The sequence below is a fragment of the Anabrus simplex genome, chromosome 5 (genome assembly GCF_040414725.1).
Source record: "Anabrus simplex isolate iqAnaSimp1 chromosome 5, ASM4041472v1, whole genome shotgun sequence".
Lineage (NCBI taxonomy): Eukaryota > Metazoa > Arthropoda > Insecta > Orthoptera > Tettigoniidae > Anabrus > Anabrus simplex.
Window position 1 is genome coordinate 74,185,701 of NC_090269.1, and position 72,089 is coordinate 74,257,789.

General features: G+C 41.7%; 2 protein-coding genes across 2 annotated transcripts in view; both read right to left on the reverse strand.

Moving 5' to 3' along the window:
- Positions 1-2,859: 2,859 nt before the first annotated feature.
- LOC136874221 (trypsin-7) lies at positions 2,860-40,175 on the reverse strand. The gene is made up of 7 exons (XM_068227731.1): positions 40,058-40,175; positions 36,978-37,060; positions 29,478-29,566; positions 23,775-23,913; positions 20,064-20,177; positions 16,012-16,152; positions 2,860-3,898 (listed from the first exon to the last, which is right to left on the reverse strand). Exons 1-7 carry the CDS (start codon positions 40,101-40,103, stop codon positions 3,752-3,754), a joined length of 759 nt encoding a protein of 252 aa, XP_068083832.1. The 5' UTR covers positions 40,104-40,175; the 3' UTR covers positions 2,860-3,751.
- Positions 40,176-50,372: 10,197 nt separating this feature from the next.
- Positions 50,373-72,089, reverse strand: part of LOC136874466 (trypsin-1) — a 26,151-nt gene continuing 4,434 nt past the window's right edge. The window contains exons 2-7 of the mRNA XM_067148096.2: positions 69,062-69,144; positions 65,675-65,763; positions 64,865-65,003; positions 60,621-60,734; positions 56,259-56,405; positions 50,373-50,603 (exon numbers count right to left, since the gene is read on the reverse strand). Of these exons, the coding sequence (XP_067004197.2) occupies positions 50,457-50,603; positions 56,259-56,405; positions 60,621-60,734; positions 64,865-65,003; positions 65,675-65,763; positions 69,062-69,144 (719 nt within the window). The 3' untranslated portion in view covers positions 50,373-50,456. The remainder of the gene's footprint in view (positions 50,604-56,258; positions 56,406-60,620; positions 60,735-64,864; positions 65,004-65,674; positions 65,764-69,061; positions 69,145-72,089) is intronic.

A 72,089-nucleotide genomic window follows, 5' to 3' on the forward strand; every position in this document is an offset into this window, starting at 1 on the left:
AAATTACAACTTTGTACCTCAAACGGTTTCGAAGAGATGAATAATTTCGTTTACGGAGCTAACCTCATTTAACACATTAGGGGTGGAACGTTAACAAATATATTTTCACACATAGTAATTAAAGTATAGGCCTATACCGCTATTTGGAATTTTGTCTTCGAAGGTTAAACCATTTCGGAGGAAGGAAGGAATATATTTGTTTCGGGATCTTAACCCCCATTCAACACTCTGAGCGGTTAAATTTGTTTCAAACTTTCTGTTATTTAACACCTATGATATAATTTGATTGTTAACTTCATAATTCAAACGGTTTCATATAAATGCATATTTTTGTCATCACTCCTCACCCCCCAGTCAAAAATCCCAAAGGGGTGTATTGTTTTAAGTCCACTTCTTATTTGTATCATCATTAAAATAATTCAAATCCTTTTAAACCCTCTTAAGTTGATTCCACCCCACACCTCCCCCACCATAAAATACGTGTGTCTTTATTTTTAAACGCGTTTCCAAATACCAATTTTCTCGTCCATAACATGCTTCGTTTCCGAGATAAAAGTATCCTCAAACAAAGAATTTAACTCATTTTTCACTTAATTTATACCCCCCCCCCCCCGCGCTTAAGTTATCTTTCCGAAAACGAAAGCATACGTGTTTGTTTTTAAAGGAGATACCAAATGCAAATTTCCATGTCTCTAACATCTTCAATTTTTGACATATAAGTATCCTCGTAACAAGAATTCAACCCCTTTTTCAGTACCTTTTATAACCCCACCCCTATGGATTTTTCGAAACAAAATTCATGTTACTTTAATTTTAAAAGAGATAAAAATACCTATTTTCACGTCTGTAATATTATTTTTGAGATATACTGTAGATATGCTCATTTTAAAAATTCACCCCTGTTAACACTTTCCATTAAATAGATTTTCCGTAAAAAAATTATGCTTGTTCTTTTACTTGAGATTCAAGATACCAATTTTCACGTCTGCAACATCTAAATAAAAATAATTCGACACTTTCTTCACTTCTTTTCACTCACGCCACTCCCTTAAGTGGATTTTCCAAAAACAGAAAAATACGTAGGTATTTCTTTATTTATGAAGAAGATTCCAAGTACAAATTTTCACATGTGTAAAATCTTCACGTTTTGAGATATGAGTATCCTCTTAAAATAGAATTCAACCCCTTTTCAATCCTTTTTAGAACACCCTTAAGTGAATTTTCCGAAAATAAAAAATACGCGTTTCTTTTTTAAAGGAGATTCCAATGCCAATTTTCACGTCTGTAATAGATTCAGTTCTGGAGATACCATTATCCTAATAAAAATAATTGAACCTACTTTTCACTCATTTTAAACCCCCTACCCCTTAAAGTAACCTTTATTTTACTTCAAAAACAATAAATACGTGTTACTTTATTTTTAAAAGATTTAAAAATAACAATTTTCACGTCTGTAATTTTTTCAGTTTTAAAATATAAGTATCCTCATAAAAAATAATTCAACCCCGTTTTTAGTCCTGTCCCCCCTTAAGTGAATTTTCCAAAAACAAAAAAAGACGTGCATCTTGGTTTTTTAAGTAGATTACAAGAACCAAATTTCAGTTTTTGAGAAATAAGTATCCTCATGAAAGGTATTCAACCGATTTTCACCTCTTTTCTTCCCCTTTAAGAGGATTTTCCAAAAACAAAAAAAAACGTGTTTCCTTATTTTTAAGCGAGATTCCAATCACCAATGTTTACGTCTTTAAACTGAATTTTTGAGATATAGATAAACTCATTTCAAAATTAACCCCCAACTTTTCACCCCCTTAGCGAAGGAACATCCAAAAATCCTCGCATAGTGAGCATCTACATTGTAATATAAATGTATCCTCAAAATTTCATTTCTTTATGTCCAGTAGTTTCGGCTCGGCGATGAATGAACCAGTCAGTCAGTCAGTCAGTCAGTCAGTCAGTCAGTCAGTCAGTCAGTCAGTCAGTCAGACAGTCAGTCAGTCAGTCAGTCAGTCAGTCAGTCAGTCAGTCAGTCAGTCAGAACATGTTATTGTATATACATCCTATAGATTAGAACAGCGGATCTACCGCAATACATCCGCAGAAGAGGAAACAAACTAGACCAGATCATCATTTCCAGATTCAAGTGCGGGAACTAAGCTCTGGCCAACAGGTACTGAACTAAAGAAGGTAAAAATAAATGCAGAATCTGCAGAAAAAGTGAAGAAACTATGACACACATATTATACGGGTGTACACGGACAAAGAGGAAGGAAGAAGAACGAATTCGTCAAGAGGGATTGGAGAAATGTGAATGAGAGAAATCTTAAAGCAACGGGAAACACATCGCATAATGCTTTTATTCCTCACTCTGAAGGGGTGAGGCGGGCCATACAGAGGCCAACAACCTTTCTCTGGTATTGAATAAATTATTTCATTTTTGGCATTTGAATAGGCATCGCATATTAGTTAAAGATCGTAGTGCCAGATTTTATTCAGTGTATGCTTTGTTAACATTGTAATTGGAATATTTTCAAAGCCGAAAAGCAAGAAATAAAACTACTACTATAAATATACTGTAAACCCCTATTAGTATGCCTTTATTTACACGGCGTAACTCGGGCTATAAAATCTGCTATTCTGCCAAACCATGTCTTATAATGTGCATACAGTTTAACTAATATTAGACATAATTTATTACACGCACACACACATACACACTATATTACTAAACTTTACACTTAGTTTTAAAACAAATTAAAGGAAAGAAAAAGGCAAACGTATAAAACTAACCCTGAATAAAGAAAATTGTCCTTACGCATCAATAAAAACAAATTTAGCAAAGCTTATTGACATACGGAATGAAATAACAGTATAGGAAAACAGAATTTATGTATTTGCACTCAGCTTAATCCGTCCAAGTACCGCTGCCGAAATTTATTTTTAAGTACCGTACCGGATCAGATAGGATGTCCCCTATGTCACTGGGCAACGAATCCCATGTTCAAATTGCACTGACAACAACAAAAAATTACCGGGCGAGGTGGCCGTAAGGTTAGGGGCACGAAGCTGTGAGTTTGCATCCGGGAGGTATTGGTTCGAATCACACTCTTGACAGCCCTGAAGATGGTTTCCCGTGGTTTCCCATTTTCATACCAGACAAATGCTGGAGCTATACCTGAATTAAGGCCACGGCCGCTTCCTTCCAACTCCTAGCCCTTTTCTATCCCACCGTCGCCATAAGACTGATCTGTGTCGGTGCGACGTAAAGCCACTATAAAAAAATACGTATAGTAAAGGGTGGATATGTGATTTGGTATTTTGAGGGTTAGGTTAGCTGTAGCTCTCGTCGGGATGTTATGAATGTTTGAGAGCAACTGGAAATAAACTGTTAGATAAGAGGGTGTCTGCCTGTATATTAATTTATGGCGCAGAAGCAACGAATGACAGTTACGACGCTTGTTTAGTATAAGCCAATTTAGCTCATGGAACGCAGGATTTATATGAAGAATTTTTGAGATGTACGTATGTATATGCACCATGTATGTATATGCGTATGTATGTTCATTGTGATGTAAAAGAGGCAACGTTCCGCAGTATTATGGACAGAATAAGTGGAGATTATTCATTATTTCTGCACGAACACATTAACGTTTATTTCTTGATAGAAATACATCCGTTTCTTCAACAGTTATTTTTGAATTATTTTGACTATCTTTAGTTAGAAAGTGAATTTTATTTGGCTGTAAACTGAGCCTCAAACTCCAGTACTGGTCTTGATCCAATTGCGGACAGCAGCCACTCGGGCGTAGACCCCAGGGTAATTTGGACGAGCGCATCCTTGTCCCCAAGAAACCACACCATGGAGTTTTCCGTTAACAACAAGAGGACCGCCAGAGTCACCCTGGAACAAAATGAAACAAATATTAGGAAAGGAAAGTCTTGCAGAATATGGCGCAAAAGAAACATCATTACAATATTGGTTTGAAAGAAATCTTGTTTAATGGCAAGTCTCTCTTTTATGCCATCAGTCCAGAGACTGGGTGGATCCTCAAGTGGGGTTGGAACACTTGCCCGGAGTGAGACTTGCACGGAGCGACATTTGCACGGAGTGAGACATGCACGGAGCCCTTCATTCTACCTAACAGTACTTAGTGGGTCAGAAGTAGGATGGTGACATTTGCACGGAGCCCTTCATTCTACCTAACAGTACTTAGTGGGTCAGAAGTAGGATGGTGACATTTGCATGGAGCCCTTCATTCTACCTAACAGTACTTAGTGGGTTAGAAGTAGGATGGTGACATTTGCACGGAGTGACACTAGCACGGAGTCTCAATTTTCATATGCTCCGGTATTAATAGACACCTACAGTACATGTCATTGCGTCCGACTCATTGGCTGAATGGTCAGCGTTGAGGCCTTCGGTTCAGAGGGTCCCGGGTTCGACTCCCGGACGGGTCGGGGATTTTAATCACGTCTAATTAATTCTTCTGACCCGGGGACTGGGTGTCTGTGTTTGTCCCAACACTTTTCTCTTCATATTCAGACAACACACTACACTACCTACCACCATGGAAACACGCAATAGTAATTATATCCCTCCATATAGGGTTGGCGTCAGGAAGGGCATCCGGACGTAACACATGACCAAATCCTCATGTACAGCATAGGTCGCACCCACGACCCCACGAACGTGGGAAAAGCGGAAGAATAAGAATAAGAGAAGACAGTACTTCTCATAGCCTCGACTGCCCCTTCGGTGTAAATTGTTGAAATCATACTCTGTTTTTCCCGCACATTTATTTTCTCACTTCATTTACCGCTTCATACTGAATGCAAACACGACTTGCCTCGCCTAAAACCATATTACTTTTTCTTGTTATTCATTCTCTATATTTACTTTTCTTGAAATCTACGCACCGCCAATAAGTTAGTTGATCTTTATTGGTATACTCCACAAAGTATTGACGTCCGTTGTAAATCAACCAAGGGTCCTCTTGGTGGTCTTGGTGAACTCCATAGCTGTTCAACATGGACCACTAGTTGTTACCACCTATCAACTGTAGCAGTGAACTCTAAAGGCGTCTACCTATCAATCAATCAATCAATCAATCAATCAATCAATCAATCAATCAATCAATCAATCAATCAATCAATCTATATCTTTTTACTTGGTAGACCTTCCCTGCTCTGCTCCTGAAATCCAACCATCCTTACCGGGCGAGTTGCCGTTTGGTTAGGGGCGCGAAGCTGTGAGCTGGAATCCGGGAGAAAGTGGGTTCGAACCCCACTCTCGGCAGCCCTAAATATGGTTTTCCGTGGTTTCCCATTTACACACCAGGCAAATGCTTGGGCTGTACTTTAATTAAGGGCACGGCCGCTTCCTTCCAACTCCTAGGCCTTTCCTATCCCATCGTCGCCATAAGACCTATCTGTGTCTGTGCGACGTAAAGCAAATTGTAAAAAAAAACAAAAAAAAAAACTACTTGGTCCTCCGTGTCATTGTTTGACATACACATGTTTAGTAATTTCCTGGAATGTTTGGTGTTCCGTGCAAATGTCAATACATTCCATCTCCGTGCAAGTGGCATAACTTCGTTCAAACAGTACCATGGATTATGTTATAGGAAAACTGCCAAAACCTATGGTGGTCCAAAAAATGGCGTATACTACCTGATGAGAAGTGAGATCGTTTGCCATTGCTTTCCTCATTGGACCAGAATGTACTCCTGCAGCATGATTGGCCCTATGAACAACCCCTTCATAACACTTAAACGCACTACTCGTGCTCTGAATTCATGACTCAGCACCACCAACAGCGTCCATATTATTACAGCCAAGGATAAGACTGGGACTATACCTTGCTCTGGCCTGTGCAAGATACAGATGCTAAATTCATTACGAGGGTGTTCATTAATACATTATTTTCTATAGAACACCTCTCATGTTCATTATGGTGGTAGATAAAGTAATGAAGAGAGTTAAGAATGAATTTAATGAGGACTTCACTGCATTAATCTTCGTAGACGATGTGGTGATTTGGGGATGAACAGCAGAAGTAGAAGAAGAAGTTCAACAAAAATTAAACACTTGGAACCGGCAGTTGAAGCAGTGTTGCCTAAAAATCACTCACACATAAACAGTAGTGATGCCAGTCAGCAGGCAAGCCCTACAGGTTAACATCCTAGGGGATGGCAAGAAAGTACACGTTGACCATTTTCAATATATTGGTAGTATTGTAACTAGTGACGTAAAAACCACTGCTGAAATCAGTAAGAGAATACAAAAACGAGCACAATTATATCACCAAGACATATCTTCTATGAGATAACCAAATACCTTTAAGTACAAATAGAACCCTTCGGGTATATTTCGTGCCAATAACCACGTAATGCCCTTGAAACCTGTACGATTAAAGAGTAGAGAAAGCTGCAGAAATGAAGTTCATAAAATCAACGCTGCAGAAAACAAGAAAAGATCCGGAATGAAGAGATCCGTCATAATACACAAGTAAAACAGTCGCTAAGCGAAAATGTAAGAACGAGACTCAAATAGTATAGCCATGTGAAGAGGATGGATCAAATGAGAACAGCAAGAAGATGGTTAGAAAAGGAATTGGAAGGCAAAAGAACTAGAGGAAGATCAAGGAGACGGTGGATCAGTCAAGTAAAGCAAGACTTTGAAGGAAGAGGAGTGGAATGGTACCAAGTTGAGAAGCAAGAAATGTACCTGGATAGACAAAGATGGAAAGCGCTCTTGTACAGCACCCAGGTGACTGGAGACGGTTCAAGGTTGATGATGATGCCGATAATCATAATGATGATGATAATAATGATCTCTACCTTGGACTGCCGTAATAACCCGTTTACTGAACTATCGCTAACTTGTTACGCCTTCCCATTTGCCTTCACTACCAAGCTAAACGCAAACAGCGTATAATACGTCTTCAGGACGTAACATCATTTGAACTGATGGTATTCTAAGCAAACTTTCTCAAAACGTTTGCTTGTATCTTAATTAGTGTAGGGAAAATTTAATTACAAGACTTTGTTCAATGTTTAAGAGAAGTCAATAGGCACTGGGTCTAAACGGAACATCAATAACAGCTGCGATTTCCACAGGTCACCGTGCTCTCCAAGGCTGTCCAGTGTTCTAGCTCAGTAAGTCTCATAGTCAGTACACTGCTACCCGCTCTGAGTACAGGCAAAATGACTTCGTCAAATCACGAAACGTGTGATATGATTTTAATTTATGGTGAAACAAGATGCAATAGAACTATGGCAGGACGAACGTATCGGGAACGTTTTCGCAAACGAAGCCACCTAAGTGATCGGGCTTTAGTCACTATTCTTCATATAATTCGATACGTTGGACAACTACAGCCCACATTTAATGCAGGGTCGTTCACAGCAACAACGTAATATGATATTGACCGTGGAGGAAGACGTTTTAGAATGGTCCAAAATGACGTAGGGAGGACCATGAGGACGGTGTGTCTCACTGTGTTGTACAGCGAACAGTTAGGGAACAGCTGTTGAATCCATATCATGTACAATGTGCTCAGCACCTTCGAAAAACAGATTTTCCTCGCAGTGGGCGATTCTGCCAGTGGTCTCTGAGTAAGAAACGGCAACAGCTGGATTTCCTTGCCAGAACTTTTGTCCTTGGTTCAGTTTAGCATAAGATCACTCAGATGAAAAGATTGATATTGGTACAAGTCATATACTGCCGTTCGTGTGAGAAACTTTCAGTTCTCAGAGTCACACCTATTTTAATCAAACTCTGCCTTTGTGTTCATTGTCATAACAACACAAACACTTAATAGGAACAATGTTCTATTGGTTTAACGTCTCACTAACACTTCGAAGGTTTTCGGCGTCGCAGGTATGCGGAAGTAATAGGTTTCGGAAGGTATTGACCGTGCCCTTGCCTAAAGTACGGCCTGGTGGGAAAATGGGAAACCACAGAAAAACATCTTCAGGACTATCGACGGTGGGACGCAACTTAATGGGAACACCGCTTCAAAAAGTTAAAGGAGTTGTCCCCAAAAAAATTGTTCAACAGCCAACACGTAGGTAAATGAACCAGATGCCTTAACAATGAAAATAGACAATCAAGATGTCAGGGAATATAAACACTGCAAGAGACATTCCGGTGCGATCTCAAGATCGTGGGACTCTAACCCACCACATCCCGAGTCGAACTTAATGGGAACACTAACCATTGTCTCAGTGAGAAGGAAACCCTTGACCAGGTCTTGAGAGATTGTCCGCACGGCGAAAGCTAGCACAACGCCAGACACATTCGATGCGATCACTAATTGCAGAAGCCCTCAGGAAGAACTGTTCCGTGTATAAAGAGGGGCAGTATCTTCGAAAACGACAACATCCGGAGAACACATTCCGAGGCAACAGGATGGAATGGATAATAGACCCAGCAATAAGAATCGAGACCCACGCCGAACAACCAGCCGAAATCCACTGTAGCATCTACAACTCCAACGGCACAATCCCCTACTACAAAGAAAAATACCAGTGTCAGATATCTATGTGATAGGTCTGATACTAGGGTCTAGATCACGGGTTTTCGAAATGGCGCATGAGGCCGACGAGACCACAGTTTGCAGCCGGCGAAAACTTTTTAAAGTAACATTTTAAGAAATGTAGCAGTTTACATACCCTACCTTTTGTTTGCCACGGCACCTAATCTGCTAGTCCCCGCATCTTACCTTCGAACATGTGTACTGTCAAACTCAAACTACCGGCTGTCAGCAACCTTGCCCGCCGATGACGTCACACAGAACTTTCCTCGTCCGTCGAGAACTATGTGCCGGGTGGATCTCTCTACTTTCTCCTCCTTCTGACTGCAATACAAGCTTGCAATATGGTCAAATGTTGGGAGTTCGTCAATTGCATGTATGTCGAGGTCGAAGGAGTGCCACCCTGTTTTATATTATGGAGCTGGACTCCACGAAATTGTTTCACCAGGTGCCATAATAAGGTACGAGGAATGGAAGGAACGTTTATTCTCAGTAAATGAATCACTTTTCAGGCATGGCCCTGTTAAAAGACTTGAACTTTAAATTCGCTTGGCTATTTGTTCGCACGAACTTTGAAAGCAACTCAAACATCTATATTCGTTCCATTGTGATCAGTGGACTGTTTGATGAGGAAACCCCTTTGTAAACTTTCTGTTTGAAAGAGTTTTTGTATCTTAAATTCTCCTCTACTATATTTTGAGTCTAGTTTCTTCATATTTGATTGTAATAACTACAACTTTTTTCCCTTTGAATTACCGTACGTGAATGTACGGTACTTGAAGTTTGTAAATTTTCCTAGGATCTTCTCCCCTCTCTACCTCTCCTTATTTCCAGTTTGTGTTTCATTGTGCGTTTACCTTATCCTGGTCTTCTCTTCACGTAATATACGTATTTATTACTATTGTACGTTGGAAACATTGACTTCCCGTTTCTATTTGTTAAATACACTGACTGACAGAGCAAATGCAACACCAAGAAGGAGTGGTTCGAAAGGGATGAAAGTTGGGGAAAAAACAGAGACGGCACGGACGAATAATTGATGTTTATTTCAAACCGATATGCAGGTTACACAATGCGCACGGCATCGACTCAGTAGGATGTAGGACCACCGCGAGCGGCGATGCACGCAGAAACACGTCGAGGTACAGAGTCAATAAGAGTGCGGATGGTGTCCTGAGGGATGGTTCTCCATTCTCTGTCAACCATTTGCCACAGTCGGTCGTCCGTACGAGGCTGGGGCAGAGTTTGCAAACGGCGTCCAATGAGATCCCACACGTGTTCGATTGGTGAGAGATCCGGAGAGTACGCTGGCCACGGAAGCATCTGTACACCTCGTAGAGCCTGTTGGGAGATGCGAGCAGTGTGTGGGCGGGCATTATCCTGCTGAAACAGAGCATTGGGCAGCCCCTGAAGGTACGGGAGTGCCACCGGCCGCAGCACATGCTGCACGTAGCGGTGGGCATTTAACGTGCCTTGAATACGCACTAGAGGTGACGTGGAATCATACGCAATAGCGCCCCAAACCATGATGCCGCGTTGTCTAGCGGTAGGGCGCTCCACAGTTACTGCCGGATTTGACCTTTCTCCACGCCGACGCCACACTCGTCTGTGGTGACTATCACTGACAGAACAGAAGCGTGACTCATCGGAGAACACGACGTTCCGCCATTCCCTCATCCAAGTCGCTCTAGCCCGGCACCATGCCAGGCGTGCACGTCTATGCTGTGGAGTCAATGGTAGTCTTCTGAGCGGACGGCGGGAGTGCAGGCCTCCTTCAACCAATCGACGGGAAATTGTTCTGGTCGATATTGGAACAGTCAGGGTGTCTTGCACATGCTGAAGAATGGCGGTTGACGTGGCGTGCGGGGCTGCCACCGCTTGGCGGCAGATGCGCCGATCCTCGCGTGCTGACGTCACTCGGGCTGCGCCTGGACCCCTCGCACGTGCCACATGTCCCTGCGCCAACCATCTTCGCCACAGGCGCTGCAACGTGGACACATCCCTATGGGTATCGGCTGCGATTTGACGAAGCGACCAATCTGCCCTTCTCAGCCCGATCACCATACCCCTCGTAAAGTCGTCTGTCTGCTGGAAATGCCTCCGTTGACGGCGGCCTGGCATTCTTAGCTATACACGTGTCCTGTGGCACACGACAACACGTTCTACAATGACTGTCGGCTGAGAAATCACGGTACGAAGTGGGCCATTCGCCAACGCCATGTCCCATTTATCGTTCGCTACGTGCGCAGCACAGCGGCGCATTTCACATCATGAGCATACGTCAGTGACGCCAGTCTACCCTGCAATTGGCATAAAGTTCTGACCACTCCTTCTTGGTGTTGCATTTGCTCTGTCAGTCAGTGTATTATAGGATTCCTCTTGTCATTTGCCTCCTTACGGGATTTAGTCAGAGAATGTTCGTATTACCCATAGGGCTTGTAATAATGAAAAATGTAATTACTCCGGTAGTACACTACGGTGAATGTTATACCTATTTCAAATCTTTAGTATTTTATGAATCGTGGACCGAGTCCACTTGCTTAAAATGTTGATTTTGCATCAAGACTTGTAGAAACTATTGTTATTACGAATACCGTATGTTAGAGAATGGTGACATTTAAAATAGTAGTCTATATTTTGAAATCCTATTTTCTATACCTAATGTTTATGCTCGCCTTCCATTACATATCTTTCTCAGTATTTCATGTTATGTAAGTTCACGACGCACTCTGGCTATTATCAACCCATTGCTTCCTCCGCGTTTGTTTAAGACCTGAACATTTGACAAGGAATTTGAATCAATATTTAAACCTAGGAGCGTCACTCCATTTGGTAGCGGGATACTCATTATTATGAATGATTCTTAAGTTATGCTCGACTATCCAAAACTACAACAGTTGACATTGCCTTATGGAGCGTGTATGACGTCGCACAGTTATAGTAATCAATATAAATACTGTATTATTCTCTACAGGGGCTGCCTGGCCGAGGCGGTAAAGGCGTGCTCGGTTCGCCCGGAAGGACGTGGGTTCGAATCCCCGTCAGGAAGTCGTAAAATTTATGAAACGAGATTTCCCCTGAGGTTCACTCAGTCTACACCAAAAATGAGTACCAGGTTAATTCCTGGGGGCAAAGGTGGCCGGGCGTAGAGCTAACCACTCTACTCCATCACGTGCCGAGATTAACAATGGTGCAAGCCTTTACCTTCCACTCTTCCAAGGGCGTTCATGGCCTGTACGGAGGTGACTTTGCTTTGCTTTTGCATTATTCTCTGCGCTAAAAAATATTAACGTTACTTTAAACAGTGGCGTTACATTAATATGACGAGAATATACGAAAAATATTTCTTAGGTCGTTCAAAAATGTATTATTTTTCACACCCATTACAAACTCGAGTGAGAACTAAATCATCTTTAATATTATTGCGGTCCGCCTCTGTGGTGTAGTGGTAGTGTGATTAGCTCCCATTCCCGGAGGCCCGGGTTCGATTCCCGGCCCTGCCACGAAATTTGAAAAGTGGTACGAGGGCTGGAACCAGGTCCACTCAGCCTCGGGAGGTCAACTGAGTAGAGGTGGGTTCCATTCCCACCTCAGCCATCCTGGAAGTGGTTGTGAGTGGTTTCCCACTTCTCCTCCAGGCAAATACCGGGATGGTAACCTAACGTAAGGCCACGGCCGCTTCCTTCCTTCTTCCTTGTCTACCCCTTCCAAACTTCCCATCCCCCACCAAGGTCCCTGTTCAGCATAGCAGGTGAGGCCGCCTGGGCGAGGTACTGGTCATCCTCCCCAGTTGTATACCCCGACCCAATGTCTGACGCTCCAGGACACAGCCCTTGAGGCGGTAGAGGTGGGATCCCTCGCTGAGACCGAGGGAAAAATCAACCCTGGAGGGTAAGCAGATTAAGATGAAGAAGAATATTATTGCGTGTTTTATATATTCACTTGATCTAAATAGAGTACATTTGATTAATTTTTAAATTATATCCAACAAATGGTCTTCCATATAAGTTACTGTCTAATAGAGCATAATGCCATGAATTTCATCCAGAAATACTATCTAGCGATGGACCTGTCAAAACGGATATTTACCATATGATTCCGAATTGCGGTGGTGAACAGAAGATGAAAATGTAAACTCATATTTAGGGGAGATCAATTTTTGGGGTCTAACAAACACACACGTGTAGCCTTAGCACTCTGACTAATACCGCAGTTTCTTTCAATTATAGTATATTTCAGATCCAATTACGACCATGTTGTTAGATTCTAGATTTTGAACCTTTTTTTGTTTGTTCTATCACAAGTGTAACACAACTCACATTTAGTATTTATAACTCTAGGAGTGCAATTTACAAAGGAGATTTGAATAAAAATAGAGCATTTTCATTCTTTCCTTCTCTTTCTTCCTTTCATTCTTTCGTTCTAATGAGCCCTCACAAGTGTCGGTGTTAAGTCTTAACCATTGGGAAAGTGTTTCTTTCCATGAAATTAATTAAAAGTTAGTACAGAAGTCGACCTGCAGATTCTTCCTTATTCCATCTCATGAGATTAGCAACAACAGAGCTGGAGGTGGACATTCGTTCATCGATAGATCGTAGATTGTTTGATCGAACACAGTACTATCACTAAATTCTCCTTTATGAAGTTTTGTTTTGATTTATTAATTTCAGTTTGTCTTTAGGTTTGATCTTTCCTTTTTTACCATTTGTCAATAATTAATTCGATAAACTGACATTTTAGAGTGTTCGTATTCAAAATTGAATTATTTTGGGTGATATATTTTTGTTTATTTTTAATTTCACACTTTTTCTTTCGTTCTTTCTTTCTTTATACGCTTACCCTGCAGGGTTGATTTTTCCCTCGGACTCGGCGAGGGCTCCATCCCCTACCACCTCAAGGGCAGTGCTCTGGAGCGTGAGACTTTTGGGTCGGGGGATAGAACTGGGGAGGGGGACCAGTACCTCGCACAGGAGGACTCACCTGCTATGCTGAACAGGGGCCTTGTGGGGGGAAGGGAAGATTGGAAGTGGTAGACAAGGAAGAGGGTAGAAAGTAAGCGGTCATGGCCTTAAGTTAGCTACCATCCCGGCATTTGACTGGAGAAGTGGAAAACCACGGAAAACCACTTCGAGAGTGATTGAGGTGCGAACCGAACCCGTCTCTACTCAGTGGGCCTCCTGAGGCTGAATGGACCGCGTTCCAGCCGTCGTACCACTTTTCAAATTTCCTCAGGGGTTGGCAGCTAATCGCACTAAACACTCCACCACAGACGCGATCGGAGGATAACATTTGTCTTTTATTTCTAATAAGTAAGTGTACAAACCTCAAAACCCTGCGGCCGTTACAATATTGATGCCCTAATGCCAATTTTTGTTTGGTTTGATTTTTTATCATAGAGACATTAAGTGACTAAAATCACTAGGTAAAGTAAACTCGTGTCCTTATCCCGAGGTGGTGCAACTCTTTTGAGGCACGCCCCCAATTGAGGTGAGCTGCATGTACCATTGCAACCGCATACCAGCCCTCCCGCCATTCTTAAATTTCTGGCACCACCGGGAATCGAACCCGGGCCACCGAGGACGGCAGCTAATAGTATTAACCGTTACGCTACGGAGGTGGACATATCACTAGGTGATACTAAACATGATACCTAGAAACTTTCGAAACGATCTTTTCCCATCATTTTTAGTTTAGATAACGACTTTTAGCGTTCCAAATAATTTGCCATTTATCTTGCTAATTAATTAATTGGTTCCAAAGATTACCATATCTAAGCCACGGCGTCTTTCGGGGAAAGCACATCTTTGCATTTAATGAAAAGACAGCCTAAAAGGGCACCTGGAGAAATAGCTATGTTTAATTTTAACACATCTTTGGTTTAAATATGACATCTTTGGAAGTACTGGAGTGGTAAGAAAGTATTTATTCCAAAACTGATTATTAAGTTACTCGCTCTGCTGTAGTAGAACTGAAAAGGTTATCTTCCTCGTAATCTATTTTTTCGCCGTTTCTGGTTCCATACGATATAGCGTATATCAGTTACTAGAATGCAACTATTACAATTTTATTTCTAGACTTGATACTGTATAGGCTTTTGGGCTTATGCCGTGTCAAGAAAATAAGGTGAAATTCTTTACGTTTCGCGGAGAACTGTGCTCTGCATCATCAGAAGGAAATCTCGACTGTCCACGAGAAAGGCTTCTTAAACAATGAGCTTTTGAAATGTAGACATTATAATAGAAGTGGAAATGGTACGTTCATTCGTCACCAGATGGCCCCCCCGGACGTGGCACAGCGGTAGCGTTCGAAGCGGAAGCTGACCGAACCATCAGAATCAGTCTAAGAGTGTCATAAGAACAGGGGTCTTGCTGGGGGATGGGAAGATTCGAAGGGATAGACAAGGAAGAGGGAAGGAAGCGGCCGTGGCCTTAAGTTAGGTACCATCCCGGCATTTGCTTGGAGGACAATTGGGAAAGCACGGAAAGCCACTTCTAGGATGGCTGAGGTGGAAATCGAACCCACCTCTACTCAGTTGACCTCCAGAGGCTGAGTGGACCCCGTTCCAGCCCTCGTACCACTATTCAAATTTCGTGGCAGAGTCGGGAATCGAACCCGGCCTTTCGGAGTGGCAGCTAATCACACTAACCACTACACCGGAGAGGCAGGCACAATTTTATTTCAAGAAGTAAAAATTACTGAGAATGTAATCGTTACAAGTAATTCAACTACTTTCACTCAGTTACGTCCCTACTCTGGTCTTCGACATTCGAAATTACTAGGTATGTAAAAAGTAAATTGGAAATATGAAATGAACAGCTATTGTGCCTTATGAATAAAAGTTACACTTTCCATGTTACACATATGGCGTTTAAGTAGAATAAGAACAGGTATTATGGTATTTGCTTACAAACCATATTGAGTGTAACTGTAAATGGCAGTTGTACTTTGACGGCTATTGATCTGAGTACTCTTGAGAAAGTTAAATACTACTGTCCATGGCTAAACACAAGAGTGGAGAGATTTACCCTATCTTTACATAACTTTTGTTCTTGTGACGTATTCATTGTAATAGAGAAGGCTAAATTTAAAGGGAATTGACTCTGTTTAAGAATGAATGGTATATCGGAATTAACAGGTATTTAATCTATTTGGATAAAACACTTTTTTCCTGAAATTGAGCCGTCAAAATTTCTACATGAACGATAATTTGATTTAGCTTCAGTACAGTCAATGTCGTTCCGTTGCACAAAACAGCTTTATTAACTTTATTAACATCGCCTCATTCTACGGAATCAGAGCTAGTGTACTTTATAGACACTATAGTCTTATTATAATAATAACATTGCTACGAATTAATACAAGGATAAACACCACATTCAGACAGCAATGTTAATGACATGTGGAATACAGGTGAAGACATGTCCGGTGTGAGTACTACTACAAAATGCAATAGAACGTTATTTGTCGATGTTTCTTACCTGACAGGCATCCTTACCGCCAGCAGTGAAGCCAGCACATATCATTCGGTCAGTGATCCTTCCGTAAGCAGAATTACACTGAGCGTTGGTGATGACAGGAACTATTATCTGCTGCAGAACGTTCGACGCTCCACCACCTTCCTGCAATAGTATAATTGTCAGTCAGCTTGTAAAGCACTTAAGGCAGGGCCTCTCAGGGTGCATGCGCGTGGTGCATGCACTGTGCACGGTGCAAAAGACGACTTCGCTTGGTTGACCAGAGTGCAGACCCCCCACTCCTCGATTTGGAGCAATAGCGCTAACTCTCTCTTTCCTCACGCCTGTCTCGCTCGCTCCACCTGTCTCCCTCTCCCCCACTTGCGCCATAGCGCTCCAAATCCGGGCTGAGTTGAGCCGAGTATAGCCGAGTAGAGCCGAGCATAGCCGAGTAGCCCAGAGACGAAGCGTTGATCCGAGCCATACCGAGCGGCACCGATGCACAGTGCACGGAGCTCTTGCGCCTCGCTCTGCACGCGTGAGATTTTGGGCGTTTGAGAGGCCCTGACTTAAGGTAATACAATATTTCTAAAAGTACAGCTTCATTATAACGATCTCCTTCCTCCACTCGGTCTGGTTAAGGACGACCTGAAGAATTATAATTCTGACCTAATGTAATGGATGATGTTACAAGGGATGAAACAATCTATAAAGAGTTTGCTAAAAACAGCTTTGGCAAATCCGTCCGTCCGTTCTACTGGACTGCATGTTCAATGCAGCAATGTGGCACCACTCATTCTGGGTGTTGCAATTTCCATTTTCTGCAGTGTAGTTGTAAACGCATAGCTGCAGAGGAACTCTGTAAGTCAAATGCAAATCATATTCACAAAGGAAACATTAGCAGTATTCGTATATCAATGTACAGAGAACAAAGGAAACTAATAACACTTTTACCTCGTTTGACCAACGAGGAACTAGTACAATTACTGAAATTAAATATTTTAAGTAACAGACATGAGACATTTTGTTAAGTAGGTCTTAACAACAGAATGGTGTTCTTCACGTGTGAAACAAATTTAATTTTTTTATGCAGTAGGTAATTCTAATACCATATTAGCAGATAGCACATTTTACTGTATGTGAGCCCAAAGCATTTTCATTTGATGTATACCATTTACTCATATACAAAATGCAGGATGCATTTAACTTATATTTTGTTTACTTTCATCCAATTGGCCGTGCGCGTAGAGGCGCGCGGCTGTGAGCTTGCATCCGGGAGATAGTAGGTTCGAATCCCACTATCGGCAGCCCTGAAAATGGTTTTCCGTGGTTTCCCATTTTCACACCAGGCAAATGCTAGGGCTGTACTTTAATTAAGGCCACGGCCGCTTCCTTCCAACTCCTAGGCCTTTCCTATCCCAACGTCGCCATAAGACCTATCTGTGTCGGTGCGACGTAAAGCCCCTAGCACTTTCCTCCAAAACTGTTGAAACGTATGAAAACATGCCGAACGGTGCTCGCCAATTATGTAAAAACAATTTTAACCCTGAATGTACAATTTTAGACTTTGAATTAGCAGTTTTAACTGCTATAAGAAATGTGTATCCGAACGCGCGTCTTAAATGTTGCAGCTTTCACTTGGGACTGGCCTGGCTCCGGAAAATTGTAAACATCGGGCTGAAACGTGAATACATGAATAAAAGCTCAGAATTAGGACGTCTAAAATATTTCTGTGGTATGCAGTATTTGCCTCCAGATACTGTAGGTGATGTGTTGTTGAATTGCACAGCATAAATCCAGATAATCCCCAAATAAATGTTTTCGTCGAGTATGTACTCCAAAACTACATCAATGATGACGCCAAATTTCCACGGGTGTTTATGGTCTAGCTGTCCTTCGAGCGATACCCGAACGACAAATGGGGCTGAGTCTTTCCATAGACGTTTGAAAAAATAATAATTTCACGAATCACTTCCACCTGTTCATGTGTCTAGCTCCATGGCTAAATGGTTAGCATGCTGGCCTTTGGTCACAAGGCTCCCAGGTTCGATTCCCAACTGGTTCGGAGATTTTAACCTTAAATGGTTAATTTCCTTGGTTCGGGATCTGGCTGTTTTTGCTGTCCCCAACATCCCTGCAACTTACCCACCACACAGAACACCATCTTCCACCACAATAAGACGCAATTACCTACACATGGCAGATGCCACCCACCCTCATCGGAAGGTCTTTTCTACAGAACAGAAGGTTTTTTGTTGAATTCCAAGCCCAGAGGAGTAAATGGAGGAACTTAAAGAATGGCCTTCCACAAGGGAGTGTGCTGGCACCTATACTTTTCAACATCTACACCAATGATCAGCCTGGCCCACAAGGGACAAAGAGCTTTATTTATGCAGACGATGTCGCTCTGGCAGCTCAAGAGGAAACGTTTGAACTAGTTGAAGAGAAGCTCTCCCATGCTCTACAAATTCTAAGTGGTTATTACCAAGAGAACCAACTAAAACCAAACCCATCAAAAACACAAGTCTGTGCCTTCCACCTTAAAAATCGACAGACAGCGAGAAAATCGCAAGTGATTTGGGAAGGTAAAATATTAAAACACTGCTTCACTCCCAAATATATAGGAGTAATTCTTGACCGAGCACTAACCTATAGAACACACTGTCTGAATACCAAAAGGAAGGTATTTGCAGGAACAACATTATCCGGAAATTATCGGGTTCAACCTGGGTGACGCATCCTCTCCTTTTAAGAACATCAGCAATAGCCCACTGTTGTTCAGCAGCAGAATACGCCTGCCCTGTCTGGTGTAGATCTAGTCATGCTAATCAAGTGGATGTCGCCTTAAATGAAACCTGCAGACTCATTACAGGATGTTTGAGATCTACACCACTTGATAAAGTTTATTGTCTAGCAGGTATCCTACCTCCAGATATCCGCCGTGAGTGTGCATCCAGACTGGAGAAATCTAAAGCACTGAACCTTACGACCCATACTTTATATGAGTACCATCCAGCAACCCAACGGCTCAAATCAAGGAAAATATTTCTCCATACAACTGAAAGCCTCACTGAATCACCATCGAACTTCAGAGTGAATTCATGGCGTTCCAGATCCAGCCACCTTGCGGGATGGATGACGCCTTCCGAAAGACTTCCTCCAGGCCACGAGGAAAGCTGGTCAACATGGAAGACGCTCAACAGGTTGCGTTCAGGAGTTGGAAGAACAAAGATCAACATGAGAAAGTGGGGTTTTGTCTGTGACTCCACTCTATGTGAATGTGGTGAAGAACAGACAATGAGCCATCTCCTTGTTTGTAACTTGTGCCCAACTACTTGCACTCTCCAGAATGTGATGCACGCTACCAAGGAAGCATGTAAATTAGCTGCTTACTGGTCACACCACATTTAATTAATTTTGTATTTATGGAGAGCTTAAATCACATCGTTACCTGCCATCATCAGAAATGATTAATGATTATTGTACCAAATTTGTTATTGTCCTGTTATTATTATTGTAAGTATAATGTATGTTTCTGACACGATTAAATTAAAATTAATCGGAAGGTCTGCCTCACGAGGGCTGCAGCCGGCTAGAAATAGCCACATGAAATTATTATTATTATTATTATTATTATTATTATTATTATTATTATTATTATTTTCTGTTCATGTGCTGAATGCATTGCTTAAGTAATTCCAGAGCAAAATATACACCTTTATCACCTCTTTGCAGAAGAGAAACGTTAGGAAACATATCATACAGAAACACACATACAACATCGATCTCTGGGAAAGTTATTCAGCTGATACAATATCGCCCTACAGTACACCGAAATTTTGGGACACCGTTACCAGCCACAACAGCTCCGAAGGAAATGAGTACTATGATGAATGCTTTGGAGAATGCAGATCAGGAAGGGCAACCGATCGTAAAACAGGGCCAAATCCCCATGTGCGACGCAGTTCGCACCCGCGACCCACAGGTGTGGGAAAGGCGGTAGAAAAGAAGAATAAAAATAAGAAATGATATTCTACTTGATAGTCAGTTGAGAAAGTGTAAGATGAACCACTTACTGAAGTAGCTCCCCAGCCTGTAACAACAGCGCTCGTACCAGCAGCAACTGCCTCACCTTGGGAAGGCAGTTCAATCTTCCTTACGTTTGAACCGACAGGAAAAGGAGTAGATACCTGGAAATAATACAGCGTAATTAGCATCAAATCAATGACAGGATTTTTAACACAGTAATCAGCTACAGGAGTCTTCCATATAAAACCTGACCACTCACATGTGGCTGAAAAGGAAACTCTTTCATCTGTAAATCTCCGATCTGACTGAGATTTGCTAAGACTGCAGTAGGTATAATTTTTTTCAGCCATATCGAAATTAGATGACCAATCGTATATTTAACACCTGGATTTGAGTGTCAAAGTTTGCTCATTTGAGCACCGCATAGACAGGAGTGAGTGGCGGGAAGCAGGTAGAAGTGGCGCGGCTGGCCAGTTCATCTGCCATACTCGTACTCTCTCCCTCTCTCTCGCTCTCTCTCTCCCTGTCTCTCGAGGTGACTGTCAGTCCCACCGCGATCAGTGATTCTGTGGACGTGCCATATAAGCTCATTCCGAAGTGGTGGTGGTACCAAAATTCTGGACTAGATGTGATCCTTGTCCACGAACTTGAGCAAAGCATCGTTAACGAAGAGATAGCTTTCAGCTATGATATGCTCTCTTTAACGTCTATACCGTCATTCCCCGCATCGTTAAGGAAATCACTTTCATATTCGATGGTGTCATCGTCGGTAACATGATCGGGACGGGATCAAGAAATTGAAGTGCATCTTCTGCAATTATGTCGACGGTTACGTTGTGCTTAGTACTTTGTGTTAGTCCTGAAAGTAAATTAAAGTACAAGGGGTTTATTCTTTTATAATCTGCTTTACGTCGCACCGACACAGATAGGTCTTATAATGACGATGGGATAGGAAAAGGCTAACAGTGGGAAGGAAGCGGCCGTGACCTTAATGAAGGTACAGCACCAGCATTTGCCTGGTATGAAAATGGGGAAACCACGGAAATCCATCTTCATCACTGCCGACAGTGGGGTTCAAACCCACTATCTCCCGAATGCAGCTCACAGTTGCGCACCCCTAACCGCACGGTCAACTCGCTCCGCAATAAATACAGTAAAGAAATAAATGTTTTGTCAAAGGAATATGCGAAGGAAACTTATTTTATATATCAAAAACCAGATCAGTGTCTGCTTTGTTTATTGCAGTTTCCTGCCGGTCTTCTTCGGCAAATAATGCCATTAGGCTTTGAACAAAGTTCCGGGCCTCCGGGGGTGGCAGCTAATCACATTAACCACTACACCACAGAGGCGGACCTGAATGTTGTTACTCAGCATCACCCATAATTCAGCTCGTTCCATACTGTTGCAGCCTTAATTAGGCTTTACTATCGGGAGGTGCAGTTTTGACTTTTCTAGAAAGTTCTAAACTTATTCTTACGTTGAAATAAAGCAACAAATATGTAGCCATTGATGCTTTCACGGCCCATACTTATAGACATGATATCGGCTTTTGGGCTTATACCGTGTCAAGAAAATAAGGTGAAATTTTTTACGTTTCGCAGAGAACTCTGCTCTGCGTCAACAGAAGAAAATCTCGACTGTTCACAAGAAAGACTTCTCAAAGAATGAGGTTTGAATTTAGACGTTATAATAGAAGTGGAAGGGGTACGTTCATTCGTCACCGGATGGCTCTCCGGACGCGATACAGTGCTACCCTTCGAAGCAGAAGCTGACGTAACCATCAGGATTAGTCTGAGATGGAGTCACATAACATCAGGAGTACACACATATGAAAGTGTGACAATAAGTATCTGTGTACACGACAGGATTTTCAGGTTCATTTGCAATCTATCATGTCTCCAGAATGCATGTTTTCTCCCTCTAAACGGTATTGTTCCTTTGACAGCAAGAAGTTTATTTAAAGCGAGGATTTCTTTGCTAACTTCACGAAATTCCAAAATGTTCGGCGCACAACACACTTACCGGATTCTTCAAGCTAGGGATGGGGGGGGGGGGGGGGTTACGAATCACAGTAACATTTTCTGTGGCCTTTTCACACTGCCTAGAAATATTATGCACAGTTCTTTTACTTCTGCCGATAGCTTTAACAGCACTTTCCACAGCTTTCTAGAGAAGGATTACGACACCTCTTCTCTTTTCCTGTTTACAAAACTGTAGAACATTATATATAAATTTTCTGCGATGAGATCGGAATACTTCGCGCGATTTCTTCGAGGCCGTCTGCAATGACATGTCAGATTCAAGCTCTCTTAATACAGAATAGCAACACTGTATCCAACATTCAACCGAGCTTAGTACTAGTGAGCACGTGTGTAGACTGTATCGGGCGCTCTGATTCCAGCTCCTGCACCACACACAACTGTTAGTTCACTAGAGCCCCATCGGCAATGACTCATACAACGGTTAGTATGTGTGCCTGTTGTAATTCACTCTATTACTCTGTCTTCCCTCCAGATGTGTTAGTGTGTGCCTGTTGTAATTCACTCTATTACTCTGACTTCCCTCCAGATGTGTTAGTGTGTGCCTGTTGTAATTCACTCTATTACTCTGACTTCCCTCCAGATGTGTTAGTGTGTGCCTGTTGTAATTCACTCTATTACTCTGACTTCCCTCCAGATGTGTTAGTCACAAGAGGCCGCTTGTCCTTGCCACTGGACGGACTTACAGTACACAGAAGCAAGCCACTGTACTGTGGCATGAGTAGGTACTACAGCATATCCGAAAAATAAAATGGCTTTCACATATGCCTTGCAAATGTCATCTTGTGCTGTCCCGTATGATCACGTTACAAGATCCCCTTTCACCCTGCACTGCATCTCCCTTTTGTGCGTTAAAATATTAACAGTTTACAGTATTGTATTATCAAGATTCCATTGGAATATGTGCATTAATATCTTCCTTTGTACCGAGCTAGTCGGCTCCAGGGGAGATTGTGGGTTCAGACCCCACTGTCGGCAGCCCTGAAGAAGGTTTTCCGTGCTTTCCCATTTTTGCACCAGGCAAAATTAAGGTCAGGGCTACTTCCTTTCCAGACCTAGCCCTTCCCTACCCTGTCTGTTAGGTCATCAGCCCAGAGGCTGGTTGGATCCTCAAATAGCACCACGAAAGGTTATGCGGTTATAAGGAAACCGCAAAAACCAATGGCAGCACCAAAATGAGGCGTACTAGGCAAGACGAGGAGTGAGGTAGTTTGCCATTGCTTTCCTCACAGGGTCAGAAAGTGCTATTGCAGCATGACTGACCCTATGAGCAACACCTTTCATAACACTCAGTTGCACTAGCCGTGCTCTGAATGTCACTACTTAGCACCACCCATACCCCAGCAGCTTCCATATTGTCACAGCCATGGATGAGACTGGGACTTCGGTGAAAGCTACACTTTATTCTGGCCTGTGCCAAGAGATGGATACAAAAGTACTGTATCCATCAAGAAATGGCAGCAGGCAATCCCTACCCTATCGTCGCCATAAAACCTGTTTGTGTCAGTGTGACTTAATACAAACAGCAAAAAAATAACTAACATTCCCATCTGTAGCAAATGTTCCTGTTTTCTGAGAATAATATCATCATTTCATGATGTACAGAATGTTACAGACTAAAGACAAAAGCACGTAAATTTGAAGAAAATATGTGCAATTATTCTGCTTATTGTTACGGAAAGTGTTTTGAATCGTATCACATGATTTTCATACACTTACCCTGATGAGAGCGAAATCATAATCAAGAGTCCAATAGTCAAAATTAGGATGCTCGACGATCTCGACCGCCTGATGCACCGTACCACCGCTACCTCGACTAGACGTACCGGCACGGATCGTGACGTAGATTGGATTAAACCTGGAGTAAAATGAAATGTTAGTATCAGCTGGTGTTGAAAGTACTTAATTTAGTTAGTAGTCATCAGTCCTGTACATATCCCATCCAATTCCTTAGATGTATAACTTAGTCAGCGTACTGGATTTCTGTACGGAGGGCCCCGGGTTCGATTCTTGCCCAGGGATTTCAGCCAAGTATGGTTATTTCCACTGGCTCTGGGACTGGATGTTTTCGATTGTCTTAATATACACATCTTAATTCACATACAATATACCACACTACCAACCACCACATAAAAAAAGCAATAATGAATAAACCTCTCTACATCCGGTTGGCATCAGGAAGGGCATTCGGTCGCAAAACTGGAATAATCTCTATATTAAAAAATAAGAGTTTTGACTGTACATTAATCAGAATTTAAAATGAATGGTACTTTTGTACAGGTCGTGTCCACAGTAACAAATAAATTCACTTTAATCTAGGCTATACATAATTTTATTCACCTTGAGTGAAATGGTAGTTTAGGGGAAGGCCTAAAATGTAATTCTCAAATATCTACCTATGTTATTAGTGGTCATATCGATAAATACTACATAACTAAAGTGATACATAATTAAATTTGCGATCAGTTATGTCTTGTATATTTTTACCGTACCGGCTGTGATAACAGAGATATTCATGAATTTCGATTTTTGTTGCTAAGTCCATATCAACGCCGAATCACGAGAAAATGGACGGAAAGAATTTTAAAAAATCGGTATGTTAATTCGTTGAATAAGGCATTACACTCTAGGCTGTAAATAATATTATTCACGCTGGATAAAATGGTAGTTTAGGGGAAGGGTCCTAAAATCTAATTTTTAAATACATACTATATGTTATTGATCCTATCGAAAAGTACTATAGGCTATAACAAAAGTTATAGAAATGAACAACATTTAATCATTTATGTCTTACACAGTTTTACCATTCTCACTGATAATGATAACCTGCAACCTGTTTTCTAGTCACTGACCGGGTCAGGGATGTAATGAATGAAGCAGATATAGGCTGTTAGTACGATGGGGTCGCCACTCCCAAAGTGATTTATTAATGAATGATTGATGCTATGAAATGAGAATGGAGAATGCTGCTGGAATGAAAGATGACAGGGAAAAGCGGAGTACCCGGAGAAAAACCTGTCCCGCCTCCGCTTTGTCCAGCACAAATCTCACATGGGGTGACTGGGATTTGAACCACGGTATCCAGCGGTGAGAGGCCGACGCGCTGCCGTCTGAGCCACGGAGGCTCTATTACCATTCTCACTATGATTATAGAATTTACGAATTTAGATTTTTGTTGCTTGGTCGATATCAACGCCGAGCATTGCTGACATGGCAATGTTGTTCAATCGTGTTAACTGGTGATGGTTTTTGTCATGATTGTCTTAAGTTTTAAAACCGCGTGGTCATCGGTCCACAGTGACCAGGAAAATTGTGAAGATTATTGTAAAAAATGAGAAGAAATCGTAAGGAAACGATCGCTTGAAGTATAAGACAAAAGGGAGTCAAGAAAGAAGAAAGTTCTCCCTTTACATTAGATGCTCTAATATCACCGAGTCGGAAGAAAACTAAACGTAGAGGCCTATAATATCGAAAGCTCATAAAACCGATGATGATGATGATGATGATGATGATGATGATGATGATTGTTGTTTAAAGGGGCCTAACATCCAGGTCATCGGCCCCTTATGGTGCGAAACGAGATGCAATGTAATGACAGTTTTAAAGTCCAAGACTCATCCACTGACCAGAATTCAAAACATGATGTTGAAGATTGAATGGATGAAGTCGCTTAAGTGCGGCCAGTATCCAGTATTCAGGAGATAGTGGGTTCGAACCCCACTGTCGGCAGCCCTGAAGATGGTTTTCCACGGTTTCCCCATTTTCATACCAGGCAAATACTGGGGCTGTACCTCAATTAAGGCCACGGCCGCTTCCTTCACACTCCTAGCCCTTCCTTGTCCCATCGTCGCCATAAGACCTATCTGTGTCGGTGCGACGTAAAGCAAATTGCAAACAAACAAAAAAAAGAAGTAATTCCAAAATTAATCCACTGACTAGAATTCTAAAAAAGAGACGATGAACAATGGTTATGTACTTGAAACAATCAGTGGATTCGACCCGCAATGCTCCACCTTCTCAGAAACTATATTAAAACAATAATATATACTGACCAAGGGGCTGCTTCCAGAGCACACTTCTGAATCGATTACGCTTGTTGTCTAAAGGGGTCCAAAATCCAGGTCAGCGGCCCCCATAGTGGTACTTATCGCTAGGAAAGTAAGAATCAAGGTATTTCGCATGTAACGGTACTAATCATAAGTAACGTGTTCCACACATTGTGGTACTACGCACAGGTAACGCAGACCTATGGTGTTTCTCACATCATGGCGCCACTCATAGCCTACGCAAACCTATGCTGTTTCTCACAGAGGTGTACTAATCACAGGGACTCGTACTATCCCGTGGTGTTCCTCACATAGGTGTACTAATCACAGGGACTCGTACTATTCCGTGGTATTCCTCACATAGTGGTTACTAATCACAGGCAATGCAGACCCACGGTGTCGCTCATATAGTGGTACTAATCACAGGCTATGCCCAGACACGGGGAGTTTCTCACAAAGGTATTAATCACGGGTACTGTAAATCCCATACTGATTCACCCTCTGTTGCTATTACTATATTGTTTTCACCGAGCTCGATAGCTGTAGTCGCTGAAGTGCGGCCAGTATCCAGTATTCGGGAGATAGTGGGTTCGAACCCCACTGTCGGCAGCCCTGAAGATAGTTTTCCGTGGTTTCCCATTTTCACACCAGGCAAATGCCGGGGCTGTACATTAATTAAGGCCACAGTCACTTCCTTCCAAGTCCTAGCCCTCCTGTCCCATCATCGCCATAAGACCTATCTGTGTCGGTGCGACGTAAAGTCAATAGCACAAATTGTTTTCATTCTCCCCTGAAGAGGGAGGCGGGCCTCTTATTCGGTGACGCCGTCTCTCAGGCCGGGAGATTTGTTACGGTGAAGAAGATGCTCGGAGAAGGTGAGGGGTTGGCGGCCGTGGCTATACTAGGAACTGTCCCGGCATTCGCCTTAGTGCAGGAGAATGGAAAACCACGGAAAACCATTCTCAGGACAGCCGACGGTTGGGGCCAGCCGTGAGGTCCAGCCCTGCCCCGTCTCCCGAATGCAGAGGCGTAGAGCGCGGTAGAGCCGTGGCCACCCCTCCTCTGCTCGGTTGGCCGGTCAGAGTGCAGAGCTGTTGGACCATGGACCAGCCGTGGCCACTTCAGGGCCGAAACCCATTCTGCATCTACCGATCTGCTACTTATTGCAAACATATTGTGTATCTAACATACGGTAGTGGTACTGCTCGCAAGTAAAGGCGACCCATTGTGTTCCTCGGCGTGATGATACTAATTATAAGTAGTCTCATGGCTCTAATGCAATCATCCCATGGCCGTCTCTTTTAGTCGCCTCTTACGACAGGCAGACGATACCGTGGGTGTATTCTTCGTTTGCATCCTCCGCCCTCAGGGGGTACTCATAAAACTAATCAACACTAAGATTACATTGACCATTGTGATGCGATTTGTCTCTTCTGCTGCCACTCATCTCCGATATATGGAATTACTGTTGTTACACCATGTCTGAATATTGGCGGAAAGTAGATGGGGAGTTAGATAACTTTGCATATTCTATATGCTTGTCTCGTCAACGGCAGGTACTACAGCTAGTGTCATATAGAGTGCGTGTGATGTGATATCATTGGGGATTAGCATTCTTCGGAATGCCGTACGACCTCAAGATTTTCTTAACTGTGCCCACGCCATTATTATACTACAAAACATCTCTTATCCTCAAAATTGCGAACGATTCTTGTGTAAAAGTTACAAAATGTACAAGTACGGAACTCCATAACCTGCTAAAACCCATGTACTCATCTTCGAAGTTGAAACAACCTTCAAGCCAATGGAGATTAAGAATTTCAGTACCCCATGTCATTCACGTTGAAAATTACTCTCGCTAGTATGTTTACTGAAAAATGAAAGGGCGTATGGCTTTTTTTTTTTTTTTTGCTAGGGGCTTTCCGTCGCACCGACACAGATAGGTCTTATGGCGACGATGGGATAGGAATGGCCTAGGAGTTGGAAGGAAGCGGCCGTGGCCTTAATTAAGGTACAGCCCCAGCATTCGTATGGCTTTTAGTGCCAGGAGTGTCCGAGAACATAATTCGGCTCGCCAGGCGCAGGTCTTTCGATTTGACTCCCGTAGGCGACCTGCTCGTCACGCTGAGGATGAAATCACGATGAAGATGACACATACACCCAGCCCCTGTGCCAGAGAAATTAACCAATGGTGGTTAAAATTCCCGAACCTGCCGGGAATCGAGCTCGGGACCCCTGTAACCAAAGGCTAGGACGCTAACAATTTAGCCACGGAGCCGGACAGTGTTTACTGAACTGAGGTGACAAAACGTTGAGACAAAGCATGACCCTTCTGGTTGTCACAGGTTTATGGGCAGAGCCCGTAGGTCTATTCCTAAATAAGGCTGTGTTTTTACTTTGTTGTTTGTTACGTCACCCCGACACAGACAGGTCTTATGCGACAATAGGATAGGAAAGGGCTGGGAGTGGAAAGGAAGTGGCCGTGGCCTAAATTAAGGTACAACCCCAGCAATTTCCTGATGTGAAAATGGGAAACCATGCAAAACCATCTTCAGGGCTTCCAACAGTTGGGTTCGAAGCCACTATCTCCCGAATGCAAGCTGACTGCTACGTGAAGTAAATCACGTAGCCACTCACTCAGTGCTTTTTTAATTAAGGACCGTTTGCCAATTAAATAAGTGCTACTGCATATTATTGGTTAATTCCTTTCACTTCATTCTGCAAATCTTCAGCTACTTTTACACACAATTTTCATGCTTATTCAAATATTTATCGTAGCGTGGAAAAAAGGTTTTGTAGACCCTCGTCGCAGAAGTCTGCAGCGTGCGAGATGAACTATTTCTGAATCGTCGTTTCCAATTCATCGTCGATGTGGAAACGCTAGCCGCTGAGGAACTTCTTCAGATGGTAGTCACTGGACGCTGTCGAAACGTGAGCAGATATCTAGTCTTCTGGCGGACAGCACCTCCAACCTTGAAAACGACGATTCAGAAATGGTTTTCCTCTCTGACGACAGACGACTTCAACGACGAAGATCTACAAAATCTTGTCCCATACAACGACAAATGTTCGAATAAGCATGAAAATTATGTGGAAAAGCAGTTGAGGTTCATGTGCCTGTCTAGATGAAATGATAAGTTTCTAAATTTCTGAACTTCCACACGGGGAAACAAGCCGATATTGACCACCTCGGGTAGACAACCCAGTCATTGGTCCATAATTCGAAGTTTATAAACGCTGAACAGTTCATGCCATCCTATCCAGCCAAACTAACGTCTCAGTCGTATGGTTACTATACAGCAGTGAGGAATAACATTTCGATCAGACATTCTCTTCATCTTTAAGGGTCATAATGAATTCTGAAAATGGTACTCACATAAAAATACAATGAGTTGCTGTGAGGGCCCAATACTCGTTGATGACAGAAGCTCCACAGATGTGGTTACCCAGTGACTCTAAAGAGAGCTGAAAGAGAATCGGACAGAGAAATGAATATTTCCTGCTCATTGAGAACTTTGCAATAATACAGTGAAAGTAAGACATAATTTCTTGAGCATTATGAAGATGAACGTCTTTCATTATACTGTGTGCTTGTTCCTCTCCTTTCCTTTAATAAAAATGTTCTTAATTACCACAGACATGATTGCAAGATTCAGTGAATGCACTATGTTCATTGTGTACAATACGTACACTCACGTCATTGTTTATTATTACATATGCTCCTTATAGTTCAAAAGATATAACTTTGGGTGCTTCCTGCCGCTACAGTTGCGGCCACCAATCTCATGGGACAGGTCATTCCAGTTGGGCAGCCACGAGCTTTACCGGTGGCAGCCCCGGACACCCAAGGCTTACGAGGGGAACCCGCCAAGTGCAACATGTGTTCGCTTATTTCGACCCTTCTTTTACTGAACGAAGTTTCTGGGAAATTGCGTTTTTACACTTGGTGGGTTCCCTTCGTTAGAGGAGCCGTACCGAAGCCAGCTAGTCTCGAAGGAGGGACGATAAGAATAAATGTGAAAGAGACGAAATACCGATTATTGAGTGGTAGGCACACGTCGTAGGGAGGAGCGGAGAGAGGTGCATGGACAATAACTACGCCACATTAGTCGAGTCTAACTAAGGCGAGTGAGGTGGGCGGACATGTAGTGTGAAGTGTGCTAGGTGGGCGGAGTGGGAATGAGGTGAGGACAGGACGAGTTGAGTGATACAAGAAAGATGATTAGTGTTGAACAATATAGGGCCATCATTGGAGGATGGCAGGGAAGTAAGAAGAATGCTACTGCCAAAAACAGTGAAGTTAGTTTAGGGAGGAGACTGAAAGGCGAGATGCTGTTGGTGGCAGCTGTGGTCACTGTCCTACTGGTTATTGGGGGTGTGGAAACAAACGCAGGCCCACAGGGCACTGGCAACATGAATAGGGAGGACGTGGAAGTAACAAGAAAAGTTGTTAAGGATGTTATTGAAGAACTTTGTCCGCTTGAGCACTTAAAACGTATGTTACAAGAACAAGGCAAAGAGCATGAAAAAAAGAGACCGTGGATTCAGGAAAGCACTAATGAAGTCAAAGGCAAAATGGAGAGCAGTGAGAGAGAGGTAGTCCTTCTAAAGGAGAAAATAAAAACCATGGAAGAGGAGATGGAGACGTTGAAGAAAGAAGTTGAAGCCCACAGACATGAAAGCGTGAAGGAAGCCATCTTCATTTATGGAGTACAAGAAGAGAAGAATGAGTCTAAAGAGAACATAATATACAAGGTGGTAGATGTAATACAACAAAAATGAAGATCAACTTCAGTGAGGTAGATATGGTTGACGTGAAGCGGATAGGAAGGCTGAGGGGTGCACACCTATAAGGGTCACGTTGATAAACTCACTGATGGCAGACATAGTAATCAGAAATGCTGGAAACATACGGGAAGAAAAAAATGTGGATTAAGAGAGACTGGGGTAGAGATGAGAATATAAATTTTAAAATCCTGAGAAAACATATGATTAAGGCAAGGCTGTAAGGGTTAAGAGCTTATGTTAGAGGCCAAGTGCTGGTGGTGTCCAATGGAAAATGGTCTCGGAATTGGGGAGTAGAGAAACTTTTATCTATGGAGGAAGATTTAAAAAAGGACGAAACGAGTGTTGACGAGGGAGTGCAGGTGAAAAATGTGCATATCACCAATAGAGGAGCAGAAGAAATTGCCAGTTCAGATAGGTACGTTCATGTGGACAGTCCCGGAGAAGACGGTCTTGGTTTGGAAAAGGTTGTGTGCCGAGTGAATGTAGTATAGAGACAAGCTCCGTGGCATCTCCGTTCAGAATTCTTGATAAAGAGGAGTTAGTGATTAATATGTTGCCGAGGACAGCAATCAGGACCGTTGTCGCTGAAGCATGTAAGGAGGTATAATCGGAGGTCTACTCGGAGGTCTGCCGCGAAGGGCAGAAAGAAATAAAAGTGACTCCTAGCAAAGGGGAGACTTTGAGGAAAGGGAGGAGCATGAGTTTGAAAGATTTGTGGGGAAAGAAAGACTAAAAAGAGGAGGGTGTGTAACGAGAAGTAGAAAGTTAAGTAAAGAGAGTGAGTAGGTGGGTGGTACATTGCTATTTGTATGAAGAGAATGTGATGATTAGAAGGAGGTGGAATAAGAGATGGAGTTGATAATAAGTGTGTCTGGATCGGTGATTGTATGGCGAAATCGCTGGGGAAATGAGTTTTGGATCAAATTTAAAATGGAGTTTGGCTTGGCATTTTAGTAGTTTAGATGTAATGTGGTGGTATAAGGTTGAGAAAAGTGAATATTTGGTGTAATGATAGATATATATGTTGGATGTGTTGTTTATTGTATCTAGGAGTGAAGTATGGTAATTTTATGTTATTTGTATGGGAATTGTGTTTGGTAATATATATTAATAAGAGGCGAATGGGAGATATGAGATTGGAGAGTATGAAAGTTTGAAGAAGGTTGGGAAAAGTGAATATTTGGTGTATTGAGGTTGAAAGTTTGAAGGTAATTCGAAATATGAGTTTAGATGGTATATGGTGGTATAAGGTTTAGAAAAGTGAATAATTGGTGTAATGATAGATGCATATGTTGGATGTTATTTGTGTGTAAACTGTGTTTGGTATGAATAGTGATTTGATGAATAAGAGGCGAGTGGGAGGTATGAGTTTGGAGAGTTTGATGTATGAATAAGAAGCGAATGGGAGGTATGAGATTGGAGAGTATGGAAGTTTGAAGGTATTTTGGAAAAGTAATTCGTGGGTTATTTGATGTGTTAGTTGTTTGGAGGTTTGTTTATGGTGGTATAAGGCTGAGAAAAGTGAATATTTGGTGTAACGATAGTTGGTATATGTTAGATAGTTGTTGATTGGATTTAAGAGTGAAGTATGGTAATTTTAATATGGAGCCTGGCTTGGTAATTTTGAATAGTAGTTAGTTGAAGGATAATAGTTTGATTTAGGTGGATAAGTATATTTGGTTGATGAAGAGTAATTAGTTGAAGAACAAGAGCTTGATTTAGGTGGATGTTGGCGAAGAATGACGACATTGTTTTGACGGGGAAGTAGTACAAGTGTTGGAACGTGGGGTCTGGATCAGCAGAGTAACTAGGTCAGGAGATATGACAATAGCTGTGATGGAATGTGTCGCGTCGGCGAGGCCAGTCAGGTGGAAGGTGTAGTTCTTTCCTTAGATGGCATATGCCGAACTACCGATGTTGTATTCTAATTTTATTTTTTACTTATATGTTTGTCCTTTGCCAGGACTAGCGGCTCTTCGGAAGTGGGTTGAGCGTGGGCCAATTGTTTATTTGAATTTTTTATTTTTTATTTTTTATTAATTTATTCTTTTTTTATTCCGTGGAGACGACGGACGTGGGATGAGGGACTGATGATGACTACTGTGGTGACTCTCACTAGGTACGGTCACGTTTCCGGAGTATCTCATGGACCTTATGGCATGCCCAAGAGTCTCGTGTTTTCCTTTTAGTTGTAGGCTGCTGGTGCATGTATGGCTGGCATTGTTATTTTTCTCATTTAACAGATCAATTGGGTAAAATTTACTGTAGATCTCGAGGAAAATAATAAGAGACTACTACTACGCCACATTAGTCCTTTTTTCTGCATTTAGAACGGCACCTGACATTTCATTTATTTCACAAACATATGATATCAGGAAAAATCGTTTGAGCAGAATGAATGTGTTACATTGTTTCCGACATGACCAAGTATTACTCTTATACAGGTTCATGAGTATTGCGTGGATACATGACAACTATTATGACTGGGGGTCATCTGACAATTCTGCGTTATGAAATTAGCGATACAAAATGTGTGAAGCCGTGTTACCTACCAAACGTGCAGGCTGTGATGTGAAGTACTGGGATGGCCTTGACTGAGAGGGAAGTTAGAGTACAGATAATAGATGTGATCAAGCAGCCTGTGATGTGAAGTATCGATGGACGACCATGACTGGGAGACGTATTATCAAAGAGGGACGTTAGGGTACAGATGGTCGATATGATCTTGTAGTCTGTGATACGAAGTATTGATGGATGGCCATGACTGACAGACATATAGAAAGCTCTTTTTATCAAAGGGGCCTTATCTTATCATACTCTAGAGCAGGGCCTCTCAAACGCCCAAAATCTCACGCGTGCAGATCGAGGCGCAAGAGCTCCGTGCACTGTGCATCGGTGTCGCTCGGCATGGCTCGGATCAACGCTTCATCTCTGGGCTACTCGGCTAAGTTCGGCTCAACTCGCCTATACTCGGCTCAACTCAGCCCTGATTTGGAGTGCTACGGCGCATGTGGGGCAGAGGGAGACAGGCGGAGCGAACGAGACAGGCGTGGGGAAAGAGAAGGTAAGCGCTATTGCTCCAAATCGAGGAGTGGGGGGTCTGCACTCTGATCAACCAAGCCAAGTCGTCTTTTGCACCGTGCACAGTGCATGCACCACGCGCATGTACCCTGAGAGGCCCTGCTCTAGAGAGCTGATTACTTCGCTCGTGATAGTTTCATAGGCCCTGAGTCACTGAATCCTACAATTGTCAACTCCAAATTCCATACAGATAGATGTCTTTCTAAAACGATTCTTTAGATGCAAATAAATTCATCGTTTTCAGTTTGAGTTTCATTTGTTGAAAACATATTTATGAAAATTATATTTCCCCAAAGGGAAATTTGACACCATTTTTTAAATTCCAAGTTCATATACAATGCAAAGGGAACGCCTGGAATATTGTTATCCTATTGTTATGAATAAAACAGCGTACGTTTTATTACTCTAATTTACTTCAAGATGATCCAATACATGTACACACAGACACCCTGTGAATGGCCCACAGTTACTAATTACTGTATATTTACAAGTATCTCTTCCTTATGGCACAGTAGGGGGTCCGGACCGTTGCTATTACCTGGGGACGGCTAATCCTTACTTTCACTTCCCCAAGTCCAGTCACCTCGTACAGATGTACCCCTGAATCTGAACACAGGCCTACGGGCAACTCAACACACGATGACTATTTCCTGGTTGGATTCCAGAGACAGTCCAATAATTCACACAGTCACATGTAGTGACTATTATTAAACAGCAACAGCTCAGCGGTATTCAACCACCGGACGATACTCACAACAGCGAATATTAACACAAGTCCATTTGCCCTCACCCTCACGATAGCGGTTTCCCTCTCTGACTTAGTCTACAGAAATACACACAATACTCTCAGGTGGTACACAGTCTTCCGTTCCGCACGCCATCTACAGTCCAACCACTCTCTGGACGCTCCAAAACCAACATCCACAGCTCCTCGTTGAGACCTCACTGGGACCTCTGTCGCCCTCAGCCCAGCTACCGAGCCCCAGCAGACTGGGTCTCATACTGACTCCACCACGGAGTATAACACTGACCCCGAGTCCAACATTAATACCGAGTTTAGCACCAACTCTGACTCCACCACGGAGCCCTATACCAACTGACTGTCCGCGGCCAGCCTCCCTTTTTGTAGCTCGGGTGACGTGGACCAGAATATTCGCGATTTGGCTAGAGGCGGAACATTCACGTTGAATCTCAATGAAACTCATAGGTAAGCCGGCCGACAAGAACAAAACACAGAAAGGCCAGCCATGCCCTCCAGGCCGGCTGGGAGCTCCTAAGTCGGCTAACTCACTAGTCCCTTCCAGGAAGTACCGAAAGGGGCTACGACAGGGTTGGCACGTAACACTATTATTCAAAACTATATTTTATTGGAGCCATATCCTTTTTTCTTTAAAATTTGGCAGGAGCGTGGCCATCTGCGCATCTATGAGGAGGGCGCCCTAACTATGGTAAATTCAAATGATGAAGATGGCACACATGCACCGAGCCCCCAAGCCATTGGTATTAACCAATGAAGATTAAAATACTCGACCCGGCCAGAAATCGAACCCAGGATCCCCTTGACCATAACATTTTAAATTCAGGTGACATTTCTTCGACATTTATAAACCGATTGTCGAATTGTTTGTATGAAAGTTTAAGACCTTTCACACTATCATTGTTGCAAACGGACAAGTCACGTAGTTTGAAAGCTGAGAATTATTCAAAATATTCCTCTTGTAATTGATTTTCGAACAATAAAATTTCTGGTCCAGATAGCATCAACCGTGCCTTTGCTGGCAGGACCTAGTGTTTACAGTGCACTATGTCTTCTGGTATAGGCTAGAGCAATTTTGTTACTTTCATTGATCTGTCTGTCTTATACTTGGCTTTGACAATATGAAAGTGACTGAGGTATGAGCGATGCTAGTAATGCCATTCCTTATGCAGCCAGTCCCTGCTATGAATGGTGTGAAACTATTGCTCATAGGGTCGGTTGGTGCATGCATTTCAGTGGGCTTGGCAGACTGATATGCAATAGCAACTTCTGGCTCAGTGAGGAAAGCAACGGGAAACTACCTCACTCCTCATTTCCCTAGTACGCCTCTTCAGTGACAGCTATGACAGCTGATGGCGGACCTGTTGAGGATCCAACCAGCCTTCGGGCTGATGACTAAACATACACACACACACATAGCATCAACCAACCCAACACATTTTTGCCTTGAAAAGAAATATTTAAATCACTGAAATATTTTGCAATGTCAGTTAAATAGACAAGATCAGAAACCCAGCGTGTGCTACCTATACCACCACAGACGCAGCGTCTAGTGGTCAACCCTGTATGGACACGGGACAACGCCGGGCAAGTTAGCTCTGAAAGGCTGAGTTGGAATTGCCTTTCATAGGTCGATACGTTTCTGCATTGCTACTCCAATGTCATATTTCATAACTGACTTACGTCTCACTAAGCTCCACTTGATACCACTAATCACCTCCAAAATTCTCTGTTTACAAGTAGCATTACTGTCTTATCTGATACCTCAATTTTTATCTTGCAAATGGCAAATGCGAGTTCAGCTCTCGCCCTCCAGGCTTATCTCTCCACTATCTTTTCACAGTCAAATACCTTAATCCACCCACTTGATCATGAAGGCACTTCATCTGACATTACCAGTAAAGTTGACAATTCTCTTTAGCTTAGCATCAAACTGATAGGGCAATTAATATCCTCAAATGAAGCAACGAGACGGAGTGGCTCAGACAGAGCAGCGTTGCTGACTTTCTGAGCCCAAGGTGCCGAGCTCGATCCTAGGTCAGTGCGGTGATCTTTTTAATTTGCTCAAAAAGCATAATCGTGCCGGTAGATCGCCCCGGACGCAAGAAACTCGTGCGGAATAACATTCTGATTCCTCACGTTTTTGAAAACCACAACAGTTGATAGTGGAACTTAAAACTAATAACACAATAATTGTTAAAATGAAGTACGTACAGTATATTACAGAAAATATGGAGCAAATATATTTACCTGATATGGGAAATCCTGGATGTTCGCTAAGGATCCCCCAATAATTCTACCATCCAGACGAGGACGATGTGGAATTTCACTCCCTAAAACAGATCGAATTATCACATACAGTGCAATGGACTCAAAAGATGAGGATAAAAACTGTTTACTTGGGGGGGGGGGGGATTGTTCCTGGAAGGAGCCAGCATGCAACATCGTGCCAACAAGAAGGATGTGAAGAGTCCCTTTCCCACATGATCCACACCAATTGCCCACAACACCGCACGGATTAGATTTAAACAGGAATTAGCAAGCTAACGAGTAGTTTTGCCACGTTAGCCCGCTCTACAATGTCTCGCAGATTGTTTTTCCATTGTTCCTGTTGCTATGGTTAAAGCAGCAGGTGTGAGACATTTTTTGATGCTAAAGTAGAGCCAATCACTGTGTGAAGTGTGATACCTACCTGTACCTCTTCAAGGAAAACAAAGTTTTAAAATGTTCCACATATATTTGAAGGGTCAGGGAAACGTTACTAGCTATACAAATAAAAAGTTACAAAAGCATAGTATATGCTTCGAATAACTGAAGTTCGATATGTAGTAAGCTTGTACGATGCTCAGTAACTCGGTTACGGCAAAAAGTTGACTTACCTGGTTCTCTCCCCCCACCCCCATCCTTTGAATGTTACGTCGAGAAATAACTTGCTACTAACAGAGTAAATGGACCATATGACTGCATTTTTCATAAGCATCGCTCCAGTTATGTTTAAAAATGCCCGCAGTATATTTTTTGCTGTATCATTATATGGTTTTCTCTCCCCAAAGAATTTGTTTCGTTTCATACAAAATATTTTAATTTTGTCAATCTTTAATATCAGACAACGGGAAAACTTTCTCAATAAACATCTATTGTGCTGGTACATATTTTTTTTTACAGTTTGTTTTACGTCGCACCGACACAATTAGGTCTTATGGGACGAAAGTATAGGACTGGCCTAGGAATGGGAAGGAAGCGGCCGTGCCATTAATTAAGGTACAGCCCCAGCATTTGCCAGGTGTGAAAATAGGAAACCACGGAAAACCATCTTCAGTGTTGCCGACAGTGGGGCTCGAACCCACTATCTCCCGGATTCAAGCTCACAGCTGCGTGCCCCTAACTGCACGGCCAACTCGCCCGGTCTGATGCACTTTCAGAACACGTACAGCAAGTATAATTAATTTATTGTCTTTCTTTCTGTTTTCTTGACCTTGAACCCAACCAAAAAATATCGCACTGACACAGATATTTCATACGTTGACGATGGGGTAGGAAAGGACTATAGCTCACTCCACGTTAAGAAAACTGTATTTGTCTTATTGGCCTATAAGAAGCGAGTACACCCCCTCTGAGTCACCCATAATTCCTCGTGATTAAGGGATATTGTACTTTATTTTGTAATGTATTATGAAATATAGATAAAAAGGATGAGGCATTTTTGCCCGCGAGTTATTAAAATAACAACATTTCCTTTTTCATAATCACATTCGTAGGGAGGAAGCTCAATGGTGCCAACAGCCATCGCTTCGTGCCCTTCAGGGTGTGAAATCGCGGGGAGGAAGGGAGGGATTTTCCTCCCACCGACGATTTTATCTCAAAGGATCCCCCCCCCCCCACTAAAATTGCCCGGGGGGGATTCTTTCATTTTAAAATTATGAGGAAAATGTAGAACACATAATTTATGACTGAAATTAATTATTTTTACTGTGCATATTTTTATGAAAACATCAGCAATAATTCAAATGACTGCCAGACCTTCAGCAATAAAACAACGCAGCAGTGGCAATCCGGACCTGCAACCTATTATTCATGTTTCACTCTGACAAGTCCATCAGAAACCATCAGAAACCCGGGAAAAAATATAAATTTCTTGAAGCTCACCTCCTTTGTCATTTCTCTAAGTAGCTCGAGCTTACACCACTCCTGTACTTCTTGGAGAGGGTGTGTTTTCGATAAGTAGCCGATTGGAGAATATTCACTTAAGCAGTGTACAAACCGACAAATTTTTTTCAGTCAGAACTTAGCCCTGATAGAGGACGGTTCCACTAATAAAGCAATAAACCAGAACAAATTTGAGTTTAGCCATTCGCTAAAATTCCGTTTGCGAGAAATTTTGGTTTCCTTCCAATTTAATATTCAGAACTTTTCCTTGCGATTCATGGGTATTTTTTAAATATTGCAAGTGTGAAATGAAATTAATGATCACATGCACAACGTGATAATCTTTGAGAGACCGGGCTGAGTGGCTCAGACGTTTGAGGCGCTGGTCTTCTGACCCCAACTTGGCAGGTTCGATTCTGGCTCAATCTGGTGGTATTTGAAGTTGCTCAAATACGTCAGCCTCGTGTCGGTAGATTTTCTGGCACGTAAAAGAACTCCTACGGGACTAAATTCCGGCACCTCGGCGTCTCCGAAAACCGTAAAAGTAGTTAGTAGGACGTAAAGCAAATTACATTATTATTTAATCGTTGAAGGAGCGGCCGACCCTTCACAAGTCTGCATACTAGGCTTACGTAAGGCAGAAAGTAAAATAGAAATGTTTGTGTCATAATATTGTCCTCTCCTCGCAACTGACCAGGGATAGTATCATAACTGTCACAGAGTTTAACACACGCCAAATAAGAACAAACTTTAATGTAATATTGACTGATGAACTGCGGTCACGCCTTCCACACGAAATAAATACTGCGAAAAGGACAAGAATGATGTTGTTTTTGTTGTTTTGTTATTATTATTATTATTATTATTATTGTTCGTGTTGTTGTAGCTGTTGTTGTTGTTGTGGAAACCCTGAAAGTACTGAAACCTTCAATTGTTGATATCGCACGCGACCTTGATGTTGTTTCTGGTAATATAGACTTATTTATTGGTAACCCAGTGGAAAAATATTAACACCAATTAGCAGAATACAGTACTCGAATACAATAGAGTGGCTAAGGTAGATGACAGTGACGAGAACAACAGAAATAGAATGAGCTTTCCAAAGATTGTATCCAGCCTTTGTTAATGGGAAAAGCACCTAAAGAAATATTTCTATGAAAATTTTATGACAAGTTTTTACTTACCCGAGCAGAATGCCACAATACACAGAAGGACCACGGCTTTCAACATCGTACCAGTATTAAGCAAAACTTCGAGATATCCAGTTAAAGTTCAGCCTTTAATACTACACGCTCTCGATAAACTTCCCGTCTAAACAAACGGGGGATCTTCTCTCTTATCGCGTGGATTTATTTTTCATACCAAGGTGTTAGAATAAAAGTAGCTATATCCTTCCATATATATATTGATGTCAGTCCGTACAGAAATTCTTAGGCTGATAATCACGCAGCTTTTCAATTTAAACTAACGATAATCTCCTCCTCAACGGCAGTCATCATAGGATTTCTTGGAAATGTTTTGTCCTCAAAAACGATGAAAAATATCTGACAGATTATACTTAACTTAAATAAAACTCAAATAAAACATGATAATGAAACTACCCTGTGCAACGCTGAAATGTTTTGTACACGTAATTTTATTGCTATTTCATCTTATTATCATTAGGTTCCGAGGATCCCAGATTAAAACCCGGTTGAGGCAGCCGGATTTTTTAAGATCGGGTAGAAGTCTAATCGGCAGTCCACGTGGTACGATGTCGACATGTAAAAGATATCTGGTGACATGTTTGGAGTTTACCCAGCAAAATTAAATATAACTCAGCCGCAGACGGCCCAAGAGATATCCAGTTCACTCTGCCAAACAGTGGTGTAAAACGAAACGTCGAAACTGACACGCAGGCAGCCTGGACGGCATCAACTAAAAATACTTGCACACGGTGGCTAAGGCCATATGATTTTTACTACTTTGTTTTATTTCTGAAGCAGCTTTTCCCATGCCAACGACTTGGTCTTAATGGCAAACTGTGTTGAAAGACTGCAATCTAGTACCTTGGAATTTGAAACATGTGTAAATCAGCATTTCCCAGCCTAAGGTGATGTCAGTGATGAAAAACCTGAGAGAACTGATTGACAGGTTGGGAGAACAAAACTGGAACAGGTAGATCATTTCAAGTATTTAGGATGTGAATTCTCCAAGGATGGTGGTAGGCTATATAAGGAGCGATCAAAAAGTTTCCGTTCGACGGCCGTACAATCCTGAATCGGGATGTCAATCAGGCAAAATCGCCGTGAGCATTGAAGCACTCATCCCACTGACGCAGCAGGTTGAAGATCCCCGTGTGGTAAAAAGCCGTTCCCTAATGTGTGAAGAAGTCCCTAACAGCCTGCTGCACATCCTCGTCCGACAGGAAGTGTTGACCCTGCAAGGCCTTTTTGAGGGGACCGGAGGCGTGATAATCGCATGGGGAAAGATCAGGTTATGCGCTGGTTCGCCCTAATCGCCTCTCCATCGCCTGCTTGTTGTTGCCTCCCAGATCGACCGGCGTCTTGTGTCGAAACGCGATACGCACGGAACTCGGTGCACCATTCCACAACCGTGGTTTTCAACAGACATGTTGCCCCGTATACAATCTTCATTCTCCGATGAATATCCACCGGTATTTGTCCTTCGGCAGCCATGAACAGAATAACAGCACTTTGGTCCTGTTTGGACGCATTTGGTAATAACGTCGCGATATTTCACGTGGCCGCATTTAACGCACGCGCCTCGGTACGACATGACTGCCACACTAATACTTTTGCATACATCGCATCGGAGTCGCACTACGTTGCATGTCTGCTGCAGCAACGCCCCCAGACGGAATCTTTTTGATCAAGCCTTGTAGCAAGTGAAACTGAATCAAAGCTAATGCAGTGAGCTCACAGCTGCGATCAACAGTATTCTGTAGGAAGGAAGACAGCTCCCAGGTGAAACTATCTTCACACCAGTCTGTTGTCAGACCATCTCTGCTAGGCCAATGGTGACCATCAGTTTGTTGCTGAAATGATGTTTTATGGTTGTGTAGTTTGATTGTATATATAGTATGGGATCGCCTATGAATTCCCTTACAGTATGCATTCCTGACGCCGAACTCGGAATGTTTATTTTTGTATCCTGTTGCATTCTATGGAGTGCTACCCTAGCCTCCACCTTGATCAATTAATAAACAGGATGTATCGAAATTCAATGCTCTTACTTCTGGGGATAAAGAAACAGACGCTTTTTTTTCTTTTTTGTAAAAGACCATAGGTCTGGAATGAATTATTGACTGACAAAATCAGAAACTCTACTATAATTATGTCTCCCATATTTCAAAATAATCAGTGTTACATATTCTGTTTTCAACCTCTGTGGTATAGTGGTTAATGTGATTACCTGCCACCCTTGGTGGCCTGGGTTCGATTCCCGGCTCTGCCACTACTTGATTCTTCAATCGACAATAGTGAAATACTGCACGACAATTATGTTATGTTAGGATAGGCAAAATATCATACTAGTAAGAACAAGGGAGGTGGGTTTTAACAGCAGTAAACTCTATTTACGGTCCAGTGCAACGACCCGACCTAGCGGGAAACTGGGAAAGTGTTGTTGTGAAAGCCACCCCTTCCCCTGGCCGAGCGCTATACGGCTGTACATTGTCTGCTGTTACTTGCCCCGGAAGAGGTAAAAGTACGGCTCACGGACTCCCGAGAACCCCTGGCTCGAATCAATCGCGTAGCAAAACAAAAATGATACTATTACTATGTGCGGCGATTTCAATATAAGCCAGTTAGCCTGGGCATCAGACGATTCGGGATCTATTAATCCTATCCTCACCCATGTCAACGAGGAAGCCTGCTTTCTTTTAGAGATCACCAATGAATTTAACCTTCGCCAAGTTTGCTGTTTTCCAACACGAGGAAATAACTTCCTGAACCTTGCTTTCGTGTCTGAAAAAGTCACTAATAATACCCTGTGTGAAGCAACAGAACAGTTAGTACAATCAGATCATTCTGCGCTTGAGCTCAGACTTCATATTTCCCGTGTTCCTCGTTTGCCACAAACTACAAAATCATTATTCGTATGGACAAAAGCAGACTTTCCTCATCTACGAAATATCTTATCCCGTTGTCCGTGGAACTTGCTCGAATCCTGTCCATCTCTTGATGCCGCAGTTGACTTGTTTTATGACTTACTGCACAGCGCTCTTAAGGACGCCGTTCCTTCCCGCATAATGAAGACTAGGCATCTTCCCTCTTGGTATGATTCCGAACTTACAGACAAAATGCGGGCAAAGGAAGGAGCAAGAAAACCAGCTGCAAGGTCTTCACTTTCCTCAGATTACATCGAATTCGCAACGCTAAGAAAGGAATACAAACAACTGCAGCGGAGAAAGTACAGGGATTATGTCGGGTCTGTTGAGCAGAATATTATCAGACATCCACAAATATTTTGGAAGTTTATTAATTGCAAGTCAAAATCTAGGCGGCTACCCTCTATGATGATTAATGAAGGCAAGGAAATTAGCTCATTGAAAGAAATTCTGGGGAATTTTCCTGATACTTTAAAAAAATTCCATCCACCCAGCGTTCCCTGTAATTCTCACACCGAACAATTCGGGGAAATTAACTTATCATCACTGGTAACTTCGGCATCGGAAGTCTGCAACATCTTGAAGTCGATGGATACGAAGAAGTCATGTGGTCCAAATCACATTCCAGGAATTGTGTTTCATTAGTGTGCTGAGGAGCTGGCAACCCCACTAGCCACGATAATCAACTGGTCTCTTCGTACAGGCAATTTCCCGCCCGAATGGAAGAAAAGAAATGTTATTCCAGTCTTTAAGAAAGGTGACAGATCTTTTTATTTGTCAATTACAAACCAGTAGTTCTTCTTTCACTCATTTCCAAAGTAGCGGAAAGAGTCGTGTAGAAAGCCTTGTATAGTGCAGTCAGTGATTTAATTAATATTAACCAGCATAGTTTTGTCCAGAAACGCTCAACTACCACCAATCTTGCTGTGTACTCCCACTTCATATCTAGCGCTCTGGACAAATGCAAGCAGGTTGATGCCCTATACACGGACTTTTCCAAGACTCTGTGAAGCGTAATGCTCTTCTGACTAAGTTGTCAGCATATGCCATTCATGGAGGCTTGCTTGAATGGTTTAAATGCTAACTTTACGACAGGAGGTATTCAGCAAAATACGAGGGTATCATTTCTCGACCTTATCAGACCATGTCTGGCGTTTCACAAGATTCACTACTAGGACTTTTGTGTTTTCTTGTATTTGTTAATGATCTGCCATCACAAAACCATTCGAGAAACTACCTGCTCTATGCTGACGACCTTAAACTCTACAGGGTAATTGAAAAGATGATTGACTGTGATTTTTACAGTCTGATATAAATAATATCAGTGATTGGTGCAAAAAGTGGCATTTAACCCTAAATATTTCAAAGTGCAGTGCAATATCCTTCACGAGTAAATCGCAAGTCAATGTATTCAATTATCATACAAAGGATCAAGAAGTGAAGCGTGTTAATAAAATTAACGTTCTTGGTATTATTTTTAGCTATCACAATGATCTATCTTTCAATGAGCATGTTTTAAATATCGTTAAAAAGGCATTTAGGCTAAAACTTCAGGCTCCCTCAAAAAAATTGCAAGAGTTTTAAATGTGTTGTCCCATTGAAAACCTTGTATTTCTCGCTTATACGATCTAGTCTAGAGTACTGCTCTGAAGTGTGGATCCCCTCACAGCAATGCCTTCGAGCGAGTACAGATCAGATTCTCAAAATGGATCAATAAAAAGTGTTGGGATATCAAGCTGTCATCGATAGATTATGATTTGTTTTGTACAAACATTTGCATTGAGGCTCTTAGAACTAGGCGCAGGTATGTCAACGCACGTTTCATACACAAATGTATCGGTAATTTCCATGACTGTCCCAATTTACTCCAGTTGCTACCAATTCACGCTCCTTCCCGCAATTCCCGACAGGCTGTCACCTTTCACTTACCCAGGTACAGGACGGAATCACATGGGAACTCTTGGTTTACGAAGGCCCGAAGATCACTGAACGAAATTAGCGGGATGGCGGATATATTTCACTCGTCAGCTAGTGAAATTCGCAGACATCTTATGGACGCTTCATAGGCAGTGTGTTCCTTGTATCTTGTTCTATGCATTTGGTAACTGGAAGTTATACTTCCTTCCTTCTGTCGTTTCAAATGTATGAACACATTTCTGTTTTCCTTTCTTCCTTATGTGTTTTGTAAATATGAATATATTATATATTGCTTAGTTATAATTAGTAGTAGTAGTAGTAAGTGCTGTTAATATTGTTGTTATTTGAATGTATTATATCATCTGAAATTGAAGAATTAATAGCTCTGTTGATGATATATAAACAAATCAAAATCAAATCAAATCAAATCTATGGTTATTAAATGGAAGATATATAATTTTATCTCTTCTATCATCCCTAGAAGTTTCAGTACTGGCTCAATCTGAATAGAAGATTATTGGACAATCAATGCTTACTTAACATAATTTTACAGACACGATCTCCTCCATACTTCAGCACGAAATTTACTAAGTTATCCTCCTTTCATACCTTTAAGTACTCGTTCTAAGAATAGTACTTGCTATGCGAATTACTTTACTGTTGCTGCTGAAAGGCACTGGAACACATTATCTGAAGAAATATGTCAGCTTACATCACACGCGTCATTCAAGAGGCAATATAAGAAACATTTGTGTAATTTAGGACAATACTAATCTAAATTGTATTATTACTTTTTATATTATTATTTTTAGTCATTTTGTAATTATTATTGTGACAGTTAGTGGCTGTGTAGACTGGAATTACTTGTCATTATTTTATTGCTATTATAATAGGTAAAATTTAAGCTTATTATTTTTGGTTATTTAAATGAGTCGGTTAGTTCCAGAACTCAACATGTCGACAAACAATTTTTAATGAGATATTTTATGTTTCATAATGTGATAAGGTTTTGATAATAAGGCTGATGACACACGGAGCGGTTTTTACCGAGTCGGCAGCCGCGTCGATCTGCACCTAAAATGACTGCTTATAAGCAGTCATCGGGTGCGTATCGAGCTGGCAGTGGACAAAACACATTAGCGAGCGCGACGATAGGTGAGGAAATTAGCTAACATTATACAAAAATAAATTAATGTTCTTATTCCAACAGTCTACTTACTCTTACTCTATATGTCCTTTTACGTGTATATTATTGAATTTCAAAGATACTTCATGATATCTAATACAGGAATACCTACCAATGATGCAATCGCCGCGTAAATTCAGCCACGGCCGACTGGATCTATCGCTAGAAGGACGCATCAAGTCGGCCGTGATTCAGCTGAATGTATTAAATCAATGGCGCTAGAGCGCGCACAAAGTCTTCAAAACGCTCGCTGCACCGCCAGCTAAATGACAGGCCGAGTCGGCAAATCTGCCGCCTGTCGGCGAGCACCGCTGTGTCTGTTTCATCCCATCTTATACAACAGAAACATGCGCTGACTCGGCTGCCAACTCGGCAAAAACCGCTCCGTGTGTCATCATCCTAAGTCTCCTTATTCCTTTGACAGTAAACCTCAAATTTTCAGATTTGTTCCAAAACTGATAATGTCCACAACATGTTCTGTTCCATAATTGAACGTGTCCCAAGTAACCTGGTAACAGAAGGAAACTTATTGATGTAAGAAAGGTTTGTTGTTAATAATCCATAGTTCACTATATTGACAGCGACTTCTTTCATTATAGAGAAGGCAGTGTGCACAATCGCGTATCTTTCGTAACTAGTGAAATGGATGGTGAAAAAGAGGTTATTGTCTGTGAAAACATCATTATAGCTACCGAGCCAGGACGTAGTAAGAAGAGATCAGGAGATGTCTGTATATCAGCGTAGATATAACAGATCGACTGCAAACGAGATAAAATTATGATGGATATGTTACGTAAGTTGTTGAACAGCGACGCTCCATATCACATAAAAACAGTACTTGTAGTTTTTTTCGGTACCAGGACATTTTTATACCCCATCCAGAGTATGTGGTTGCATTCAAAAATAAATCCGAAGAAGGGAATCATTCTAAACCCAGGGGATTTTAGAGATTATTTTCAGAAATTGTTTTTGTAATCTGTCTCGATAATTTTACCAGCTGCTAAATGGCATTTCAAATTTTCTCCCCTGAAAGGATTCGCCATACAAAGGAATAACACCACAATAACTATTCGGGGTGAAGCAACATATTTCACAAATCTAGGGGGAGCCAGAAGGTGTTTGCAGAAGAGGCAAGAACATAAACCAAATATTTAGTGAACCACTACTGCTTGGTGTTGTACCTTAAGTTACTAAAGTCAATGACGTTTTAATGTACTCAAAAAGCCTTATGGAAGGGAACAGGAATCTAATCCAAATGTTAGATTCCAAGAGCAGGAAAAGTGACAGGAAGAAGATGAGCCAATGATTGACAGTGATACTGTTTGAGAGTGGTCTCCAAGAAGACAATATTAATTTACTCTTACTATTGAAGTAATCATTCAGGTTCAAAATTTTCCCAGTGTGAAACATAGCATTGTCATCATATAATAGCTACATAAAACTTAACGCGAAAATATAAATGTTTAGTTGTATTAAGTCTGTAACTTCTCTCAGAATCTAATCCCAGACACATTGTGTCCCTTGTTATTTGTTCCAAAAGTGAACATGTCCACTTCTACTTTCCAAAACTCAACATGCCCAAACAACTTTAATTATTATTTAACTCTTATGAAATCCTACATTACTGTCATTGTTGTTATTTTAATGATAACAATTGCCTTTATCACATTCTCATCGGCTTAATCCCAATATTCAAATTGATAACAGTTTCTTCACTTTTTCTCAATTCACTCTAACATGGATATGTCGAGTTTTGGAACTAACCGACTCAATTGAAATGTAAAGAACTGTTTAGTGATATGAACGTATGCACCGTATTATACATATATCATATATATGTATGTGTACAGTAAGTTATGATCATAGCATTTTGTATTGAAACTTGGTTCAGTGTAAGACAAGACATTATAGCATAAACCGTGCCAAGTAAAACAAGAATAAATAAATAAATAAATAAATAAATAAATAAATAAATAAATAAATAAATAAATAAATAAATAAATAAATAAATAAATAAATAAATATAAATAAATAAGTAAGTAAATAAATAACACCCTGAGTCAAGAGGAATCTAATTTAATAGCACCTTCATCGCCGGCCATCGGGTTGGTCATGTGTAGGTTCTACAAACATACTGTAGATACCTTCATTTGACTACTTCTGCCAAATGCGTACTGTAGGAGAATGACGGCTAACACGTCCAAAGTCTTCAGAAATAATTCGCTCTCACACAATTCAATTGCTCGAGCATACTCAAAACAAAGACACTTGACACAGCGTTCTTCTCTGTCATCGGGCCAAGTCTGATAGAGGATCCCTTCATTTGACCGACTACAGATCATTTCACCTGCAATGTACTTTGTATACTAAATACGACAGGAATGTCATATAAACAATCCAATTGGTCTGAAACTTTACTTATGGGATGAGTACAGACTGCGCGTGAAAGGATCAATTTTTGCCCAAATGCGTGCGAGCGACTGAATTGTAAACAGGACAACTACGAACGAGCGAGTGAATCGTAAACAGGTCAACTACGCACGAGCGACTGAATAGTAAACAGGACAACTACGAACGAACGACTGAATAGTAAACAGGTCAACTACGCACGAGCGACTGAATAGTAAACAGGTCAACTACGCACAAGCGACTGAACAGTAAATAGGTCAACTACGCACGAGCGACTGAACTGTAAACAGGTCAACTACTAACGAGCGACTGAACTGTAAACAGGTCAACTACGCACGAGCGACTAAATTGTAAACAGGCCAACTACGAACGAGCGACTGAATTGTAAACAGGTCAACTACTAACAAGCGACTGAACTGTAAACAGGTCAACTACGCACGAGCGACAGAATTGTAAACAGGACAACTACGAACGAGCGACTGAATAGTAAACTGGACAACCACGAACGAGCGATTGAATTGTAAACAGGCCAACTACGAACGAGCGACTGAACTGTAAACAGGACAACTACGCACGAGCGACTGAATAGTAAACAGGACAACTACGCACGAGCGACTGAACTGTAAACAGGTCAACTACGCACGAGCGACTGAATAGTAAACAGGACAACTACGCACGAGCGACTGAATAGTAAACAGGACAACTACTAACGAGCGACTGAACTGTAAACAGGTCAACTACGCACGAGCGATTTAATTGTAAACAGGCCAACTGTGCGTGTACCACAAACACATATGTTTGCGAGTTTTTAATACAGGTAACAGAAATGTAGCAGCACTTGTAATAAAGTAATAAGGTTAGTAATTTGTTTCGAAAACAGTTGTGGCTATAGGGATGTGCCACTGTTAACGACTGTATTCTTATTTCTTTCTTTACAATGGCTAGGACTGGGAAGGAAGTGGCTGTGGCCTTACTTAACGTACAGAGCTCGATAGCTGCAGTCGCTTAAGTGCGGCCAGTATCCAGTATTCGGGAGATAGTGGGTTCGAACCCCACTGTCGGCAGCACTGATGATGGTTTTCCGTGGTTTCCTATTTTCACACCAGGCAAATGCTGGGGCTGTACCTTAATTGAGACCACGGCCACTTCCTACCCAGTCCTAGCTTTTTCCTGTCCCATCGTCGCCATAAGACATATATATGTCGGTGCGACGTAAAGCCAATAGCAAAAAAAAAACGACAGGTGGAGGAATGTAAAGCACGGGTCGCACTCCATTCCCGGCTTCGCCAGAGAAAGAACTCACTTTGCCGGCTAGGATTACTGGGCGGAATTCTTATTCAAGACGAACTTTCCCGCTGACACGAGGGTGCACGAATTTTTCAAAGTTGCGGGCGTGCTCTATCGTCCGCTACATTAATGTAAATTCAATATCCAATTATTGTTCTACTGCATTGTACATTGTTTCGATACAGATTACATTTGGTTGTGTTTTTATTATGAGCGCGTTGGGAATGACGTCATATCCAATTGTGTCTCAGCCAATGGAAATGCAACTGCGTGCTTCAGCAACGAAGAATGGCGCGTGATAAATTACGTTAGGTTATAAAAGTAAATGTACTTTTGGGGGCTAGTTGGTGGGTCCCTGGCTGTCGCAGTGAACACACCTCTCCTCTACAACGTGTTCCACATTCCACATAAGATTTGTACTGTTTCCAATCCGTTATAATGATATAAATCTTATGGCGTAATAACAGGATTTCTGCCCGAAACAAAACAAGAGTTGACCATGAAAAGTTAAGTAGGAAAGAGGAAAGCAAGGCAAGGTAAATTAATTTCACGAACTTGGCTGTTATCTTAAATGTTTATTTGCTTATCACATGAAATTCCAACATGATGTTTCAAAAATATTAGTAGATGTGAAGGAATGAAATGTGAAGCATCAAATGTCTAGGGCCGTGGTTCAAACTCCACTGTTGGTCGTGATCCAGTCACGTACTGAAGCAACTCTTGAGTATACTCCAGGGTAGTTAGGTCGAGCACAGCCGTAACCCCAGGAGACTACACCTTGGAGCTTGCCGTTACCAACAAGAGGGCCGCCGGAATCACCCTGAAAGAAGATCGTGTACCTTAAATATCAAGGCCTTTATAAGAGAGGTATGAGAAATGACATAACCTTAATCTGAACAGTTATATCTTATACTTATAACGAAATACCAATTTATGTCCTGTCAGTGAAAGGGTTGTTTTCATCTTGTAACATATTTGGTTGTCAAATAGTGTTTCACCTCCAAACAATTTAACACCTACAGCATGGCTAACGCACATCCTTCCGATGTTTCAGCGGTTGTCTGCCAGACGTCATACTCCATTACGGCTGAGACAATTTTTTTTGAGGCCCCGCAATCAAATAACAGCTCTGGGTGCATTTAATGGGAAGCTTGAGTGCGAGTCTCTTTCCCAGGGCACACCTACCACGGCCGACTGGATCCCTCGCTGCGCTCGACGCATCAAGTCGGCGGTGCACCTACCCATCTCCATAGCCAGAGCGCCAAGCAGCTGCCTCCAGAGTAGGTGAGCTGTTGTTGAGGTTGGTCTAGCGTTTGCCTATTTTGATCACAAAAGGGAATCGAGTAGCGTTAACGCCTGTAACCAGCGCTAGATTCACATCATATTATATTCCGTATAATGCAAAGACTCTGTGGTGTAGTGGTTAGTGTGATTAGCTGCCACCCCCGGAGGCCCCGGTTCGATTCCCGGCTCTGCCACGAAATTTGAAAAGTGGTATGAGGGCTGGAACGGGGTCCACTCAGCCTCGGGAGGTCAACTGAGTAGAAGTGGGTTCGATTCCCACCTCAGCCATCCTAGAAGTGGTTTTCCGTGGTTTCCCACTTCTCCTCCAGGCGAATGCCGGGATGGTACCTAACATAAGGCCACGGCCGCTTCCTTCCCTCTTCCTTGTCTATCCCTTCCAATCTTCCCATCCCCCCGCAAGGCCCCTGTTCAGCATAGCAGGTGAGGCCGCCTGGGCGAGGTACTGGTCATACTCCCCAGTTGTATCCCCCGACCAAGAGTCTGAAGCTCCAGGACACTGCCCTTGAGGCGGTAGAGGTGGGATCCCTCGCTAAGTCCGAGGGAAAAACCGAACCTGGAGGGTAAACAGATGATGATGATGATGATGATAATGCAAAGAATATCCCCACAACTCCAATATATTCGCTAGTCCCTCGCTTGAACGGACATTCGCTCATAATCGCATTTCCTTTTTATATTGTACGGAAGAGCGACGAATTGCTTAGAGCTTTAACCTGGTGTGATTCAATTCTACCCACCCCAAGTGCGGTGCACAGAGGGAGGTGCGTTGGAGATTAAGGATCGCCGGCTAGCAGGCAGAAGAAAAATAGAGCTGTTGTTTAAATGCACGGGCTCTACCTCGAAATTTCGTATACACATCTGGTCGCACTATCATTTTTCTGTCTCATTCGTGACTATATTTCGGTAACTGAGCAGACATCAACACTTGTATTTTCTTATTTCACTAAGAAATAACATTTCAGCCTTAATAATGAGAATTAGTTTAACATTTCCAAACGAAATTCTCAACCGTCATAGACTTAGCACACCTTAACCAGCTTGCGACCAGGTTAACTTAACATTTTAATTTCTAAAATGATTATGCAAATATTGATGCGATGAACGTATAGAATAGTTAAAAATATATTACAGTCGGAACCGTTAATTGCGAAAATCGTTTTAAACAGCGTATTGGATAAACGGTGAAATCTAACGTTCCCATCTAAATCTTGTATAAACACCGTATTTAAAAAAATCGCTTAGTACGACATATCGTATAAAGCGGCGTACTGTTATAACGTTTTCGGAGAAAAGTATCGGCTATAACGTCCAATGTTTCGGTTTGTTTGTTACGCTGTGGGGGATTGCTGACAATAATGTAAGGCTTATTTTCAAACTCTCGTTTTCAGTAGATTGTAGATTTCGAACCAGACTCTCTGTTAAATAGTCAAGGCAAGCATCGCGTGAAGATGTCGCAAAAAAAGGGGGAAAGTTGCAAATAATATGGCGATTACAAAGCGGAAAACAAAATGTCAGCATAGCAAAGGAATTGGGTGTAAAATACTCAACGACTTCTACAATTTGGAAGGACCGAGAGAGAACATCTCATTTATTAGCCAAGACCGTGTGTGACATTATTGATCAATTTGCATTGTTCCTACTCCTTTCCTCATCTATTATTTTATATTTGGTGACATATTATTGCTCTAGGTATTGTGTAAACATTAGAGGAATAATTCCTCCTAGTCCCACTGCACAAATACTGTACAGAACATACAGCACTTACTTCAATTATGTTTTTTGAAGTTTTAACTTTATTCAATGTACGTATGCAGCCTAAAACTTATAGGTATAATATTTTTAACACAAAACAAAAAACGACCGGTTTGTGCAACTACCGCCTATAACAGGGCCTCTCAGGGTGCATGCACTGTGCACGGTGCGAAAGACGACTTCACTTGGTTGACCAGAGTGCAAACCCCCACTCCTCGATTTGGAGCAATAGCGCTGTCTTTCTCTTTCCCCACGCCCGTCTCGCTCGCTCCGCCTCTCTCCCTCTTCCACACTTGCTCCGTAGCCCTCCAAATCCGAGCTGAGTTGAACCGAGCTTAGCCGAGTAGCCCAGAGATGAAGCGTCGGTCCGAGAAGAGCCGAGTGGGACCGATGCTTGTGCAGAGGAACTCTGTGCCTCAAATTCCACGCGTGATATTTTGGACATTTGAGAGGCCCTGGCCTATAACAACCGACTGGCCGTCCCTTTGGAATCGTTATAACTCGTTTCGGCTTTATTTTATTTACAGGTAGAATGAAAATCAAGTCAGTCGTGACACAGATATTTTCAAATATTTTGATTCTTATTGCTTAAGATATGTTCCGTTATAGAGCTCGTGCTCATCATGTTATTTTAGTTGCTAGCGATCGTAGCGGTGACTTGTGTAGTCCTTCAGGGGAACGCTAGTAGCTTGTGCACCTGCAAGCACAATGAAGAATTGAATGTTCAAATGTCGTCTCTTAGATATTTGTGTAGGATTTCGAGAAGTTCAGTGGGATGCATCGTATTTCAGAGCTTCTACTTTAAAGAAGTGCAAAACTCTGTGACAGACATCACATACAAGCAAGAGATACGTTGGGAGAAATAACCTGCTTGTGTTTGAGAGAAACAAACATACATCAGCCGCCTTATGCTGTTAAAATTAAAGTAGGCATATGTTTTCTGTTTCTATATAATAACGTAGCATAATATTTGTATCTATTGCACAAGATTAATCTTTTTACAGATTGATTGCTGCAGAAAGGTTAAATCAGCTGAGTGTGATTGCAAAGCCGGACTGTTACAATGCTGTAAACATATTGCTGCATTGTGTATTTTATCAATACTGAGAGAGATTCTTCCCAACCTTCTCTCTGCAACAATGGGAGAAACCTAACGACATTATTGCGGAATATTGTAAAAGAGGAAATGTAGAAGAAATACTACATGGACCATCAAATAAGCGACCAATTTTTTACTCTTCGGAAAGTGAAAATGTTGTATCGTTAAAAAACAATTATATGGACAAATTAAGGTTATAGACTGTGCTTTCTCGAAAATTTTAAAAGTAGAGTGTGAAGATGAATCTTTCTTTATCTCCACTTGCATTGTTCAAAACATCGTTGAAAGCGCCGTAGAGCTAAGCGAAAGGGACCTCTTATTTCAGTGCCTTAACCAGTTAGACAAGCAGTTAATAAACTAATGTTGTGAATAATTTACCTGATGGTAACATATCACTAGCTTCCACAAATTATGAGTGCATGTTGCCAAATAATATATTGTTTTATTGTGAAAATGTTTTAAAGTACCAATAACAAACTGACAGAAGCATTCAATTGCAGTTGAGACAAGGGAACAATTTTTACGACCTTTCTGGTTCCACCAAAGGAAGTTGCGCATTTCGGCCAGCCAGAATGTACACCAGATCAAAACCCTACAGAGTGGAAATAACGAAAGGCTGATATCAGCGTTTCTTTTATTTAATAATTTAAACACTCCTGTGCAGTGAAATATGGCGGAGCTAATGAATGGAAGTCGCTTGAAGAGTACTGCTTATTAAACGAATGCCGTGTGGTTTAACTCGGGTTGTTTATAAATGAACAACAACCATGGTTAAGTTGCAGTCCAGATGGGATAGCAGTAGGTCAGGATTTTGTTAATCTTCTCGAGATTAAGTGCCCTTATTCGTGTCGAGAAAAACCCATTGTTGAAGACAAAAGGTACAATGTCCGGTAATTATATATAACTACTGATGGTAACGTAAAGGTGAAGGAAGCTCACGTTTGTTATACTCAGGTACAGGCATCGATGTACATTCTGAACCTTAACCACTGTGACTTGTTTATATATTCTCCAAAGGGAAGTGTTAAAGTGGACATTTCCAAAAATGATGACTTCTTTTCCAGTACTATTCTTTCAGTAAATAAATTTTATTTTGAACATTACCTTCCAGTAATATTCAAAGATGCTGCAGTGAATGCACTGTAACTATGAAAAAAAATAATTAAATGTCGTATGGCTTTTAGTGCCGGGATATCCCAGGACGGGTTCGGCTCGCCAGGTGCAGGTCTTACTATTTGACTCCCGTAGGCGACCTGCGCGTCGTGATGAGGATGAAATGATGATGAAGACAACACATACACCCAGCCCCCGTGCCACTGGAATTAACCAATTAAGGTTAAAATCCCCGACCCGGCCGGGAATCGAATTCGGGACCCTCTGAACCGAAGGCCAGTACGCTGACCGTTCAGCCAACGAGTCGGACACTGTAACTATATTCATATGTGAATTATCACTGATCGGATAATGGCTGATGTACGAACGGTATTTCTCAACACTGAGAATTCAACTTGAAAATGTTAATTTATGATGTTGATAGCATAATTCAAACAGAAATTATTTTGCTGCTACAAATTCCATTACGGTAGCGAATTGTATGACAATTATTTGCAAAAATCTCTAGTACGCTTAACTAAAAATGGTCTTGTGATTTAATTATTGGAGGACTGAAATTTTCCAAGACACCTATGATGTGAACAATTTTGACTATATGAGGAAGTGAATCCATAGTGAGTTTGTTGCTTATTATTATGTAAATTTTCATTCTGTGAATAGTTCTTTCAACATGAATATTTACTGATGCAATATCGTATGTTGTTTCAAGTTCTTCAGTTGAAAACTGAAGATGGAGCGCAAAAGGTGGCATTACCTTACAGCGTTTCTGTTCTCAATACAAGTTCTTATCTGTGGGAATCCTTTGTCATACATAACTACATCCGCTGACTGATTAAAATTTAATACATCGGAATTAACTGTGATGTAGCCGTCAGTCGCTCTTCCACCATAGCATTTGGATATAAAAGAAATATAACCTGATGGAGTAATGGCAACAAGAAATTTGACTGTAAATGATTTCTTATAATGAAAAAACATTACAATTCTTTGACGATGTGATTGGGAAAGTAGAGGCTATATTGTTAATTAAGATAGAACCTTAGAAATAGAACCATAACGATAGGGATCGAACCCAATACACCATGAATGCAAGCACGCTGCTACAGGACCCGTACCAGGCAGTCAGCTGACTTGGTATGTGCCGAATAATGAAAACTAACAAATTCTCTTATTTTGTTCGGTGAATATTCTTGGAATTAATCTCACCTGGCAAGCGTCCTTTCCGCCAGCGGTGTAGCCGGCACAGATCATACGGTCAGTGATACCACCATCATAAGCTGCGTTACACTCGGCGTTGGACACTACAGGAACTGTGACCTGCTGAAGAGTGCTGGGAAGCCAATAATCGTCTTCCTGTAATAGAAGAAATAATGTTCTGTAAAGGTTACACTATACATTAAAATACAGACAGATCATGTAGGCAGGGATAAAATTAATATGAGTTTCTGTATTTCCACACAGACTGGAATACATGAGACAAGTACTCTCCCAGACCCTACTACGACAGTATCACCATCATCGTCAGCTTGTGCAGTTTCCAGATCTGCTTGGAACATAAGCCTCTCCATCTCCTCTTATCTTACCACCACTTCTCCTTCACTCTTCCAGTCCTCTTCTCTGCTCACAATCTTCCACTCCTTTTATCCACGTGTCTCTTGGTCATTCTCGTGGTCGTTTTCATGTTATCTCCATTTCGAGTATCCTCCTATATATCCTTTTCTCTGTCATTCTCTTCATGTGTCCATACCATTCTAGTCTAGATGTCTCTATCCTGTTCTGCAGTAGTGGCTCTTCTTTTACTATATCTCTAACCTTCTCATTCCTCATCTTATCCATTCTTGTTATTCCTATCTTGCTTCTCAGAAATTGAATTTCACTTGCCTGTATCCCAGCCACGGCTCTCTGTCTCATTACCCATGTTTCTGCTGCATACATCGGAATATGTACATATTACGTCCTATATATAACATTTTTGCTCTCTGAGGGGTATCCCTGCTCCAAACCAGGCTTCTGACAATTTTCAGGAACTCTCTTGCTTGTCTTCCACGCTCGACTATTTCCTTATAATTTCATCCACTTTCCTCTATGATACATCCCACGTACTTGGAACACCCTAGTTCTAAGGCGTTCCCCTTCTTATAGGTCTCTCCTTTCCAGTTGTGATCCATCTCGCTCTTTTAAATTTAATTCTGTATTGTTTCAACTATTGCTCATGCAAGAGTGTGCAGTAATTGAACATATAGAATTTAACATTCGTTTCCTTGGTACCCTACGGCTGAAGTGCTCAGTATGATACTGTTATATGTGGTGTTTAGTCCAACACTTCGACTTGAGTTTGTGATATAATGTGCTTAGGATATTATTAAAAGTGGGTAGATAAGTTGTCGTTAATTTCCATCGGGCGAGTTGGCCGTGCGGTTAAGGGAGCTTGCATCCGGGAGATAGTGGGTTCGAATTCCACTATCAGCAGGCCTGACAATGGTCTTCCATGGTCCCCCCCCCTTTTTTTTTTTTGCTTTACGTCGCACCGACACAGATAAGTCTTATGGCTACGATAGGATAGGAAAAGTCCAGGAATGGGACGGAAGCGGCCGTGGCCTTAATTAATGTACAGCCCCAGCATTTGCCTCGTATGAAAATGGGAAACCACGGAAAACCATCTTCAGGGCTGCCGACAGTGGGGTTCGAACCCACTATCTCCCGATTACCGGATACTGGCCGCACTTAAGCGACTGCAGCTATCGAGCTCGGTGTTTCCCATTTTCACACCAGGCAAATGCTGGGGCTGTACCTTAATTAAGGCCACGGCCGCTTCCTTCCAACTCATAGGCCTTTCCTATACCATCGTCACCATAAGACCTATCTGTGTCGGTGCGACGTAAGGCCACTAGCAAAAAAAAAAAAAAAAAAAAATATCCAGACGTCTCTGTCTCCCTTGGCGTTATCAGTTCGTCCCAACCCAGGCAAATTTTAAGTATTAAGCGCTAAAACAACCTTCAAATAATCACTATGTCTATTTGGTGTGCGGTTCATAATCGTCATTCTTTGAGAAAAAGCTTATCACATGTAATCATTGGTTTCTAAGAAGTGAGACTTCAAGGTGACGTCGTAGTATCATATCGAATACGAATTGTAATCGGCCATGCACGCGAAGTGGAAACACATATGATTGACCATTCCCGTACTGAAACTGATGATCTATTGTGAATGATAATTGGCCAATGCATTGTTTGGTGTGTCAGTTAATAATGGGCGAAAATGGTAACTGTACTGTTATCGAAGTGGAAAGATATACAAGAATATATTATTATTATTATTATTATTATTATTATTATTATTATTATTATTATTATTATTATTATTATTGCTATTTGCTTTACGTCGCACCGACACGGATAGGTCTTATGGCGAAGATGGGACGGGAACGGCCTAGGAATGGGAAGGAAGCGGCCATGGCGTTAATTCAGGCACAGCCCCAGCATTTGCCTGGTGTGAAAATGGGAAACCACGGAAAACCATCTTCAGGACTATCGACAGTGGGGTTTGAACCAACTATCTCCGGAATGCAAGGTGCCAATTTCAATTAGGTTACAATTAGTTTCATTGGTAGAATAAAATAATTATTGAAATTCGTAAAAGGAACTTACACCCTCTTAACAGTAGCCTACATACAGTACAATGCATTAGGTAAGTTATGACAAAACATGCAGAACAAACATGATTTCCTTCTTCTGAGGCTCTAATTGAGAGAAAAAATGGAGCTACTTTGAACTTCAATGGCGCCCAAATCAAATACGGAATTAAAAATATTTAGAGACAAAAGAAGACAAAGGCTCGTTTTTACGGGACAACAGTTCATAATACGGACCCTACACCATTGTAACCATGGCAACCAATGTTCGTCTATGTACACTAAATCAGTAAGCGTCCTCTTCTCAGCGTAAGGTGTTTTTTTTTTTTTTTTTTCGTAACTAAGAGGTTGAAAAAAACTCGATTCAGATGACCCTATTCCAGGTCTACTCCCCACTCTAGAATTAAAATACTTCACATTGCCCAAAAACGAACCCAAGGCCCTGGAATAAGAGACAGGTACACTACCTGTACACCACGGGGCTATAAGAGTGTATTGAGCTATGAGACTTTACAGTGCGCTCACGCCACGGTACGGGTCACCGATGTGGTCATTATACGCAAGGGTGCTAAATGAGGAAAGCGGCTGAAGTGCTCTTCAACTGGCGTTATTACTACGCTGTGCAAGCCTCAATATGAAATAAACTGGGCCAATGGATAATAATAATTAGATTACTATTATATTTACGAGGTCTAGAATGTCTTTTATTTTCAGTGCAATTCGTGATTCTGACCAGTGTTATGTGGATACTCCGATTTTTCTTTCGATGTATCATTACCCTTAAACCCCCTATTTGGATGGGTTCAGAGAATGCATTAACTATACCCGTAATATTGAAAGAAGAATTTTGACAGATAGTCCTGGCCTCCGTGGCTCAGGCGGCAGCGTGTCGGCCTCTCATCGCTGGCTTCCGTGGTTGAAATCCCGGTCACTCTATATGACATTTGTGCAGGACAAAGCGGAGGCGGGACAGGTTTTTCTCTGGGTAGATTTTCCTTGTCATCTTTCATTCCAGCATCACTCCCCATTATCATTTCATTTCATATGCCGCAAGATAGGGACTTAATTCATTCCATCCCTGACCCGGTCAATGACTGGAAAACAGGTTGTAGGTTTTTCATTTTCAGTGCTGGAGGGAGGAACATTGCACGGTGTTGACATATTCCTGCATTCCTTTCTCCCTCCTCGCTCTTCCGGCTCATTTGTTCGTTCGTTCAGACCGCTCAGAAGTGAGAGGTTTGGCAACTCCAAGCAGCTTGACCCGGCCAACAGGCTTATCTCCATGGCAACCGCAGTGGGCCCGCCCTCATTTCTATGGCAACCATACCCCCTACTCCCTTCTTCCCACCACGACAGGTAGTAAACGGACCTCCCTCTAAGAACTGTCTTTTTTTTTTTGCTAGTGGCTTTACGTCGCACCGACTCAGACAGGTCTTATGGCGACGATGAGATAGGAAAGGGCTAGGAGTGGGATTGAAGCTGCCGTGGTCTTAATTTAGGTACAGCCCCAGCATTTGCCTGGCGTGCAAATGGGAAACCACGGAAAACCATCTTCAGGGCTGCCGACAGTGGGATTCGAACCCACTATCTCCTGGATGCAAGCTCACAGCTGCACGCTCCTAACCGCATGGCCAATTCGCCCCGTCTAAGAACTGTCAGAACTCATCTTTCAATATTAGACGATATACCCCTGCACGTCATAAGAGGCTATTAACTTGGGAACAAGCAAAGAACCTATGCCCGCTGTCTCGTCTTCTAAACCCAAGAATTTATCCATGATTCCATGCTTTTCCTTGTAACAGAGAAAATGTACTCGCGTGTTTTTTTTTGTTTTTTTTTCTATAGGGACAAGATTACAATTTCGTTGGAGATCCCTTTACGAACACAAGTCATTATCAAAGCGCTTTTACATTGCGAAGAAATATTAGAATACTTACGGAAGTAGCGCCCCAGCCACTGACGACAACGTTGGTTCCAGAAGAAACTTCTTCATTCTGTGAAGGCAGACCTACAGCAGCAACGTTTGAGCCAAAGGAGAATGGGGATGACACCTGAAAAGGAAATGACAGGAATATAAACATTTTGCTATTTGATTTGTTTCTCACCGACATAGGCAGCTCTTATAGGGGCAATGAGGTAGAGAAGATATAGGACAGCCATTCCCAAGGGGGCCACGATGACAATCCAAGGGGTAGGCAATAATAATGTAAGTTATAAGTATTTGAAGAGTGAAATTTTATTGTACTCAGACAATTCATAGGTCATTATACTAAATTTAGGAACAATGTCTTCACTGAATAACTCTTAACTTGGACAATAGAGGTACAAGTTAGCAGCGTAAAAAAGTAGAAATACTACAAGGCAGTGTAAATGATGTAATTGTGAGACACTTGGAATATTGCTAGTATCCACACTCAGACCACATTTTCTGCCTCTGGTTGAAAAAATCTCGTGGATCAGAAATCCCGTCTTTGAACACGAACTTCCTTCCCTTGAGGAAGATCAACTACCCAAAGTATTTTGGCAGAGAGAAAATGAAGAATAAATTGAAGTATGATATGGGTGGAGAATCAGATGTAGTGGCATGTTTAGCACCAGGAAGTTTAATGAATGTATCAGAACTCAACGTCTCTGATCGACGTTTGGGTTCATGGCATCCCCTATGCGCTACAATTTTTTCTAGAACCGAGCTCAATAGCTGCAGTCGCTTAAGTGCGGCCAGTATCCAGTAATCGGGAGATAGTGGGTTCGAGCCCCACTGTTGGCAGCCCTGAAGATGGTTTTCCGTGGTTTCCCATTTTCACACCAGGCAAATGCCGGGGCTGTACCTTAATTAAGGCTACAGCCGCTTCCTTCTAATTCCTCCGATCGTCGCCATAAGATATCTGTGTCGGTGCGACGTAAAGCAAACAGCAATTTCTAGTTTAATGCCTTTCATGACAACGTGCTTGTGTGAGTGTACCTTTTCTGCTCCCATGTAAACGAAGTACAGAAACAGAGCTAACTAAACTAACAGACTTAACTAAAGTTGGCGGCTGACAGGTAAGGTTGGAGGGAGGAGCATTGCACGTACCATTTCACGATGTTGCCACATTCCAGCATTCCTTTCTACATGCTCTTACCCCTCGCTTCCGGCTCACTTGTTCCCTCCTTCATGCTGACCGCTGTGATCTGTTGTAGACTACCTGGCCAGGCGGTGTCGTCCCATTTGCGATCACTCTTATACAAACAATCAGGTTCGTATCAGTGACAGTGACAGGTTTGGCAACTTCCAGCAAGACGAGCTGCCCTGAAGTTTTATCTCCATGGCAACCGCAGTCGCCCCACCCTCATTTCCATGGCAACCACACAGCCACTCCCTTTATCCCACCTCGGCAGGCAGTAAACGGACCTCCCTCTAAGAAATGTCAGACACTAACTCTTATTATTAGCAGTATAGTGTAGAGACTGATCTTCATTTCGAGTGACCACGCTTGTAAAATGCTTGGTCTCTGCATTACAGCACCATCCATCCCAATTACGCAACAACCGCAGCAAGTGATTTTTTTTCAAGTAAGTTTCGAGATCCAGAATGTTGTAATTATTAGCCATGTGTCTCATTGTTTTATAATGCCTGTGGATTTATAAATGATCTTTATGTAAATGAAGTTAAATTACAGTTTGGAACAAAGTACATAGTAGTCCTAAATTTAATTATACGAGACCGAGCATGTTTGGTTCGAACCCCACTGTCGGTAGCCCTGAACATGGCTTTCCGTGGTTTCCCATTTTCACACCAGGCAAATGCTGGCGCTGTACCTTAATAAAGGCCACGGCCGCTTCCTTCCTACTCCCGACCCTTCCCTATCCCATCGTCGCCATAAGACCTATCTGCGTCGGTGCGACGTAAAGTAAATTGAAGAAAGTAATATGCGAGTAAAATCAAACATGGTATCATTACAAAATTATGGTTTTTTTCTTTGTTTACTGAAAGTAGTATTATGTTCTGTGGCTGAGGGGTCCTTGGGCGTGGATGCTCAGAGGGCCTCAAAGACCCTGAGATAGGCCTTAAAGCGTACAATGCTCAAATAGGAAGGAGCGCATTGTATTGTATATGCCTCGCATTTAATATTTTATCAGACTTAGTTTTATTCATTGATAAGAATATAATTCACCTATAATGTAGTCCGACTCGTTGGCTGAATGGTCAGCGTATTGGCCTTCAGTTCAGAGGGTCCCGGGTTCGATTCCCGGCCGGGTCGGGGATTTTAACCTTCATTGGTTAATTCCAGTGGCCCAGGGGCTGGGTGTTTTTGTTGTCCCCAACATCCCTGCAACTCACACACCACACATAACACTATCCTCCACCACAATAACACGCAGTTACCTACACATGGCAGATGCCGCCCATCCTCATCGGAGGGTCTGCCTTACAGGGGCTGCACTCTGCTAGAAATAGCCACACGAAATTATTTTAACCTATAATGTAGATACAAATCCTGTGGATACCTAAAACAAACATTTAACCTAGTCTATAGGTTCAATTGTTTCTGAGTAAAGTGTACCTGCTAGGCACTTATACAGTATCATGTGTTCATTCCTTTCTTTTGAGCGTATGTACATAGTGTCCTGTACGTAGCAACTGGATAGAGACCAACTTTGATAAGAGACTTCGTATTTACTACAGACCACCAAAGTGTTAACGAGAACAAGAACAAGAACTCATATACAATAGTGTTCTTAAAAATCTGCTGCATTCTTTGGAGGAGAACGAGTATCTACTATGCTATAGCAATATAAACTGACAAGAAAATATCAGGCTCAGTTCCCAGTTCTGTTAAGAATACAAATAATAATGTTATTTGCTTTACGTCCCACTAACAACTTGTAAGGTTTTCGGAGACTCCGAGGTGCCGGAATTTAGTCCCGGAGGAGTTCTTTTACATGCCAGTAAATCTACTGACAGGAGGTCCGGTCCTATGGCTAAATGGTTAGCTTGCTGGTCTTTGGTCACAGGGGTCCCGGGTTCGATTCCCGGCAGGGTCGGGAATTTTAACCATCATTGGTTCATTTCGCTGGCACTGGGGCTGGGTATAAGTGTTGTCTTCATCATCATTTCATCCTCATCACGACGTGCAGGTCGCCTACGGGGGTCAAATCAAAAGACCTGCACATGTCCTTGGACACTACCGGCAGTAAAAGCCATACGCCATTTCTTTCTTTTTTAATTTTTTTTTTTTTTTTACTGACACGAGGCAGCACCTTTAAATACCATCGGACTGAGCCAGGATCGAACCTGCCAAGTTAGGGTTAAAAGGCTAGCGCCTCAACCATCTGAGCCATTCAGCCCGGCTATTAAAAACATGAAAGCAAGGGCTCTTGGGTTTTCGCAGCTTCATGAAAGCAGTTTGTAATCTACTAGATCTATTCCCCTTCCACCCCAATACCTTAATCAACAGGCCTAATCAGGCCGCATCCATCCAAGTAATACACCACACACCAAGTCCAGTAAGACTAACTCAAGTTCCCAAGTTCTCACTTCTTCAACTGCCAAAACATCAAAGCACTGGAACCTCGAGGCGCAGCGGCATAAATATGCGAAACTATACGATGCTATTACAATACTACACCCGCAACAACTTATTATTATTATTATTATTATTATTATTATTATTATTATTATTATTATTATTATTATTATTATTATTATTAATTTATAGGTAGCGTTAATCTCACGGTGCAGCCTGTTGCGACCTCTAAAGCAACATCAGGCGTGGTCAGTTCCTGAATCGGTCACCATTCCGGACTGCCACACATCGTACCACTAGACAACTGTGTAAGCCATACCACACGAATGTACGACGACCTCTGGCAACACACACATAAAAACATACGATAAGCACTCCATCACACGTACAACAGTAAAACAAAAGCAAATCTACATTTTAAAGATTTACACAACCAACTGATTAACACACAAAACGAGACCGAGTCAGGGGTGCTAATGGGCGCACTGGTATCGGTACGTCACATACCACCTATCTCTTATATATACCGTGTAAAGCGCACTTGAATATCTGAAATCCATATTGAGATCTGGCAATAATGGGTTCATGCTGTAGCTGCCAATGTAAAAAATTTCCCTCAAATATTTAATGGAAGGCTGCTGTTTATCTGTATGAATGAAGGTTAGTATTCTTACCCTGATGAGTGCGAAATCGTAGTCAATTGACCAGCTGTCGTATCTGGAGTGAGAGATGATCTGAGCCGCCTGATGAACGGAACCACCACTACCGCGGGTGGATGTGCCAGCACGGAGGCTGATACGCCTCGCAGACTCACTGGAATACAAAGCGAGTGCTTAAGTAAGAAACGAAATAATCTTACCGTACTCCATAAACAATCTCCCCAAGGACTCATTCATCCCTTTTCACTGCCATCTACAGCTTGGGTCGTCCCGTGAGCGGAGCCCAGCCGTAAGGATAGGTAACAAGTTTAATATTTCTAATTATATATTGGGATTAAAATATTTAGATTTTTTGTAAGACGAAAGAATAATGTAAGGTGATAATGATGAAATTTAATCAATTACTTATAAATTCTTTGAAGAATACTTTAAAAATGGAGGATCCCATGGTGACTTGTTATGCCAATTTACCCTGTTTTAGGGCAAATTATTTTTATTAATGACCCGTCAGCTGGTAAGGTGAAAATACATTCAATAGTAAAATTGTGACAGTAATATAATTAGAATACGTAATATACTAACCAGCATTAATAAACGTCAGTAAAAAAGGAAATCTGGCCCTTTTTGGGATAAGCAGAATCTGGAATTTAACAACTGTGTACCAGTTTTAGAGCAAAAAAGAGCTGGTATTTGAGATGGTGCTTGTAAGGAAAGTTCCGATTCAGTGTTATCTATGTAAGTGTTAAGCGTGAGCGGAACATTTTCACCGAAATGTTACAGAAATCGAGGAGTAAAGAAGTACCGACTTCAATAAAGCGTACTCACCCTTCAACACAGTGGGCAGCTGTCAGAACCCATTCAGCGCTGATGATGGAAGCTCCACAGATGTGACTACCGCTCGACTGAAGAGAAAGCTGAAAAGAAACAGCATCATCAGTACCACTGGATAATGAAAAATATTACACGAAGTATTATTAATTATTTTTACTACATTTCAATTAAATGAACAAATTTTACGGATAATATATTTTCACGAAATTATTATTATTATTATTATTATTATTATTATTATTATTATTATTATTATTATTATTGTTATTATTGTTGTTGTTGTTTCGTTTAGGCCAACTAAGGACCACGTCATTTCAACTGTTTCCCTTCAGCTTTAATGTTGGTCCAGTATTCCTTCATTCGTATACGGTGTTCCTCCTTTCGCTCTTCCGTCCATGCCTTTCCAGTTTTCATCTTCGGCTTTGGTAGGAAACTCTGATGTTCTTGGAGTTTTTTCTTAAGTGGGACACGCTCCTGGATATCTTCAAATGAGATCCCAATCTTCTGCAGATCTTTCTGTACCTCACTGAACCATGCCCCCTTTGCCTTTTCCTCTTGGAGGAAAGTGAAAATGCGGTTGGTTAACCGTGTTGAATTCATTCGGGCCATGTGTCCATAAAAAGTAATCCTCCTTTTTCGCATCACATCAGTTATTATTATTATTATTATTATTATTATTATTATTATTATTATTATTATTATTATTATTATTATTATTATTATACATTATCATTAAAGACTGTTATGCCTTTCAGCGTTCAGTCTGCAAGCCTCTGTGAATTTACTAAACGTCGCCACAATCCTCGATTTGCAACTAGTGCTGCGGACTCATTTAGTTCTATACCTCTTATCTTTAAATCGTTAGAAACTGAGTCTAACTATCATCGTCTTGGTCTCCCTCTACTTCTCTTAACCTCCATAACAGAGTCCATTATTCTCCTAGGTAACCTACCTTCCTCCATTCGCTTCACATGACCTCACCACCGAAGCCGGTTTATGCTTACAGCTTCATCCATCGAGTTCATTCTTAAATTAGCCTTTATCTCCTAATTCCGAGTACCCTCCTGTCATTGTTCCCACCTGTTTGTACCAGCAATCATTCTCGCTACTTTCATGTCTGTTACTTCTAACTTATGAACAAGATATCCTGAGCCCACCCAGCTTTCGCTCCCGTAAAGCAAAGTTGGTCTGAAAACAGACCGATATAAAGATAGTTTCGTCTGGGAGCTGACTTCCTTCTTACAGAATACTGTTTATCGCAACTGTGAGCTCACTGTATTAGCTTTAACATACCTTGATTCAATTTCACTCACTATTTTACCATCCTGGGAGAACACACAACCTTATTATTATTATTATTATTATTATTATTATTATTATTATTATTATTATTATTATTATTATTATTATTATTATTGGCTTAGGTTTGTGGGCCTTGAGTTGATTCGTGGCTTGGCCGGGGATTTTAATCGCGATTCGTTAGTTCAGCTCGCCCGTGGGCTAGGTATCTGTGTTTGTTTTAATATACACCTTTAAATACACGACAAACCAACATAGAAACACGCAATAGTGAAAACTATACTAAATCCACTCAAACCGAGCTCGATAGCTGCAGTCAATTAAGTGCAGCCAGTATCCAGTATTCGGTAGATAGTAGGTTCGAACCCCACTGTCAGCAGCCCTGCAGATGGTTTTCCGTGGTTTCTCATTTTCACACCAGGCAAATGCTGGGCTGTACCTTAATTAAGGTCACGGACGCTTCCTTCCCAGTCCTAACCCTTTCCTGTCCCATCGTCGCCATAAGACATATCTGTGTCGGTGCGACGTAAAGCCAATAGCAAAAAAAAAAAAATCCACTCAAAGTGCCGATCTCATGTAATTGGGAAAAGGCCAGAATACTGTATTCTTCTTCGTCTACAGTACTTCATTTTTCGTTATACTCGACTACGGAGTGCGATTGAATTTATTTAGCTGATGTTGCGTTTTTCTTCACCCAAAATCTCTTCATCTTCTCGCTGTGGCTTTTCTTGCGATCTTCTGAACAGGTTTTGTTGGTGGTAGTGCTTGGATGGTGTGTAAAGCGGTGATTGTCGGGGCTCATTTTATGAACTTAGATGTGTCTAACACAATGCCATCTGTGATGCCTATTTCCTGAACATCTTTTCCAACTTCGAGCAGCCAATTGTTTTTCACTTTTATTGATAGGGCAAGATTCAGAATTCTTTTGGTCAATCTCTGATTACTCGTTCTGAGAACATGTCCGTAAAATGTCAAACGTCTTTTCCTAAATGTGTCTGAGATTTTCTCTGAGTGTTGCTACAGATCATGAGATTTCCTTATCATCCAGATTCCCCCTGTACAGACTGGTCCAAAAATTTTCCTGAAGATTTTTCTTTCTTGCTTTTCTACGTCTTTAATCAATGATCTTCCCCTCAATGACAAGTGTTTCAGATGAATTAAGTGCTTCAGGCTTGATTACAGTGTTTAATGAATTAATTTTGCACTTCGGAATATGGATTTTTTAATTATATCTGTTCCAAGTGAGTCTGTACGCTTTTTGTAGTTTAGAGGTCCTTTCTATGTTTGCTTCGCGATTCAGTCCTGAAGGTTGGATGACTTCTCCCAGGTATTTGAATTTATACACTTGGAATATTTTGTCATGTTGGGTTGTCATTGGTTGTCCATCTAGGTACTGAAGAGATCCTTCCATGTAGTGAGTTTTCTGGTATGAAATCTGGACTCTGTATTATTATCATTTTCTGATGTCCAACGAAGAATGTTTCTCGCCTAATAAGGTTGATGACCACAAGACCAGATATTTTAAAAACGCCAGCAACATCAATAATTATATTTTCTAAATACAAACACTGTTAATGACGTAAACGTTCTAAAATTTATTATATACATTTGTATTTTATTTTTGCTATTTGCTTTACGTCGCACCGACACAGATAGGTCTTATGGCGACGATGGGAGGGGAAAGGCTTATGAATGGGAAAGAAGTGGCCGTAGCCTAAATAACGTACAGCCCCAGCATTTACCTGGTGTGAAAATGGGAAAACACGGGAAACCATCTTCAGGGCTGCCGACAGTGGGGTTCGAACCCACTATCTCCCGGATGCAAGCTCACAGCTGCGCGTCCCTAACTGCACGGCCAACTCACCCGGTGTTCTAAAATTTATAGTAATATTAATGTACTCTTAATAGTAATATTTCTTTGTAACATAGGTTTATTAAAATTATCATTTTCACCTCTTCGTCCTTATAAAATGAAAGCTAAAAATACGTATTTTCGTCAATTTTCTGTAGAGCTGGCCTAATTGTAGTTTCTTCAACGCTTCAAGGAACAGGAAACGAACGCTTTAAGAATGCATTACTTACCTGGTAGGGAAAGTTCTTGATATCAGCCGAGGAGCCTCCTACGATCCTGCCGTCGAGACGGGGACGGGGATTAATAGCACTTCCTAAAACAGAAAGAATGACCACATGGTTAATGACTATTAATAATACAAATAATTGCAATTTTTCCAGGGATACCGTGGTGGACAGAGGTGCGGACATGAATGGGTCTATCTAAGACAGTAAAAATATTAATTAAAACTTTAAAATTAGTGTTATATTCCTTTTCTCGGTTATCTTTTGGTTTTTTCAAAGACAAACTTTATAATTCAGGTACGAAAGTTCATAAGATAGGGTAACAATTTTAGAATATCGAATAACAACAACTTTGAGCTTAAAGCTCCCTAGTTACACATTCTCCACCAGCGCTGCGGCTCCTTTCAAAAAACAGTCAAGGGGACGAACCTCCCAAATTTTTTTTTTTCAGAGTATTCAAAATATTCATTGTTTCAAGAGCCCCTTTTGCTCCACAAAATTATCGAGGAGATTACTTTCCAAACATTATACCACACCGGCCTTCCAAAGGCACCATTTAACCTCTACAGAGAAGGAGCGTCTTTACTCTATTATAATTTTACATTTGGAAACCTAGATCCAGAAAGGTTCAGGCCTATCAAAAGCACAACGTATATTTTACAATTCAAACAGTATTCACTGTCTTAGACACTCAGCAGTCTAACCTCTTAACATGAAAGAATTAAATTGAATTTTACAGGGATATCGAATACGCATTCTACCGGGTCTTTGTGGAAAACAATAGGTTTAAGTTACTGGCCCAAAAATCAAAATGATATAGAGGCGGACACTTTCACTCCCCGAAATTTGCAATTAAACGATTAAAACCCTATTTGGGCTTCTGGCCCGAAGTTACAGAGTCTAAGCCTGAACTACCGAGGTGACTAGATGGAGAGAATATTTAAATTACAAAGATTTCAAACTGAAGCAGGTTACAAAATCATAGTCACCTCAAAATCAAGTTGAGAGGGAAAGCGAGAGGGTATCACACTCTCTATTCCCTGATTTCGGCTAGGTTCTATTGACTTGTTTGAAAGTTACATTTTAGAAAATTAAAGTTAATTTAGTAAAGATTGGAAACCTTCGCCTCGAGCTAGCTTTCAAAGACCATCATTTAGATAGGACTGACATTATCTTTGAGCTGCTTGAGCCTCCCCGTCTCCTTTATAACCACACACACTAGACTGGATCGATGAATAAGACCCGAGAGGAAGATTCTAGAGAGCTCTGGGCTAAGGCCCGACACACCCCCAATTCTTATTGGGTACTTAAATAGATACAAGATAGATGCCATTGGTTGAAAAATAAATGTACAAAATTTTCTATTGGCCAACATCCAAAGTTGACGGGAAGAGATAGAAGTGTTGCAAACTTTGACGCACCAAAACCAAAGAACAATTAACTCAGTGTAGTAAACCTTAAACTTAAAAAGACTAAACACGTTTAATAATTCCTCTTCACACCAGAGGGTATAACATCAGTTTTTAGTAGAGATATCTGTTGGCAAACGTTCAGACTACTTGCAGTAGTTGGTGCGAGTTTTAGATTTAAGATGGCATTTCCAAGGCGCTTGATTTAAAATGAATCGGGCGGGTGTACCTCCAAGTATAATAATAATAAACTCGTGTCCTCATCCTGAGGAGTGCAGCTCTTTTCAAACACACCCTCAATGGAGATGAATTGCATGTACCATTTTGGTAACGTGCCAGGCCTCCTACCATTCTTAAATTTCTGGCAGTACCGGGAATCGAGCCCGGACCTCCGAGGACGGCGGCTAATAGCGTTAACGGTTACGCTACGGAGGCGGGAATAATAATAATAATAATAATAATAATAATAATAATAATAATAATAATAATAATAATAATAATAATAATGGAATTCAGTCCTACTATTTTTACAATTTTCGGAGACACCGGAATGTTGTGTGTGTGTCGCCCCACCACGGATTCGTTTTAAGTGTCCTTAAATGTATCGACACGAGGCTGACGTATTTGACCAACTTCAAATACCACCGAACTGATCCGGAATAATACAGCCCAACTTGAGGTCAGCAGGTCATCGCCACTAGTACACAAGTTTTCATTCCGTTCTTGACGGAGACGGCGTCTATCAGGCCGGGGTGATTTGCCTCAATGCAGGAGAATGGAAAACCGCGGAAGATCATTCTCAGAACAGCCGACGATTGGGACCAGTCCTTCCCCCTCCTGAATGTAGAGCTAAAAGACTGGACTAACGTAGCCCCTTAGCCAAAGCCTACTCGGGTGAGGTCATCGTTCTACTGCCTGGGCTAAATAGCCTGGGAGGTTAATGATGAATAAGGTTCGGATGTTAAAGGAAAGTTATACAGCCTGTGACAATAAAGTTCACTGAATTGTCCTCTACTATCAACATAGATGAACAATGCACGACAGTGACCTTACTGTCCTTTGAAATAGTCCCCTCTCATAACTATGCACTGCTGAGATCGGCAATGTATGTCCTGAAAACTTTGCAAGAAGGCTTCCTTTGGGATGGTGTTCAAAAGCCTCGTCACGTTTTGGTGGATGTCAGGAATATCGTCAAATCTCTTTCCTTTCAAAGCGAGTTCGAAGCGTGACTTTTCGGCTCTGACCTTTTTCCGACGAGGGGATCCCGGCGAACGCCAATCCATGCTTTGCTGTTTCGTTTCAGGGTCGTACCTGAGACACCAGGTTTCATCCTCAGTGACAATACGTTTCAAGAAAGTTGGTGTTGCATCCGCCGTTTTGAAAAAAATCCTGTGAAGCCTCTAAAGATCTATTCACACATATCCGTGACGTGTTAGTGCCGTGACGTGTCAGTTCCGTGACATACGCGACGTCTCAGTGATGGCTATCCACACCTATCAGTATTGTTTCAGTTTCAGTTCAGTGATTGCCGAGATGTCAAAGTTTACGGATGTGGAATTGGCGGCTATTGCTATAATTCTAGGGGAAGAGGAACAGCGTCAGTTTAGTCCGACTCGTTGGCTGAA

Coding starts and splice junctions, on each gene's coding strand:
- LOC136874221 (XM_068227731.1), bottom strand. CDS start 40,103: ATGTTGAAAGCCGTGGTCCTTCTGTGTATTGTGGCATTCTGCTCGG. Junction 29,567..36,977: donor TCCAGGATTTCCCATATCAG/GTAAATATATTT, acceptor ATTCTCTTTCAG/CTCTCTTTAGAGTCACTGGG. Junction 16,153..20,063: donor CAGGCTGGGGAGCTACTTCA/GTAAGTGGTTCA, acceptor ATACTATTGCAG/GAAGGTGGTGGAGCGTCGAA.